Source organism: Arachis hypogaea, chromosome 12, assembly GCF_003086295.3.
Source record: "Arachis hypogaea cultivar Tifrunner chromosome 12, arahy.Tifrunner.gnm2.J5K5, whole genome shotgun sequence".
NCBI lineage: Eukaryota > Viridiplantae > Streptophyta > Magnoliopsida > Fabales > Fabaceae > Arachis > Arachis hypogaea.
In genome coordinates, this window is record NC_092047.1 from 56255934 (window position 1) to 56328022 (window position 72089).

Here is a 72089-nt window from a genome sequence, read left to right on the forward strand (position 1 = left end):
TGTTGCAATTTCTGAAGGAGCAGAAATTGTATGCTAAGTTGTCCAAGTGTGAGTTCTAGAAGGAGGAAGTAAAGTTCCTAGGTCACGTGGTGAGCAAAGGAGGAATAGTCGTAGATCCTTCGAAGGTAGAGGCGGTGATGGAATGGGAAAGACCAACAACAGTGACGGAAGTCAGAAGTTTCTTGGGCTTGGTCGGATATTACCAGAGATTTATTGAAGGATTTTCCTTGATTGCACTACCGATGACTAAGTTGACTAGGAAGGAGGTGCCGTTTGTGTGGACGTCGAAGTGTGAAGAGAGTTTTCAGACCTTGAAACAGAAGTTAACTTCAGCGTCTGTTTTAATCTTACCGGAACCGCATGAATCGTTTAAAGTATATTGTGATGCTTCCTTGAAGGGTTTGGGTTGCATGCTGATGCAACACCAGAATGTAGTGGCATAAGCATCGCATCAGCTGAGACCGCCTGAGGTAAATTACCCAACTCATGACTTGGAATTAGCGGTAATTGTGTTTGTATTAAAGATTTGGAGGCACTACTTGTAATGAGTGAGCTTTAGCATCTTTTCTAATCATAAAAGTCTCAAGTACATCTTTGATCTGAAAGAGCTCAATATGCGTCAGAGGAGATGGAGGAAGCTTTTGAAGGATTATGATTTTGAGCTAAGTTATCACCCTGGAAAGGCGAACGTGGTGCCTGATGCATTGAGTCAGAAGTCTTTAACGATAGCTTGGATGAGAATTAAGGAGGAGGAGTTAGTAGATAAGTTTGTGGATCTTAAGCTGGATATCGGGGAAGTTGCCGAAAGAGCTTGTTTGAATCAGTTGTAGATTTCAAGTACGTTTAAAACAGAGATTCAGAGGGCTCCACAAGATGAGAAAAAGCTTCAGCAATTATTTCAACCAGTTGGCAAGAGGAGGCATGGAGAGTTTACCAAGGATGAGGAAGGTTTGTTGAGATATAAGGGAAGAATTTGTATACCGGATGTCGGGAGTTTGAGGCAAGAATTGTTGTGGAAAGCTCACAACAGTGGGTTTTCTATCCACCCGGGAAGTACTAAGATGTACTAGGACTTAAAGAAGATGTTCTGGTGGCCTGGGATGAAAGGTGATGTGGCTACAGTTGTGTCTAAGTGCCTGACGTATTAGAAGGTAAAGATAGAGCATCAGAAATAGTCGGGAGTGTTACAGCCACTTGAGATTCCTCAGTGGAAGTGGGAAGGAATCGCAATGGACTTTGTGACCGGTTTACCGAGGACTAGGTCGGGATTTGATGTTGTTTGGGTGATTGTTGATCGCTTAACCAAATCCGCATATTTTCTGCCTATCCTTGTGACTTATTCAATGGAGGATTTGGCGAGATTGTTGGTGCACGAAATTGTGATCTCAATGGCGCCAAAAACTTGGTACGCACAATTGTAATCTCAACTCTTTTTCACAACTCCGCACAACTAACCAGCAAGTGCACTGGGTCGTCCAAGTAATACCTTACGTGAGTAAGGGTCGATCCTACGGAGATTGTCGGCTTAAAGCAAGCTATGGTTAGCATTGTAAATCTCAGTCAGGCAGATTCAAATGGTTATGAGGTTTTGATAATTAAAATATAAATAAAATATAAAATAAGATAGAGATACTTATGTAATTCATCGGTGGGAATTTCAGATAAGCATCTAGAGATGCTTTGTTACTTCTGAACTTTTGCTTTCCTACTGCCTTCTTCCAACCATGCGTTACCTCCTTCCATGGCAGGCTGTATGATCCTCTCGGATGAAAACAAAATCATATGCGCTGTCACCGCACGGCTAATCATCTGTCGGTTCTCGCTAGTGTCAGAATAAGACCATTGTCCTTTTGCACACTGTGACTTGTGCGCCACATTCGCATGTTTGAAGCTCGTCACAGTCATTCCTTTCCAGATCCTACTCGGAATACCACAAACAAGGTTTAGACTTTTCGGAACCCGGATCCTACTCGGAATACCACAGACAAGGTTTAGACTTTTCGGATCCCAGGAATGGCTGCCAATAATTCTAGCCTATACCACGAAGGTTCTAATCTTAGATTAGAAACCCAAGAGAATATACTCCAACTGTCGTCCAATGACTACATTGAACATCATGTAGATCACTTTGTGGTTGTCAGGCACGCGACCTTGGCTAAGCGAGTAACGAAGATTGGGTGATTGTCACGGGTCACCCCTTCATTCTGACTTAACTAAATTAAGTACGATAGTATATCTTGGAGAAGAAGTAGGCGTGAATTGAATAGAAAACAGTAGTAATTGCATTAATTCATGAAGAACAGCAGAGCTCCATACCTTAATCTATGGGGTGTAGAAACTCCACCGTAGAAAATACATAAGTAAAAAAGGTATAGGCATGGCCATGAGGCCAGCTTCCAGACGTGTACAATGGTCTCAACTTCGAAATATGAAAACTGGATTCAGAATAAATCTCTAAAAGTAGTTTTTATACTAAACTAGTAACTAGCTAGGGTTTACAGAAAATGAGTAACTAAGTACAGATAGTGCAGAAATCCACTTCTGGGGCCCACTTGGTGTGTGCTTGGGCTGAGCATTGAAGCTTTTTCGTGCTTAGGCTGTTCCTGGAGTTAAACGCCAGCTTTGGTGCCAGTTTGGGCGTTTAACTCCAATTCTGGTGCCAGTTTGGGCGTTTTACGCCAAGATAATTTAGGCTGACTTTGAATGCCAGTTTGGGCCATCAAATCTCGAGCAAAGTATAGACTATTACATATTTCTGAAAAGCCCAGGATGTCTACTTTCCAATGCAATTGAGAGCGCGCCAATTAGGTATCTAGAGCTCCAGAAAATCCACTTCTGGTACAGGGAGGTCAGAATCCAACAACATCTGCAGTCCTTTTTCAGCCTCTGAATCAAATTTTTGCTCAGGTCCCTCAATTTCTGCCAAAGAATACCTGAAATCACAGAAAAAAACCACAAACTCATAGTAAAGTCCAAAAATGTGATTTTTGAATAAAAACTAATAAAAATATAATAAAAAGTAACTAAATCATACTAAAAACTATGTAAAAACAATGCCAAAAGGGTATAAATTATCCGCTCATCACAACACCAAACTTAAATTGTTGCTTGTCCCCAAGTAACTAAAAATAAAATAGGATAAAAAGAAGAGAATATACAATGAATTCCAAACTTATCAATGAAGATTAGCTTTAGTTAGATGAGCGAGAATTGTAGCATTTTTGCTTTTGAACAGTTTTGGCATCTCACTTTATCCTTTGAAGTTCAGAATGATTGGCATCTATAAGAACTCAGAATTCAGATAGTGTTATTGATTATCCTAGTTCAGTATGTTGATTCTTAAACACAGCTACTTTATGAGTCTTGGCCGTGGCCCTAAGCATTCTGTTTTCCAGTATTACCACCGGATACATAAATGCCACAGACACATGACTGGGTGAACCTTTTCAGATTGTGACTCAGCTTTGCTAGAGTCCCCAGTTAGAGGTGTCCAGAGCTCTTAAGCACACGCTTTTTGCTTTGGACCACGACTTTAACTGCTCAGTCTCAAGCCTTTCACTTGACACCTTCACGCCACAAGCACATGGTTAGGGACAGCTTGGTTTAGCCGCTTAGGCCAGGATTTTATTCCTTTGGGCCCTCCTATCCATTAATGCTCAAAGCCTTGGATCCTTTTTACCCCTGCCTTTTGGTTTAAAGGGCTATTGGTTTTTTCTGCTTGCTTTTTCTTTTTCTTTGTTTTTTTTCTTTTTTTTTCGCCTATATTTTTTTTTCTCTCTTTTTTTTTTCTTGCAAGCTTTTTCACTGCTTTTTCTTGCTTCAAGAATCAATTTTTATAATTTTTCAGATTATCAAATAATATTTCTCCTTTTTCATCATTCTTTCAAGAGTCAACAATTTTAAGATTCATAAACAACAAATTCAAAAAAATATGCACTGTTCAGGCATTCATTCAGAAAACAAAAGGTATTGCCACCACATCAAAATAATTAAACTAATTTCAAGATAGAATTCGAAATCACGTACTTCTTGTTCTTTTGTAATTAAAACATTTTTCATTTAAGAAAGGTGATGGATTCATAGGACATTCATAGCTTTAAGGCATTGACACTAGACACTAATGATCATGTAATAAAGACACAAACATAGGCAAACATAAGGCATAGGAAATGAAAAACAGGAAAATAAGAACAAGGAAATTAAAGAACAGGTCCACCTTAGTGATGGCAGCTTGTTCTTCCTCTTGAAGATCTTATGGATTGCTTGAGCTCCTCAATGCCTCTTCCTTGCCTTTGTTGCTCCTCCCTCCTGGCTCTTTGGTCTTCTTTAATTTCATGGAGGAGGATGAAATGCTCTTGGTGCTCCATCCTTAGTTGTCCCATGTTAGAACTTAATTCTCCTAGGGAGGTGTTGATTTGCTCCCAATAATTTTGTGGAGGAAAATGCATCCCTTGAGATATCTCAGGGATTTCTAGATGAGGAACTTCCTCATGCTCTTGTTGAGGTCCATGAGTGGGCTCTCTTGTTTGCTCCATCTTCTTCTTAGTGATGGGCTTCTCCTCATCAATGAGGGTGTCTTCCTCTATGACAATTCCAGCTGAATTGCATAGGTAACAAATGAGATGAGGGAAGGCTAACCTTGCCAAAGTAGAGGGCTTGTCCGCCACTTTGTAGAGTTCTAGGAAAATGATCTCATGAACTTCTACTTCCTCTCCATTCATGATACTATGGATCATGATAGCCCGGTCTATTGTAACTTCAGACCAGTTGCTAGTAGGAATGATAGAGCGTTGGATAAACTCCAACCATCCCCTAGCCACGGGTTTGAGGTCAAGCCTTCTTAGTTGAACCGGCTTGCCTCCTGAATCTCTCTTCCATTGAGCGCCTTCCATACAAATGTCCCTAAGGACTTGGTCCAACCTTTGATCAAAGTTGACCCTTCTAGTGAAAGGGTGAGGATCTCCTTGCATCATTGGCAAGTTGAATGCCAACTTCACATTTTCCGGACTAAAATTCAAGTATTTCCCCCGAACCATTGTGAGCCAATTCTTTGGGTTCGGGTTCACACTTTGATCATGGTTCTTAGTGATCCATGCATTGGCATAGAACTCTTGAACCATTAAGATCCCGACTTGTTGAATGGGGGTGGTGAGGATTTCCAAACCTCTTCTTCGGATTTCATGTCGGATCTCCGGATATTCACTCTTTTTGAGCTTAAAGGAGACCTCGGGAATCACCTTCTTCTTGGCCACAACTTCATAGAAGTGGTCTTGATGGACCTTTGAGATGAATCTCTCCATCTCCCATGACTCGGAGGTGGAAGCAATTGCCTTCCCTTTCCTCTTTCTAGAGGCTTCTCCAGCCTTAAGTGCCATTAATGGTTATGAAAAAATAAAAAGCTTTAGATTTTCCCACACCAAACTTAGAAGATTTGCTCGTCCTCGAGCAAAAGAAGAAAGAAAGGAGAAGAAGAAGAAGAAATAGAGGAGATGGAGGGAGGTGAGTGGTTCGGCCAAGGGGGAGAGAAGTGTTTGTGATGTGTGAAAGTGAAGGTAGTGAGGAGGGGTATATATAGTGTAGGAGAGAGGGGGGTTGATGAGCGGATAATTTATACGCTTTTTGGCATTGTTTTTAGTATGTTTTTAGTATATTTTAATTAGTTTTTACTATATTTTTTATTAGTTTTTATTTAAAATTTACTTTTCTAGACTTTACTATGAGTTTGTGTGTTTTTCTGTGATTTCAGGTATTTTCTGGCTGAAATTGAGGGACCTGAGCAAAAATCTGATTTAGAGGCTGAAAAAGGACTGCAGATGCTGTTGGATTCTGACCTCCCTGCACTCAAAGTGGATTTTCTGGAGCTACAGAAGCCCAATTGGCGCGCTCTCAATTGCGTTGGAAAGTAGACATCTTGGGCTTTCTAGTAATATATAATAGTCCATACTTTTCCCGGGATTTGATGGCCCAAACAGGCGTTCCAAGTCAGCCCAAGAATTCTAGCGTTTAACGCCAAAACTGACATAAAAACTGGAGTTAAACGCCCAAACTGGCACAAAAGCTGGCGTTTAACTCCAAGAAAAGTCTCTACACATGAAAGCTTCAATGCTCAGCCCAAGCACACACCAAGTGGGCCCCGGAAGTGGATTTTTACACTAAACACCCTAGCTTACTCATTTTCTGTAACCCTAGGTCACCAGTTTACTATAAAAACTACTTTTAGTGATTCATCTTGTACATCATGACACTTTACACGTTTCTTATTGTATTCTCTACGGCATGAGCCTCTAAACCCCATTGTTGGGGGTGAGAAGCTCTGCTGTTCTTCATGAATTAATGCAATTACTACTGTTTTCCATTCTATCACGCTTGCTTCTATTCTAAGATATTCATTCGCACTTCAACCTGATGAATGTGATGATCCGTGACACTCATCATCATTCTCACCTATGAATGCGTGCCTGACAAACACCTCCGTTCTACCTTAGATTGAATGCATATCTCTTGGCCTCATGATTCAGATCAGAGTCTTCGTGGTATAAGTGATGAGCGGATAATTTATACGCTTTTTGGCATTGTTTTTAGTATGTTTTTAGTAGGATCTAGTTACTTTTAGGGATGTTTTCATTAGTTTTTATGTTAAATTCACATTTCTGGACTTTACTATGAGTTTGTGTGTTTTTCTGTGATTTCAGGTATTTTCTGACTGAAATTGAAGGACTTGAGCAAAAATCAGATTCAGAGGTTGAAGAAGGACTGCTGATTCTTTTGGATTCTGACCTCTCTGCACTCAAAATGGATTTTCTGGAGCTACAGAACTTAAAATGGCAAGCTTTCAATTGCGTTGGAACGTAGACATCCAGGGCTTTCCGACAATATATAATAGTCTATACTTTGGCCAAGAATAAATGACGTAAACGGGTGTTCAACGCCAGCTCTCTGCCCAATTCTGGCGTCCAGCGCCAGAAAAGGATCCAAAACCAGAGTTGAACGCCCAAACTGGCACCAGAACTGGCGTTCAACTCCAAGAAGGACCTCTACACGTGCAACACTCAAGCTCAGCCCAAACACACACCAAGTGGGCCCCGGAAGTGGATTTATGCATCAATTACTTATTTCTGTAAACCCTAGTAGCTAGTTTATTATAAATAGAACCTTTTACTATTGTATTTGACATCTTTGGACGCCTGGTTCTTAGATCAGGGGGGCTGGCCATTCGGCCATGCCTGGACCTTTCACTTATGTATTTTCAATGGTAGAGTTTCTACACTCTATAGATTAAGGTGTGGAGCTCTGCTGTTCCTCAAAGATTAATGCAAAGTACTACTGTTTTCTATTCAATTCATCTTATTTCGCTTCTAAGATATTCATTCGCACTTCAACCTGAATGTGATGAATGTGACAATCATCATCATTTCCTATGAACGCGTGCCTGACAACCACTCCCGTTCTACATTAGATTGAATGAGTATCTCTTAGATCTCTTAATCAGAATCTTCGTGGTGTAAGCTAGAATGATGGCGGCATTCAAGAGAATCCGGAAAGTCTAAACCTTGTCTGTGGTATTCCGAGTAGGATTCAATGATTGAATGACAGTGACGAGCTTCAAACTCGCGAGTGCTGGGCGTTAGTGACAGACGCAAAAGGATAGTAAATCCTATTCCAGCATGATCGAGAACCGACAGATGAATAGCCGTGCCGTGACAGGGTGCGTTGACCATTTTCACTGAGAGGATAGGATGAAACCATTGACAAGGGTGATGCCTCCAGACGATTCGCCGTGCCGTGACAGGGCATTTGGATCATTTTCCCGAGAGAAGACCGAAAGTAGCCATTGACAATGGTGATGTATCACATAAAGCCAGCCATGGAAAGGAGTAAGACTGATTGGATGAAGATAGCAGGAAAGCAGAGGTTCAGAGGAACGAAAGCATCTCTATTCGCTTATCTGAAATTCTCACCAATGAATTACATAAGTATTTCTATCGTTTATTATTTATCTTTTGATTATCTAATCCAATCACATTTAACCCTACCTGACTGAGATTCGCAAGGTGACCATAGCTTGCTTCATACTAACAATCTCCGTGGGATTCGACCCTTAATCACGTAAGGTATTACTTGGACGACCCAGTGCACTTGCTGGTTAGTTGTGCGAAGTTGTGAACCATGGTATTGGCATCATGTTTTTGGCGCCATTACCAGGGAAAGAAAGAGCGATGAATTTTACATAATTAAAGTGTAATCACAATTTCTGCGCACCAAGTTTTTGGCGCCGTTGCCGGGGATTGTTTGAGTTTGGACAACTGACGGTTCATCCTGTTGCTCAGATTAGGTAATTTTCTTTTTGTTTTGTTTTCAAAAAAAAAATATTTTTCAAAAATTTTTCAAAAATTTCTCCTTTGTTTTCGAAAAAAAAATGTTTTCAAAAATATATTTTTCTTCAACACTTTCAAGAATGAATTCTAGTGTTTCATGAAGCATGTTGAAGCCTGACTGGCTGTAAAGCCACGACTGTAGGGCATGCTAGGCTTGTCATGTCTGAGTTACATACTAAAGCTTGGCTGGCTATTAAGCCATGCCTGACCCTTTGATTGGAGCTTTAGAGCATAAGATTCCTGGAATTCATATTAAAATTTTGAATCCTTATTTTTCTTTTTCATAATAATTTTCGAAAAAAATACAAAAAAAATTAGAAAAGCATAAAAATCAAAAATACTTTTGTGTTCTTGTTTGAGTCTTGAGTTATGTTATAAGTTTGGTGTTAATTGCATGTGCATCTTGCATTTTTCGAAAATTCTCATGCATTCATAGTGTTCTTCATGATCTTCAAGTTGTTCTTGGTAAGTCTTCTTGTTTGATCTTTGCATTTGCATGTTTTGTGTATTTTCTTGTTTTTCATATGCATTCTTGGATTCTTAGTGTCTAAGCATTAAATAATTCTAAGTTTGGTGTCTTGTATGTTTTCTTTGCATTAAAAATTTTTCAAAAATGTGTTCTTGATGTTCATCATGATCTTCTTAGTGTTCTTGGTGTTCATCTTGACATTCATAGCATTCTTGCATGCATTCATTGTTTTGATCCATAACTTTCATGCATTGCATCATTTTTCTTGTTTTTCTCTCATCATAAAAAATTCAAAAATCAAAAAAATATCTTTCCCTTTTTCTCTCATCAAATTCGAAAATTGGATTGACTTTTTTCAAAAATTTTTAAAATCAAGTTGTTTCTTATGAGTCAAATCAAATTTTCAATTTGAAAATGTTATCTTTTTCAAAATCTTTTTCAAAAATCAAATCTTTTTCAAATTTCTTAGTTATTTTCGAAAATTTCAAAAATATTTTTCAAAAAAATATTTTTCTTATTTTGATATCAAATTTTCGAAAATAACAATAACAATTAATGTTTTGATTCAAAAATTTCAAGTTTGTTACTTACTTGTTAAGAAAGATTCAAACTTTAAGTTCTAGAATCATATCTTGTGATTTCTTGTGAATCAAGTCATTAATTGTGATTTTAAAAATTCAAATCTTTTTCAAAAACTAATTTCTATCATATCTTTTCAAAAATATCTTCTTATCTTATCTTTTTCAAAAATTTGATTTCAAAATATCTTTTCTAACTTCCTAACTTCCTATCTTTTCAAAATTTGTTTCAACTAACTAACTAACTTTTTGTTTGTTTCTTATCTTTTTCAAAACCACCTAACTAACTCTCTCTCTCTCTCTAATTTTCGAAAATATCTCCCTCTTTTTCAAAATTTCTTTTTAATTAAACTAATTATTTTATTTTTATTTGAATTTTCGAAAAACTACTAACCTTTTTCAAAAACTATTTTCGAAAATCACTAACTCTTTTTCAAAAAAATGTTTTTCGAAAATTCTTCTCCCTCATCCCCTTCTATTTATATATTTATCTACTAACACTTCTCTTCATCTCACATCACTACTCCTATCCTTACCTTTGTGTTTGGATTCTTCATTCTTCTTCACCCCTATTCTTTTTCTTCTTCTACTAACAATAAGGAACCTCTTTACTGTGACATAGAGGATTCCTCTTCTTTTCTTTTTCTCTTCTCTTTCTTATGAGCAGGGACAGAGAAAAAGGCATTCTTGTTGAAGCTGATCCAGAACCTGAAAGGACTCTGAAGAGAAAACTAAGAGAAGCTAAATTACAACAATCCAAAGACAACCTTATTGAAAATTTCGAACAAGTAAAGGAGATGGCAGCCGAATCCAACAACAATAATGCAAGGAGAATGCTTGGTGACTTTATTGCACCTAATTCCAATTTACATGGAAGAAGCATCTTGATGAGAGGATAATTTATACGCATTTTGGCATTGTTTTTAGTATGTTTTAGTAGAATCTAGTTACTTTTAGGGATGTTTTCATTAGTTTTTATGTTAAATTCACATTTCTGGACTTTACTATGAGTTTGTATGTTTATCTGTGATTTCAGGTATTTTCTGGCTGAAATTGAGGGACTTGAGCAAAAATCAGATTCAGAGGTTGAAGAAGGACTGCTGATGCTGTTGGATTCTGACCTCCCTACACTCAAAATGGATTTTCTGGAGCTACAGAACTCAAAATGGCGCGCTTCCAATTGCGTTGGAAAGTAGACATCCAGGGCTTTCCAGATATATATAATAGCCTATACTTTGGCCAAGAATAGATTATGCAAACTGGCGTTCAACGCCAGCTCTCTGCCCAATTCTGGCGTCCAGCGCCAGAAAAGGATCCAAAACCAGAGTTGAACGCCCAACCTGGCACAAATGCTGGCGTTCAACTCCAAGAAGGACCTCTACACGTGAAACACTCAAGCTCAGCCCAAACACAAACCAAGTGGGCTCCGGAAGTGGATTTATGGATCAATTACTTATTTCTGTAAACCCTAGTGACTAGTTTATTATAAATAGGACCTTTTACTATTGTATTAGACATCCTGGATTGTATTTTGATCCTGTGATCAAGTCTTGGTTACTCCGGTTCCCCTCTGGGGCCGAGACCAATGAACTCCATTATCACTTATGTATTTTTAACGGTAGAGTTTCCGCACGCCATAGATTAAGGTGTGGAGCTCTGCTGTTCCTCAAAGATTAATGCAAAGTACTACTGTTTTCTATTCAATTCATCTTATTTCGCTTCCAAGATATTCATTCGCACTTTAACCTGAATGTGATGAACGTGACAATCATCATCATTCCCTTTGAACGCGTGCCTGACAACCACTTCAGTTCTACATTAGAATTGAATGAGTATCTCTTAGATCTCTTAATCAGAATCTTCGTGGTGTAAGCTAGAATGATGGCGGCATTCAAGAGAATCCGGAAGGTCTAAACCTTGTCTGTGGTATTCCGAGTAGGATTCAATGATTGAATGACTGTGACGAACTTCAAACTCGCGATTGCCGGGCGTAGTGACAGACGCAAAAGGATAGTAAATCTTATTCCAGCAGGATCGAGAACCGACAGATGAATAGCCGTGCCGTGACAGGGTGCGTTGACCATTTTCACTGAGAGGATAAGATGAAACCATTGACAAGGGTGATGCCTCCAGACGATTAGCCGTGCCGTGACAGGGCATTTGGATCATTTTCCCGAGAGAAGACCGAAAGTAGCCTTTGAGAATGGTGATGTATCATATAAAGCCAGCCATGCAAAGGAGTAAGACTGATTGGATGAAGATAGCAGGAAAGCAGAGGTTCAGAGGAATGAAAGCATCTCTATTCGCTTTTCTGAAATTCTCACCAGTGATTTACATAAGTATTTCTATCCCTATTTTATTAATTAATTTCGAAAACCCCATTACTATTTTATATCCGCCTGACTGAGATTTACAAGGTGACCATAGCTTGCTTCATACCAACAATCTCCGTGGGATTCGACCCTTACTCACGTAAGGTATTACTTGGACGACCCAGTGCACTTGCTGGTTAGTTGTGCGAAGTTGTGAACCATGGTATTGGCATCATGTTTTTGGCGCCAATACCAGGGAAAGAAAGAGCGATGAATTTTACATAATTAAAGTGTAATCACAATTTCTGCGCACCACATCTCTATTCCTGCCATTGGAGCAAACAACTTTGAGCTGAAACCTCAGCTAGTTTCTCTGATGCAGCAGAACTGCAAGTTTCATGGACTTCCATCTAAAGATCCTTTTCAGTTCTTAACTGAATTCTTGCAGATATGTGATACTGTTAAGACTAATGGAGTAAATCCTGAAGTCTACAAGCTCATGCTTTTCCCATATGCTGTAAGAGACAGAGCTAGAATATGGTTGGACTCTCAACTTAAGGATAGCTTGAACTCTTGGGATAAGTTGGTCACGGCTTTCTTAGCCAAGTTCTTTCCTCCTCAAAAGCTGAGCAAGCTTAGAGTGGATGTTCAAACCTTCAAATAAAAAGATGGTGAATCCCTCTATGAAGCTTGGGAATGATACAAACAGTTGACCAAAAAGTGTCCTTCTGACATGCTTTCAGAATGGACCATCCTGGATATATTCTATGATGGTTTATCTGAGCTATCAAAGATGTCATTGGATACTTCTGCAGGTGGATCCATTCACCTAAAGAAAATGCCTGCAGAAGCTCAAGAACTCATTGACATGGTTGCTAATAACCAGTTCATGTACACTTCTGAGAGGAATCCTGTGAGTAATGGGATGCCTATGAAGAAGGGAGTTCTTGAAATTGATGCATTGAATGCCATATTGGCTCAGAACAAAATATTGACTCAGCAAGTCAATATGATTTCTCAGAGTCTGAATGGAATGCAAGCTGCATCCAACAGTACTCAAGAGGCATCTTCTGAAGAAGAAGCTTATGATCTTGAAAACCCTGCAATAGCAGAGGTGAATTACTTAGGTGAACCTTATGGAAACACCTATAATCCATCATGGAGAAATCATCCAAATCTCTCATGGAAGGATCAAAGGCCTCAACAAGGCTTTAATAATGGTGGAAGAAACAGGTTTAGCAATAGCAAGCCTTTTCCATCATCCACTCAGCAACAGACAGAGAATTCTGAACAAAATACCTCTAATTTGGCAAACTTGGTCTCTGATCTGTCCAAGACCACTGTAAATTTCATGAATGAAACAAGGTCTTCCATTAGAAACTTGGAAGCACAAGTAGGCCAGCTGAGTAAAAGGATCACTGAAATCCCTCCTAGTACTCTCCCAAGCAATACAGAAGAGAATCCAAAAGGAGAGTGCAAGGCCATTGACATAAGCACCATGGCCGAACCTGTAAGGGAAGGAGAGGACGTGAATTCCAAGGGGGAAGACCTCCTGGGACGTCCAGTGATCAATAAGGAGTTTTCCTCTGAGGAACCAAAGGAATCTGAGACTCATCTAGAGATCATAGAGATTCCATTGAACCTCTTTATGCCATTCATGAGCTCTGATGAGTATTCCTCTTCTGAAGAGAATGAGGATGTTACTGAAGAGCAAACTGCCAAGTTTCTTGGTGCAATCATGAAGCTAAATGCCAAATTATTTGGCATTGATACTTGAGAAGTTGAACCTCCCTTGTTCATCAATGAACTAAGTGATCTGGATCAACTGACATTGCCTCAGAAGAGACAGGATCCTGGAAAGTTCATAATACCTTGTACCATAGGCACCATGATCTTTAAGGCTCTGTGTGACCTTGGTTCAGGAATAAACCTCATGCCCTCTCTGTAATAGAGAAACTGGGAATCTATGGGGTGCAAGCTGCTAAAATCTCATGAGAGATGGCAGACAATTCAAGAAAACAGGCTTATGGACAAGTAGAGGACATGTTAGTAAAGGTTGAAGGCCTTTACATCCCTGCTGATTTCATAGTCCTGGATGAATCCATCTTCCTAGGAAGACCTTTCCTAGCCACAGCAAGAGCTGTGATTGATGTGGACAGAGGAGAATTAATCCTTCAAATGAATGAGGACAACCTTATGTTTACAACTCAAGGATCTCTCTCTGCATCCATGGAGAGGAAGCAGAAAAAGCTTCTCTCAAAGCAGAGTCAAACAAAGCCCCCACAGTCAAACTCTAAGTTTGGTGTTGGGAGGCCACAACCAAACTCTAAGTTTGGTGTTGAACTCCCATATCTAAACTCTAAGTTTGGTGTTGGAGAGTCTCAACAATGCTCTGAACATCTTTGAGGCTCCATGAGAGCCCACTGTCAAGCTATTGACATTAAAGAAGCGCTTGTTGGGAGGCAACCCAATTTTTATTTATCTAACAATATTTTTCTTAGTTATATGTCTTTATAGGTTCATGATCATGTGGAGTCACAAAATAAATATAGAAATTGAAAACGGAATCAAAAACAGCAGAAGAAAAATCACACCCTGGAGGAGCATCTGTCTGGCGTTCAACGCCAGAATAGAGCATGGTTCTGGCGCTGAACGCCCAAAATGGGCAGTGTCCGGGCGTTGAACGCGCAGAACAAGCATGGTTCTGGCGTTCAACGCCAGAAATGGCCAGTAAATGGGCGTTGAACGCCCAAAATGGGCACCAACCTGGCGCTGAACGCCCAAAGTTGTGTGCAAGGGCATTTTACATGCCTAATTTGGTGCAAGGTTGTAAATACTTGAACACCTCAGGATCTGTAGACCCCACAAGATCATCTCAGGATCTGTGGACCCCACAGGATCCCCACCCACCTCACCCTCTCTTTCTCCATTCATGATCATCCCTTCTGTTTTCCATTCACCACTCACATCTATACACACATCCCTCCATCTCCTCCATATCTTCTTCTTCTTCTTCTATTCTTTCTTCTTTTGCTCGAGGGCGAGCAACATTCTAAGTTTGATGTGGTAAAAGCATAAACTTTCTGTTTTTCCATAACCATTAATGGCACCTAAGGCCAGAGAAACCTCAAAGAGGAAAGGGAAGGCAAGTGCTTTCACCTCTAAGCCATAGGAGATGGAAAGATTCATCTCTAAAGCCCATCACTAAGAAAAGGATGGAGCAAACAAGAGAGCCCACTCATGGAGCTCAAGAAACACATGAGGAAGCTCACCATCAAGAGATCCCTGAGATGCCTCAAGGGATGCACTTTCCTCCATAAAAATTTCTAGGAGCAAGTCAATACCTCCCTAGGAGAATTAAGTTCCAACATGGGACAATTAAGGGTGAAACATCAAGAGCACTCCATCATCCTTCATGAAATCAGAGAAGATCAAAAAGCAATGAAGGAGGAGCAACAAATACAAGGAAGAGACATAGAAGAGCTCAAGGACATCATTGGTTCCTCAAGAAGGAAACGCACCCATCACTAAGGTGGACTCATTCCTTGTTCCTACATTCTCTGTTTTTCGTTTTCTATGTTAAGTGCTTATCGATGTTTGTGTCTTCACTACATGATCATTAGTAATTAGTAACTATGTCTTAAAGTTATGAATGTCCTATGAATCCATCACCTCTCTTAAATGAAAAATGTTTAAATTCAAAAGAACAAGAAGTACATGAATTTTGAATTTATCCTTGAACTTAGTTTAATTATATTGATGTGGTGACAATGCTTCTTGTTTTCTGAATGTATGCTTGAACAGTGCATATGTCTTTTGAAGTTGTTGTTTAAGAATGTTAAATATGTTGGCTCTTGAAAGAATGATGACAAGGAGACATGTTATTTGATAATCTGAAAAATCATAAAAATGATTCTTGAAGCAAGAAAAAGCAGCAAAGAACAAAGCTTGCAGAAAAAAAAAATAGGCAAAAAAAAATATAGAAAAAAATAGAAAGAAAAAGCAAGCAGAAAAAGCCAAAAGCTCTTAAAACCAAGAGGCAAGAGCAAAAAGCCAATAACCCTTAAAACCAAAAGGCAAGGAAAAAAAAAAGGATCCCAAGGCTTTGAGCATCAGTGGATAGGAGGGCCTAAAGGAATAAAATCCTGGTCTAAGCAGCTAAACCAAGCTGTCCCTAACCATGTGCTTGTGGCGTGTAGGTGTCAAGTGAAAACTTGAGACTGAGCGGTTAAAGTCAAGGTCCAAAGCAAAATAAAAGAGTATGCTTAAGAACCATGGACACCTCTAATTGGGGACTTTAGCAAAGCTGAGTCACAATCTGAAAAGGTTCACCCAATTATGTGTCTGTGGCATTTATGTATCCGGTGGTAATACTGGAAAACAAAGTGCTTAGGGCCACGGCCAAGACTCATAAAATAGCTGTGTTCAAGAATCATCATACTGAACTAAGAGAATCAATAACACTATCTGAACTCTGAGTTCCTATAGATGCCAATCATTCTAAACTTTAATGGATAAAGTAAGATGCCAAAACTATTCAAGAGGCAAAAAGCTATAAGTCCCGCTCATTTAATTGGAGCTATGTTTCATTGATAGTTTGGAATTTATAGTATATTCTCTTCTTTTTATCCTATTTGACTTTCAGTTGCTTGGGGACAAGCAACAATTTAAGTTTGGTGTTGTGATGAGCGGATAATTTATACGCTTTTTGGCATTGTTTTTAGTATGTTTTTAGTAGGATCTAGTTATTTTTAGGGATGTTTTCATTAGTTTTTATATTATATTCACATTTCTGGACTTTACTATGAGTTTGTGTGTTTTTCTTTGATTTCAGATATTTTCTGACTGAAATTGAGGGACTTGAGAAAAAATCAGATTCAAAGGTTGAAGAAGGACTGCTGATGCTGTTGAATTCTGACCTCCCTGCACTCAAAATAGATTTTCTGGAGCTACAGAACTCAAAATGGCGCGTTTCCAATTGCGTTGGAAAGTAGACATCCAGGGCTTTCCAGAAATATATAATAGTCCATACTTTGGCTAAGAATAGACGACGCAAACTGGCGTTCAACACCAGCTCTCTGCCCAATTCTGGCGTCCAGCGCCAGAAAAGGATCCAAAACCAGAGTTGAACGCCCAAACTGGCACCAGAACTGGCGTTCAACTCCAAGAAGGACCTCTACACGTGTAACACTCAAGCTCAGCCCAAACACACACCAAGTGGGCCCCGAAAGTAGATTTATGCATCAATTACTTACTTCTGTAAACCCTAGTAGCTAGTTTATTATAAATAGAACTTTTTACTATTGTATTTGACATCTTTGGATGCCTGGTTCTTAGATCAGGGGGGCTGGCCATTCGGCCATGCCTGGATCTTTCACTCATGTATTTTCAACGGTAGAGTTTCTACACTCCATAGATTAAGGTGTGGAGCTCTACTGTTCCTCAAAGATTAATGCAAAGTACTACTGTTTTCTATTCAATTCATCTTATTTCGCTTCTAAGATATTCATTCGCACTTCAACTTGAATGTGATGAACGTGACAATCATCATCATTCCCTATGAACGCGTGCCTGACAACCACTCCCGTTCTACATTAGATTGAATGAGTATCTCTTAGATCTCTTAATCAGAATCTTCGTGGTGTAAGCTAGAATGATGGCGGCATTCAAGAGAATCCGGAAAGTCTAAACCTTGTCTGTGGTATTCCGAGTAGGATTCAATGATTGAATGACTGTGACGAGCTTCAAACTCGCGAGTGCTGGGCGTTAGTGACAGACGCAAAAGGATAGTAAATCCTATTCCAGCATGATCGAGAACCGACAGATGAATAGCCGTGCCGTGACAGGGTGCGTTGACCATTTTCACTAAGAGGATAGGATGAAACCATTGACAAGGGTGATGCCTCCAGATGATTAGCCGTGCCGTGACAGGGCATTTGAATCATTTTCCCGAGAGAAGACCGAAAGTAGCCATTGACAATGGTGATGTATCACATAAAGCCAGCCATGGAAAGGAGTAAGACTGATTGGATGAAGATAGCAGGAAAGCAGAGGTTCAGAGAAACGAAAGCATCTCTATTTGCTTATCTGAAATTCTCACCAATGAATTACGTAAGTATTACTATCCTTTATTATTTATCTTTTGATTATCTAATCCAATCACATTTAACCCTACCTGACTGAGATTCGCAAGGTGACCATAGCTTGCTTCATACCAACAATCTCCGTGGGATTCGACCCTTACTCACGTAAGGTATTACTTGGACGACCTAGTGCACTTGCTGGTTAGTTGTGCGAAGTTGTGAACCATGGTATTGGCATCATTTTTTTGACGCCATTACCAAGGAAAGAAAGAGCGATGAATTTTACATAATTAAAGTGTAATCACAATTTCTTCGCACGAATAAGCTAGAATTATTGGCGGCTATTCCTGAGATCCAGAATGTCTAAACCTTGTCTGTGGTATTCTGAGTAGAATCTGGGAAGGGATGACTGTGATAAACTTCAAACTCGTGAGTGTTGGGCGTAGTGACAGACGCAAAAGGATCAATGGATCCTATTCCGACATGATCGAGAACCGACAGATGATTAGCCGTGCGGTGACAACGCATTTGGAACATTTTCACTGAGAGGACAAGAAGTAGCCATTGACAACGGTGATGTCCAACTTAAAGCTTGCCATGGAAGGAGCCTTGCGTGCATGAAGAAGAAGATAGTAGGAAAGCAGATATTCAGAAGACAAAGCATCTCCAAAGCCTCAACCTGTTCTTCATTACTGCATAACAAGTATTTATCTCATGTTCTTTTACTTTTTACAATTAAATCTGAGAATTATTGATATCCTGACTAAGAGTTACAAGATAACCATCGCTTGCTTCAAGCCGACAATCTCCGTGGGATCGACCCTTACTCACGTAAGGTATTACTTGGACGACCCAGTGCACTTGCTAGTTAGTTGTGCGGAGTTGCAAAAGTGTGATTGTAATTTCGTGCACCAAGTTTTTGGCGCCGTTGCCGGGGATTGTTCGAGTTTGGACAACTGACGGTTTATCTTGTTGCTTAGATTAGGAATATTTTATTTTTGTTGGTTTAGAGTCTTTTATTTGAGTTTAGTTTCATATTTTAAGTTTGGTGTCAATTGCATGCTTTTACTCTCTTTTAATTTTTTTGAATTTGCATATTCTTAGTCTTTCTTGGTTTAGAGTCTTTTATTTGAGTTTAGTTTCATATTTTAAGTTTGGTGTCAATTGCATGCTTTTACTCTCTTTTAATTTTTTCGAATTTGCATGTTCTTTGTCTTTCTTGATCTTTAAAAATTCTAAGTTTGGTGTCTTCTTTGTTTTTCCTTAATTTTTCGAAAATATTGTGCTTGATTTTCTAAAAATTTTAAGTTTGGTGTTCCTTGTGCTTTTATTTACTTAAAAATTTTTCAAAAATTATTCTTGGTGTTCATCTTGATCTTCAAAGTGTTCTTGGTGTTCATCTTGACATTCAAAGTTTTCTTGTTTGTTCTCTGTGTTTTGATCTAAAATTTCTAAGTTTAGTGTCATTTTATTGTTTTTCTCTTTCCTCATTAAAATTCAAAAATTAAAAAAAAATATCTTTTCCTTATTTTACTCATAAATTTCGAAATTTTGCATTAATTTAGTCAAAGATTTTCAAAATCATATCTTTTTTTTAGTCAAGTCAATATTCTAATTTCAAAAATTGATCTTTTTCAAATCTTTTTCAAAAATCAAATCTTTTTAATTTCTTCAATCATATCTTTTTCAAAATAATTCTCAATCATATCTTTTTTTTAATTGCAATCATATCTTCTAAATCATATCTTTTTCAAAATAATTTTCAATCATATCTTTTTAATTGCTAATTTCAAAATCTTTTTAATTAATTAATTAATTTACTTTTCAATTTGCTTTTATTTTAATTTCTTTTTGTTTTCGAAATTTTATTTTATTTTCCATTTATTTTACTTATTATTTTCGATTACTTTTAAATAAAAAAATAATAAAAATTAAAATTCATATCAATTCCCTTTTTTTTATCATGGACATGAGTGGAAGTGAACAGTCCAGAAGGACTCTGGGATCATATGCTAACCCCATTACAGCTGCATATGGGAGTAGCATCTGTATACCTCCCATCAAAGCAAGCAGCTTTGAGCTAAATCCTCAGCTCATTATCATAGTGCAGTAAAATTGCCAGTATTCTAGTCTTCCACAGGAAGAACCTACTGAGTTTCTGGCACAGTTCTTACAAATTGCTGACACAGTACGTGATAAAGAAGTAGATTAGGATGTCTACAGATTATTACTATTTTCATTTGCTGTAAAAGATCAAGCTAAGAGGTGGTTAAATAACCAACCCACAGCAAGCATAAAAACATGGAGACAGTTATCAGACAAATTCCTGAATCAATTTTACCCTCCAAAAAGGATGACACAGCTAAGGCTGGACATCCAAGGCTTTAAACAAGAGGATCATGAATCCCTTTATAATGCCTGAGAGAGGTACAGAGGGATGCTAAGAAAATGCCCCTCTGAAATGTTTTCAGAGTGGGTACAGTTAGACATCTTCTACTATGGACTTACAGAAAAAGCTCAGATGTCTCTAGACCACTCAGCTGGTGGATCTATACACATGAGAAAAACAATTGAAGAGGCTCAAGAATTCATAGATACTGTTGCTAAAAATTAACATCTGTACTCAAACAGTGAGTCCTCCATAAAAGAAGAGGCTATGGCGGTAACTACTTATCCCAATCCTCAAGAACAGATTGTTGAACTTAATCAGCAATTACTCCTTATGACAAAACAATTAGCAGAATTCAAAGAGATGCTCCAAGACACTAAAAATGCTAACAAGAATATAGAAGCACAATTGAATCAGACAAGACAGCAGCTATCTAAACAGATAACAGAAGAATGCCAAGCTGTCCAACTAAGGAGCGGGAAGACATTGAATAACTCATCTCAAAATAGCAAAAAGTCAAGAAAGGAACAAATGACAGAGGATGACCAAACCAATACCCAAAATCCCTCTGAGGACATCAGGAGCCCAGAGAGGAATAACTCTGGCATTCAAATGCCAGAAAAAGGGGAAAAACTGGCGTTAAACGCCCAATGGATGCCCAAATCTGGCGTTCAAACGCCAGAAAAGGGTGGGAACCTGGCGTTAAACGCCCATTCAGCCCCCATTCCTGGCGTTCAAATGCCAATGAGGGATCAGACACCTGAAAGTGCTGATAGTAACCCCTCTAAGAAGGCTTCTCTAACCACTTCTGTAGGGAATAAACCTGCAGCAACTAAGGTTGAAGAATATAAAGCCAATATGCCTTATCCTAAAAAGCTCCGCCAAGCGAAACAGGATAAACAATTTGCCCGCTTTGCAGACTATCTCAGGACTCTTGAAATAAAGATCCCGTTTGCAGAGGCACTTGTGCAAATACCCTCTTATGCTAAGTTCATGAAAGAGATCTTAAGTCATAAGAAGGATTGGAGAGAAACTGAAAGAGTGTTTCTCACTGAAGAATGCAGTGCAGTCATTCTAAAAAGCTTACCAGAAAAGCTTCAAGATCCAGGAAGCTTTATGATACCATGCACATTAGAGGGTGCTTGCACCAAGACAGCTCTATGTGACCTTGGAGCAAGTATCAACCTAATACCTGCATCCACTATTAGAAAGCTTGGGTTGACTGAAGAAGTCAAACCAACCCGGATATGTCTTCAACTTGCTGATGGCTCCATTAAATATCCATCAGGCATCATCGAGGACATGATTGTCAAGGTTGGGCCATTTGCCTTTCCCACTGACTTTGTAGTGCTGGAAATAGAGGAGCACAAGAGTGCAACTCTCATTCTAGGAAGACCTTTCTTAGCAACTGGACGAACTCTTATTGATGTACAAAAAGGGGAAGTGACCCTGAGAGTCAATGAGGATGAGTTCAAGTTAAATGCTGTCAAAGCTATGCAGCATCCAGACACATCAAATGACTGCATGAGCACTGATATTATTGACTCTTTGGTGGAAGAGATCAATATGACTGAGAGTCTTGAATCAGAGCTAGAGGACATCTTTAAAGATGTTCAGCCTGATTTGGAGGAACCAGAGAAAATAAAAGAACCTCTAAAAATCCCTCAGGAAGAGGAGAAACCTCCTAAACCAGAGCTCAAACCACTACCACCATCCCTGAAATATGCATTTCTGGGAGAGGGTGACACTTTTCCAGTGATCATAAGCTCTGCTTTAAATCCACAGGAAGAGAAAGCACTAATTCAAGTGCTAACAACACACAAGACAACTCTTGGGTGGTCCATAAGTGATCTTAAGGGCATTAGCCCAGCAAGATGCATGCACAAGATCCTATTAGAGGATGATGCTAAGCCAGTGGTTCAACCACAGAGGCGGCTAAATCCAGCCATGAAGGAAGTGGTACAGAAAGAGGTCTCTAAGTTACTAGAGGCTGGGATTATTTACCCTATTTCTGATAGCCCCTGGGTGAGCCCTGTCCAAGTTGTCCCCAAGAAGGGAGGCATGACAGTGATTCATAATGAAAAGAATGAACTGGTTCCCACAAGAACGGTTACACGGTGGCGTATGTGTATTGACTACAGAAGGCTCAATACAGCCACCAGAAAGGATCATTTTCCTTTACCATTCATAGACCAGATGCTAGAGAGACTAGCAGGCCATGAATACTACTGCTTTTTGGATGTCTATTCAGGCTACAACCAAATTGCAGTAGATCCTCAAGACCAAGAGAAAACAGCATTCACATGTCCATCTGGAGTATTTGCTTAAAGAAGAATGCCTTTTGGTCTGTGCAATACACCTACAACCTTTCAGAGGTGCATGCTCTCTATCTTCTCTGATATGGTAGAGAAGTTCCTGGAAGTCTTCATGGATGACTTCTCAGTATTTGGAGACTCATTCAGCTCCTGGCTTGACCATCTAGCACTTGTCCTGAAAAGGTGCCAAGAGACTAACCTGGTCTTAAACTGGGAAAAATGTCACTTTATGGTGACTGAAGGAATTGTCCTTGGGCACAAAATTTCAAACAAGGGGATAGAGGGGGATCAAGCCAAGGTAGAGGTAATTGAGAAATTACCTCCACCTGCCAATGTTAAGGCAATCAGAAGCTTTCTGATGCATGCAGGATTCTATAGGAGGTTTATAAAGGATTTTTCAAAAATTGCAAAACCTCTAAGCAACCTGCTAGCTACTGACACGCCATTTGTGTTTGACACAGAGTGTCTGCAGGTGTTTGAGACCCTGAAAGCCAAGCTGGTCACAGCACCAGTCATTTCTGCACCTGACTGGACATTACCATTCGAATTAATATGTGATGCCAGTGACCATGCCATTCGTGCAGTGTTGGGACAAAGGAATAACAAGCTTCTGCACGTCATTTACAATGCCATTCGTGTTCTAAATGACGCACAGAAGAATTACACAACCACAGAAAAAGAGTTACTTACAGTGGTTTATGACATTGACAAGTTTAGATCCTATTTAGTAGGTTCAAAAGTGATTGTGTATACTGACCATGATGCTCTTAAATATCTACTCACAAAGCAGGATTCAAAACCCAGGCTCATAAGATAGGTGTTGCTTCTGCAAGAGTTTGATATAGAAATAAGAGACAGAAAAGGGACAGAGAACCAGGTAGCTGATCACCTGTCTCGGATAGAACCAGTAGCAGGGGCATCCCTCTCTCCTACTGAGATCTCTGAGACCTTTCCAGATGAGCAATTGTTTGCCATTCAGGAAGAACCATGGTTTGCAGACATTGCAAATTATAAAGCTGTGAGGTTCATACCCCAGGAATACAGCAGGTTGCAAAAGAAAAAACTAATTTCTGATGCAAAGTACTACTTATGGGATGAACCATATCTCTTTAAGAGATGCGCAGATGGAATGATCCGCAGATGCATCTCTAGAGAGGAGGCACAAAAGATCCTATGGCATTGCCATGGATCACAGTATGGAGGACATTTCGCAAGTGAGCGAACAGCCACTATAGTCCTCCAATGTGGCTTCTATTGGCCTACTCTCTATAGAGATGCCCGAGAGTTTGTGCGTAACTGTGACAGTTGCCAAAGAGCTGGTAACTTGCCTCATGGTTATGCCATGCCTCAACAAGGGATTTTAGAGATTGAGTTATTTGATGTATGGGGTATTGAGTTCATGGGTCCTTTCCCACCATCATACTCAAACACTTACATTCTGGTGGCAGTAGACTACGTATCTAAATGGGTGGAAGCAATTGCCACACCCACTAATGATACCAAGACTGTGCTGAAGTTCCTCCAGAAACATATTTTCAGCAGATTTGGTGTTTCCAGAGTACTAATCAGTGATGGGGGCACCCATTTCTGCAATAAACAGCTTTACTCTGCTATGGTTCGATATAGAATTAGCCACAAAGTAGCAACTCCGTATCATCCACAAACAAATGGGCAGGCTGAAGTCTCTAACAGAGAATTAAAGAGAATCCTGGAACGGACTGTAATTGCCCGTAGAAAGGATTGGGCAAAGAGCTTGGATGATGCTCTGTGGGCATACAGAACAGCATTCAAGACTCCTATAGGAACCTCCCCATACTAGCTTGTGTATGGCAAGGCTTGTCATCTGCCCGTGGAACTGGAACATAAAGCCTACTGGGAAACCAGATTCCTAAACATGGATGCTAAGTTAGCTGGTGAGAAAAGATTGCTCCAGCTAAATGAGCTAGAGGAGTTCAGACTCAATGCTTTTGAAAATGCAAAAATTTATAAGGAAAAAGCAAAAAAGTGGCATGACAAGAAATTGTCATCCAGAGTCTTTGAGCCAGGACAAAAAGTTTTACTGTTCAACTCTAGGCTCAGATTATTCCTCGGGAAATTAAAATCCCGGTGGAGGGGACCATATGTGATCATAGGAGTGTCACCATATGGTTATGTTGAGCTTCAAGATATTGATTCTGACAAAAAGTTCATTGTTAATGGACAGAGAATCAAACATTATCTTGAAAGCAATTTTGAGCAAGAATGCTCAAAACTGAGGCTTGATTGAAGCTAAGTAAAGGTCCAGCTAAAGACAATAAAGAAGCACTTGCTGGGAGGCAACCCAGCCATTAGCAAGTTATTTGTCTTAATTAATACTTGTAGAAGTTTGATATACATTTTTCTTCAAAGGTTAAACATCAAAATTGAAGGAATTCATAGAGTTATAGAAGGATTCAGTGCAAAAAGCAGAGAAAAGGAGATTGCTGGCAAGAAAACGCCAGTAAAGGGCATTTTGGGCGTTAAACGCCAGAATGGGTACCATTCTGGGTGTTTAATGCCAGAATTGCAGCATCCTGGGCGTTCAGCAAAACGCCCAGTGATAAAGGGGTTTCTGGCGTTTAACGCCAGCCAGGGTACCTGGCTGGGCATTAAATGCCCATAATGGCCAACAATTGGGCGTTAAACGCCAGAATGGATACCATTCTGGCCATTTAACGCCAGAAAGGCAGGGGGAGGAGATTTTGTTTTCAACTTCAAATTTTTTCAAATTTTCATGTTTTGATTCATACTTTTCTGCATAAACATGTTTCAAACTTTCATCATTCACCCTCAATTTTCAAAAATTCAAACATTTTCTAATCTCTTTTCAATTTTCTTTCAAATCCTTCCCAAATCTTCTTCAAAAACTCAATTATCTTCTTAATTTCTTTCCAAATATTTTTCAACTCATCATATCATCTTTTAATTCTTAGATGCATAACCAAATTTTCAGATTTAACATCTTTATATCTTTTTCAATTACAAATCTCATCTTTTTCATATCATGATTTTATTTTCTTCCATCAATCATATCTCTATGTTATATCTCTTTCAAATTTTTCGAAATCCCTCCCCTCCTCCTATAAATATACATTCGGCCACCCCCTCCTCTACACCATTCGAATTTACCTCTTCTCCTCTCTCTCCCCTTTCCTTTCTTTTGCTTAAGGGCAAGCAAACCTCTAAGTTTGGTGTGTTTTTCCGTGATCACTGAGCTAAGGCTCATCAAGATCATGGCACCTAAGGGAAAACAAACCAAATCAAGAGGCAAGAAAGAGAATACTCCAAAGAGTCTTTGGAATCAAGAGAGGTTCTTAACCAAAGAACATGCAGACCATTACCACAAAATAATGGGTCTGAGGTCAGTGATCCTGGAAGTTAAATTCAATCTGAAAGAGGATGAATATCCGAAGATCCAAGAGCAAATTTGAAACAGAGGATGGGAAATTTTTGCCAATCCTGAGACAAAGGTTGGAAGAAACATGGTTTAGGAATTCTACTCAAATCTGTGGCTGACAGATAAGCAGAGAATAACTGGAACCGCCTTTCATACCTACCGAACCATGGTCAGAGGGAGGCTTATTTACTTCCATCTGGACAAAATAAGAGAGATCTTCAAATTGCCTCAACTACAAGATGATCCAGAATTCTTTAATAGGAGAATGGTGAGAGTAGATAAGGGGTTGGATCAAGTTCTAGAGGACATATGCCTCCCTGGAACTAAGTGGATAACCAATTCAAAAGGTGTCCGAAATCAACTCAAGAGGGGAGATCTCAAACCAGTTGCAAGAGGCTGGTTGGACTTCATTGGGCGTTCTATATTGCCCACTAGTAACCGCTCTGAGGTCACTATCAAAAGAGCAGTGATGATTCATTGTATTATGCTTGGAAAAGAAGTGGAGATTCATCATCTGATTTCTTGTGAGATTTACACAATTGCAAACAAGAACTCCACTGAAGCCAAACTGGCCTACCCAAGCTTAATTTCTCTGCTATGTAAAGATACTGGGGTAAGAATGGGAGTAGATGAATTCATCCCAATTGAACACCCAATCACCAAGAAGTCAATGAAAGAACAAGTGCAAGACAACTCCATAAAAAGGAGGGCGCAGGAGTTCCTCCCAGAAATTTCTGAAATTGACTACTGGACCCGCCTAGAAGCATGTGTTACTAAGCTACAGAAAGCTATGGAACAACTTAAGGAAGAACAGCAGAATCAAAACTGTATGCTCTGCAAACTGCTGAAGGAACAGGAGAAGCAGGGGCGTGAGCTAAAGGAGCTGAAGCACCAGAAGCTCTCCCTTGAAGGACCAAGCACCCCACAGATTGAGGGAGCATCAACTCCTCAAAATCAAGGTTGTTGAGTCCTAACTCTGTGATAACCTTTATTATTAAGAGTCTATTTTAAGAGTCATTTATTCTTCTGCTTTTAATTTTCTGTCTTCTATTATTATGGGTCTGCGCTTATATTTATTTTTTAGTCTTATTTTTATTCCATAATCAATAAAAATTTAAAGTTTATGTCTTAAAGCTATGAATGTCCTATGAATCCATCACCTTTCTTAAATAAAAAGTATTTTTAATTGAAAAAGAAAAAGAAGTACATGAATTTCGAATTTTAAAACAGTTTAATTATTTTGATGTGGTGGCAATACTATTATTTTCTGAATGAATGCTTGAACAGTGCATATTTTTGAATTTGATTGTTTATGAATGTTAAAATTGTTGGCTCTTGAAAGAATGATGGGAAAAGGAGAAATGTTATCTGATGATCTGAAAAATCATAAAATTGATTCTCGAAGCAAGAAAAAGCAGTGAAAAGCTTGCAAAAAAAAAAAAGAGAAGAGGCAAAAAAAAAAAAGAGAGAAAAGAAAAAGAAAAGCAAGCAGAAAAAGCCAATACCCCTTTAAACCAAAAGGCAAGGGTGATAAAAAGGATCCAAGGCTTTGAGCATCAGTGGATAGGAGGGCCCACAGGAATAAAATCTTGGCCTAAGCGGCTAAACCAAGCTGTCCCTAACCATGTACTTGTGGCGTGAAGGTGTCAAGTGAGAACTTGAGACTGAGCGGTTAAAGTCGAGGTCCAAAGCAAAAAGAAGAGTGTGCTTAAGAACCCTGGACACCTCTAATTGGGGACTCTAGCAAAGCTGAGTCACAATCTGAAAAGGTTCACCCAGTTATGTGTCTGTGGCATTTATATATCCAGTGGTAATACTGGAAAACAAAGTGCTTAGGGCCACAGCCAAGACTCATAAAGTAGCTATGTTCAAGAATCAACATACTTAACTAGGAGAATCAATAACACTATCTGGATTCTGAGTTCCTATAGATGCCAATCATTCTGAACTTCAAGGAATAAAGTGAGATGCCAAAACTGTTCAGAAGCAAAAAGCTAAAAGCCCCGCTCATCTAATTAATACTGATCTTCATAGATGTTTTTGGAATTCATTGTATATTCTCTTCTTTTTATCCTATTTGATTTTCAGTTGCTTGGGGACAAGCAACAATTTAAGTTTGGTGTTGTGATGATCGGATAATTTATACGCTTTTTGGCATTATTTTTAGTATGTTTTTAGTATATTTTAATTAGTTTTTGTTATATTTTTTATTAGTTTTTATTTAAAATTCTCTTTTCTAGACTTTACTATGAGTTTGTGTATTTTTCTGTGATTTCAGGTATTTTCTGGCTGAAATTGAGGGACCTGAGCAAAAATCTGATTCAGAGGCTGAAAAAGGACTGCAGATGCTGTTGGATTCTGACCTCCGTACACTCAAAGTGGATTTTCTGGAGTTACAAAAGCCCAATTGGTGCGCTCTGAATTGCATTGGAAAGTAGACATCATGGGCATTCCAGCAATATATAATAGTCCATACTTTTCTCAAGATTTGATGGCCCAAACAGGCGTTCCAAGTCAGCTTAAGAATTCTGGCGTTTAACGCCGGAACTGGCATAAAAACTAGAGTTAAACGCCCAAACAGGCACAAAAGCTGGTGTTTAACTCCAAGAAAAGTCTCTACACATGAAAGCTTCAATGCTCAGCCCAAGCACACACCAAGTGGGCCCCGGAAGTGGATTTTTACACTGAACACCCTAGGTTACTCATTTTCTGTAACCCTAGGTCACCAGTTTACTATAAAAGCTACTTTTAGTGATTCATCTTGTACATCATGACACTTTACACGTTTCTTATTGTATTCTCTATGGCATGAGTCTCTAAACCCCATTGTTGGAGGTGAGGAGCTCTGCTGTTCTTCATGAATTAATGCAATTACCACTATTTTCCATTCTATCACGCTTGCTTCTATTCTAAGATATTCATTCGCACTTCAACCTGATGAATGTGATGATCCGTGACACTCATCATCATTCTCACCTATGAACGCGTGTCTGACAACCACCTCCGTTCTACCTTAGACTGAATGCATATCTCTTGGCCTCATGATTCAGATCAGAGTCTTCGTGGTATAAGCTAGAATTATTGGCGGCCATTCCTGAGATCCGGAACGTCTAAACCTTGTCTGTGGTATTCTGAGTAGAATCTGGGAAGGGATGACTGTGACGAGCTTCAAACTCGCGAGTGTTGGGTGTAGTGACAGACGCAAAAGGATCAATGGATCCTATTCCGACATGATCGAGAACCGACAGATGATTAGCCGTGCGGTGACAGCGCATTTGGAACATTTTCACTGAGAGGATGGGAAGTAGCCATTGACAACGGTGATGCCCAACTTAAAGCTTGCCATGGAAGGAGCCTTGCGTGCATGAAGAATAAGATAGTAGGAAAGCAGAGAATCAGAAGACAAAGTATCTCCAAAGCCTCAACATGTTCTTCATTACTACATAACAAGTATTTATTTCATGTTCTTTTACTTTTTACAATTAAATCTGAGAATTATTGATATTCTGACTAAGAGTTACAAGATAACCATAGCTTGCTTCAAGCCAACAATCTCCGTTGGATCGACCCTTACTCACGTAAGGTATTACTTGGACGACCCAGTGCACTTGCTGGTTAGTTGTGCGGAGTTGCAAAAGTGTGATTTTAATTTCGTGCACCAGGGGTTTCGATCATGAGTGGGTGGGTTTGGAAGGGAAGTGGTTTGAATTTGAATGGTGAGGTAGGTGGGGTTTAATGATGGATGGATGTGAGTGGTGAAGAGAGTATGGGGAAGAGGGTAAGATTTGATAGATGAGGGGTGTTTGGGGAAGAGGTTTTGATGGAATTGGTCAATGGTGTTTGGGGAAGAGTGTTATGGAAAGGTGTGAAGAGGAGAGAAGAAGAAGTGGGGTAGGTGGGGATCCTGTGGGGTCGACAGATCCTGAGATGTCAAGGAATTCGAGTCCTTGCACCAATCTGGCATTCAAACGCCCTTAGTGTGCCAAATCCAGCGTTAAACGCCAACTTTGCTACCTTTCCTGGGGTTTAATGCCAGCTCTGCTACCTTTCCTAGCGTTAAACGCCACTCTACTACCCATTTCTGGCGTTAAATGCCAATCAGATGCCCATTTCTGGCGTTTAACGCCAGCCAGATGCCAGACAGCCCTTTCTGGCGTTAAACGCCCAGAGTGCTGCCCATTCTGGCATTTAACACCCAGAATGTTGCCAGGCTGGGCGTTAATCGCCCATTCTGCTATCCTTACTGGCGTTTAAATGCCAGTAAGCCTGCCTCCAGAGTGTGCTATTTTTAATGCTGTTTTTCATTCTGTTTTTGATTTTTCAGTTGTTTTTGTGGCTTCACAAGATCATCAACCTAAAAAAATATAAAATAACAATGGAAAATAAAATAAATATAATTAAATAACATTAGGTTGCCTCCCAATAAGCGCTTCTTTAATGTCAATAGCTTGACAGTGAAGCTCTTAGAGAGCTTCACAGAGACTTAGAGCTTAATGGTGGCCTCCCAACACCAAACTTAGAAGTTGAGTGTGGGGGTTTTGTTTGACTCTGTATTGAGAGAAGCTTTTCATGCTTCCTCTCCATAGTTACAGAAGAAGATCCTTGAGCCTTAAACACAAGGTAGTCTTCATTCAATTGAAGGACTAGCTCTCCTCTGTCCATATCAATCACAGCTCTTGCTGTGGCTAGGAAGGGTCTTCCAAGGATGATGGATTCATCTTCATCCTTCCCAGTGTCTAGGATTATAAAATCAGCAAGGTTGTAATAGCCTTCAACCTTCACTAAGACATCCTCTACAAGTCCAAAAGCCTGTTTCCTTGAATTGTCTATCATTTCTAATGAGATTCTTGCAGCTTGCACCTCAAAGATCCCTAGTTTCTCCATTACAGAGAGTAGCATCAGGTTTATACTTGACCCAAGGTCACACAGAGCCTTCTTAAAGGTCATGGTGCCTATGGTACAAGGTATTAAGAACTTTTCAGGATCCTGTTTTTTCTGAGGTAATTTCAGTTGAACCAGATCATTTAGTTCATTGATGAGCAATGGAGGTTCATCCTCCCAAGTCTCATTACCAAATAACTTGGTGTTCAGCTTCATGATTGCTCCTAGATATTGAGCAACTTGCTCTTCAGCAATATCTTCATCCTCTTCAGAGGAAGAATACTCCTCAGAGCTCATGAATGGCAACAGTAAGTTTAGTGGAATCTCTATGGTCTCTATATGAGGCTCAGATTCCTTTGGTTCCTCATTAGGGAACTCCTTGGAGGCCAGTGGACGTCCATTGAGGTTTTCCTCACTGGAAATAACTGCCTTTCCCTCCTCTACAGGTTCAGCCGTGTGAGACATGTTTATGGCCTTGCACTCTCTTTTTGGATTCTCTTCTGTATTGCTTGGGAGAGTACTGGGAGGGAGTTCAGTAACTTTTTTACTCAGCTGACCCACTTGCGCCTCCAAATTTCTAATGGAGGACTTTGCTTTAGTCATGAAACTGAGAGTGGTCTTAGATAGATCAGAGACTACAGTTGCTAAGTCAGAGTGGCTCTGCTTAGAATTCTTTGTTTGTTGCTGAGAAGATGATGGGAAAGGTTTGCTATTGCCAAACTGGTTTCTTCTACCATTATTATTATTGAAGCCTTGATTAGGCTTCTGTTGATCATTCCATGAGAGATTAGGATGATTCCTCCATAAAGGGTTATAGGTGTTTCCATAGGATTCTCCCATGTAATTCAACTCTGCCATTGCAGGATTCCCAGGATCATAGGCTTCTTCTTCAGATGAAGCCTCCTTAGTACTGCCTGATGCAGCTTGCATTCTAGACAGACTCTGAGAAATCATATTGACTTGCTAAGTCAATATTTTATTCTGAGCCAACATTGCATTCAGAGTATCAATCTCAAGAACTACTTTCTTCTGAGTTGTCCCATTATTCACAGGATTCCTTTCAGAAGTGTACACGAACTGGTTATTTGCAACCATTTCAATGAGTTCCTGGGCTTCTGTAGGCATCTTCTTCAGGTGAAGAGAGCCACCAGCAGAGTGATCCAATGACATCTTGGACACTTGATGAGTGGATAATTTATACGCTTTTTGGCATTATTTTTAGGTAGTTTTTAGTAGGATCTAGATACCTTTTAGTATATTTTTATTAGTTTTCAAGAAAAATTCACATTTCTGGACTTTACTATGAGTTTGTGTGTTTTTCTGTGATTTCAGGTATTTTCTGGCTGAAATTGAAGGACCTGAGCAAAAATCTGATTCAGAGGCTGAAAAAGGATTGCAGATGCTGTTAGATTCTGACCTCTCTGCACTCGAAATGGATTTTCTGGAGCTACAGAAACCCAATTGGCATGCTCTCAATTGCGTTGGGAAGTAGACATCCTAGGATTTCCAGAAATATATAATAGTCCATACTTTGCCCGAGTTTTGATAACGCAAATTGGCGTTTGAACGCCCACTTTCTACCCTATTCTAGCGTTAAACACCAGAACTGGAATAAAAGCTGGAGTTAAACGCCCAAACTGGCACCAAAGCTGGCGTTTAACTCCAAGAAGAGTCTCTACACGAGAAAGCTTCAATGCTCAGCCCAAGCACACACCAAGTGGGCCGCAGAAGTGGATTTCTGCACTATCTGCACTTAGTTACTCATTTTCTGTAAACCCTAGTGACTAGTTTGGTATAAAAACTACTTTTAGTGATTTATTTCACATCTTTAGATCATTTTGGAATCTATCTTTTCATCTTTGATCATGTTTTGGGGGCTGGCCATTCGGCCATGCCTGGACCATTATCACTTATGTATTTTCAACAGTGGAGTTTCTACACCCCATAAATTAAGGTGTGGAGCTCTGTTGTTCCTCATGAATTAATGCAAAGTACTATTGGTTTTATATTCAATTCAAGCTTATTCTTTTTCTAAGATATTCATTCGCACATAAGAACATGATGAATGTGATGATCAAGTGACACTTATCACCATTCTCACTTATGAACGTGTACCTGACAAACACTTTTGTTCTACATGAAAACAAGCTTGAATGCATATCTCTTGAATTCCTGGTCCATGCGTTTGATTGTCTCTCCTGACAATAGAGCCTTCAATTCCTTGAGATCAGAGTCTTCGTGGTATAAGCTAGAATCAATTAGCAGCATTCTTGAGATCCGAAAAGTCTAAACCTTATCTGTGGTATTTCGAGTAGGATCTGGGATGGGATGACTATGAAGAGCTTCAAACTCATGAGTGTTGGGCGTAATGACAGACGCAAAAGGATCAATGGATCCTATTCCAACATGAGTGAGAACCAACAGATGATTATGCGTGCGGTGACAGCACATTTGGACCATTTTCACTGAGAGGACGGATGGTAGCCATTGACAATGGTGATCCCCTAACATACAGCTTGCCATGGAAAGGAGTATGAATGGTTGAATGAAGACAGTAGAAAAGCAGAGATTCAAAAGCAACAAACATCTCCATACGCTTATCTGAAATCCCACCAATGAATTACATAAGTATTTCTATCTTATTTTATATTTTATTTATATTTTAATTATCAAAACCTCATAATCATTTGAATCCGCCTGACTGAGATTTACAAGATGACCATAGCTTGCTTCAAGCCGACAATCTCTGTGGGATCGACCCTTACTCATGTAAGGTATTACTTGGACGACCTAGTGCACTTGCTGGTCAGTTACACGGAATTGTTAAAAAGTCTTAAGATCACGTTCTCCCACACCAAGTTTTTGGCACTATAGCCAGGGAATGAATAATCACGATTTCGCGTACCAAGATTTTGGCGCCATTGCCGGAGATTGTTCGAGTTTGGACAACTGACGGTTTATCTTGTTGCTCAGATTAGGAACAAGGATAAAGGCATTCTTGTTGAAGCTGATCCTGAACCTAAAAGGACTCTTAAGAGGAAACTAAGAGAAGCTAAAGCACAATACTCTGAAGATGACCTAACTAAAATTTTCAAAACAGAGAAAATAGCTATGGCCGAACCCAACAACAATAATGCAAGGAAGGTGCTTGGTGATTTTACTACACCAACTTCTAATTTCTATGGAAGAAGCATCTCATTTCCTGCCATTGGAGCAAACAACTTTGAGCTTAAGCCTTAATTAGTTTTTCTAATACAACAGAATTGCAAGTTTCATGGACTTCCATTGGAAGATCCTCATCAGTTCTTAGCTGAATTCTTGCAAATCTGTGACACTGTCAAGACTAATGGAGTGGATCCCGAGGTCTGCAGGCTTATGCTTTTCCCTTTTGCTGTAAGAGACAGAGCTAGAACATGGTTGGATTCACAACCTAAGGAAAGCCTGAACTCTTGGGAAAAGCTGGTCAGTGCTTTCCTAGCCAAATTCTTTCCACCTCAAAAGATGAGCAAGCTTAGAGTGGAAATCTAAACCTTCAGACAGAAGGAAGGTGAGTCCCTCTATGAAGCTTGGGAAAGATATAAGCAATTGATCAAAAGGTGTCCTACTAACATGCTTCCAAAATGGAGCATCATATGTATATTCTATGATGGTCTGTCTGAGTTGTCAAAAATGTCATTGGACCATTCTACAGGAGGATCTCTTCATCTGAAAACCCCTGCAGAAGCTCAGGAACTCATTGAAATGGTTGCAAATAACCAGTTCATGTACACCTTTGAGAGGAGTCCTGTGAACAATGGGACACCTCAGAAGAAGGGAGTTCTTGAAATTGATACTCTGAATGCCATATTGGCTCAGAACTAAATATTGACTCAGTAAGTCAAAATGATTTCTTAGAGTCTGAATGGATTGCAAGCTGCATCCAATTGTACTAAAGAAGCATCTTCTGAAGAAGAAGCTTATGATCCTGAGAACCCTGCAATGGCAGTGGTGAATTACATGGGAGAACCCTATGGAAACACCTATAATCCTTCAGGGAGAAATCATCCAATTTTCTCATGGAAGGACCAACAGAAGCCTCAACAAGGCTTCAATAATAATGATGGAAGAGATAGGTTTAGCAATAGCAAGCCTTTTCTATCATCTTCTCAGCAACAGACAGAGAATTCTGAACAGAGCCATTCTGGCCTGGCAACCATAGTCTTTGATCTATCCAAGACCACACTAAGTTTCATGAATGAAACAAGGTCCTCCATTAGAAATTTAGAGGCACAGGTGGGTCAGCTGAGTAAGAAGATTACTGAAACTCCTCCCAGTACTCTCCCAAGCAATACAGAAGAAAATTCCAAGAGAGAGTGCAAGGCCATAACCATGACCAACATGGCCGAACTTGGAGAGAGTGAGGAGGACGTGAGTCCCAGTGAGAAAAGCCTCATGGGACGTCCTCTGGACAGAAAGGAGTTTCCCTTTGAGGAACCAAAGGAATCTGAGGCTCATACAGAGACCATAGAGATTCCATTGAACTTCTTTCTGCCATTCATGAGCTCTGATAAATATTCTTCCACTGAAGAGGATGAAGACATCACTGAAGAGAAAGTTGCTAAATATCTAGGAGCAATCATGAAGCTGAATGCTAATTTATTTGGTACTGAGACTTAGGAGGATGAACCCCCCTTATTCACCAATGAACTGAATGCATTAATGAGGCAGACATTACCTCAGAAGAAACCGGATCCCAGAAAATTCTTCATACCTTGTACTATATGCACCATGACCTTTGAGAAGGCTCTATGCGACCTAGGGTCAGGGATAAACCTCATGCCACTCTCTGTAATGGAGAAACTGGGAATCTTTGAGGTACAAGCTACAAGAATCTCACTAGAGATGACAGACAAATCAATGAAATAGGCTTATGGACTAGTAGAAGACGTGCTAGTGAAGGTTGAAGGCCTTTACACCCCTGCTGATTTCATAATCCTAGACACTGGGAAGGATGAGGATGAATCCATCATCCTTGGCAGATCCTTCCTAGCCATAGCAAAAGCTGTGATTGATGTTAACAGAGGAGAGTTAGTCCTCAAGTTGAATGAGGACTACCTTGTATTCAAGACTCAAGGTTCTCCTTCTGTAACCACGGAGAGGAAGCATGAAAAGCTTCTCTCAATACAGAGTCAAATAAAACCCCCCACATTCAAACTCTAAGTTTGGTGTTGGGAGGCCACAACCAAATTCTAAGTTTGGTGTTGAGAGGCCACAACCAAACTCTAAGTTTGGTGTTGAGAGGCCCCAACCCTGCTTTGATTATCTGTGAGGCTCCATGAGAGCTCACTATCAAGCTATTGACATTAAAGAAGTGCTTATTGGGAGGCATCCCAATGTTATTTAATTATATCTATTTATTTTCCATTGTTATTTTATGTTTTCTTTAGGTTGATGATCATGTGAAGTCACAAAAACAACTGAAAAATCAAAAATAGAATGAAAAATAGCATTAAAAATAGCTCACCATGGAGGAAGAGCTTACTGGCGTTTAAACGCCAGTAAGAGTAGCAAAATGGGCGTTTAACACCCAGTCTGGCACCATTTTGGGCGTTTAACGCCAGAAATGGGCACCAGACTGACGTTTAACGCCAGAAATAGGCACCAGACTGGCGTTTAACGCCAGAACAGGGCACCAAGTTGGCGTTAAACGCCAAGAAAGGGAGAAAAGCTGGCGTTAAACACCAGAAACAAGCAGCAATCTGGTGTTTAACGCCAGAATTGCACTCTAAGGGCATCTTGCACGCTTAAATGGAGCAGGGATGTTAAAGTCCTTGACCCAACAGGATCTGTGGACCCCACAGGATCCCCATCTACCCCACCTCTTCTTCTCTCCTCTTCACACCTTTCCATAACACTCTTCCCCAAATACCCTTCACCTATCAAATCTTACCCTCTTCCCCAAATACCCTTCACCAATCACCTCATTCACTTTTCCCCAAAACACCACCTACCTTCAAATTCAAAACTCTTTTTCCCTCCCAAACCCAACCCCAAATACACAAACCAAGCCTCCCCCCACTCCTATATATACCCCTCATCATTCCTTCAATTTCACACATCACAAACACCTTTTACCCCCTTGGCCGAACTCACCCTTATCCTCCATCTCCTCTATTTTCTTCTTCTTCTCCTTCATTCTTTCTTCTTTGCTCAAGGACGAGCAAACACTTTAAGTTTGGTGTGGTAAAAGCATTGCTTTTTGTTTTTCCATAACCATTTATGACACCTAAGGCCGGAGAAACCTCTAGAAAGAGGAAAGAGAAGGAAAAATCTTCCACCTCCAAGTCATGGAAGATGGAGAGATTCATCTCAAAGGTCCATCAAGACCACTTCTATGAAGTTGTGGCCAAGAAGAAGGTGATCCCTGAGGTCCCTTTCAAGCTCAAAAGGAGTGAGTATCCGGAGATCCGACATGAGATTCGAAGAAGAGGATGGGAAGTTCTTTCCAATCCTATTCAACAAGTCAGAATCTGAATGGTTCAAGAGTTTTATGCAAACGCATGGGTCACTAGGAACCATTATCAAAGTATGAACCCGAATCCAAAGAATTGGCTTACAACGGTTCGGGGGAAATACTTAGATTTCAGTCCGGAAAATGTAAGGTTGGCGTTCAACTTGCCAATGATGCAAGAAAACGCACACCCCTACACTAGAAGGGTCAACTTTGATCAAAGGTTAGACCAAGTCCTCATGGACATATGTGTGGAAGGAGCTAGATGGAAAAGTGACTCAAGAGGTAAATCGGTTCAATTGAAAAGACCGGACCTTAAGCCTGTAGCTAGGGGATGGTTGGAGTTCATCCAACGCTCTATCATTCCTACTAGGAACCTATCCGAAGTAACTGTGGATCGGGCCATCATGATCCATAGTATCATGATTGGGGAGGAGGTGGAAGTTCATGAGATTATACCTCAAGAACTCTACAAGGTGGCTGACAAGTCCTTCACTTTGGCAAGGTTAGCCTTTCCTCACCTCATTTGTCACCTCTGCAATTCGGCTGGGATTGTCATAGAGGGAGATATCCTCATTGAAGAGAACAAGCACATCACTAAAAAGAGGATGGAACAAACAAGAGAGCCCACTCATGGACCTCAACAAGAGCATGAGGAAATTCCTCATCATGAAATCCCTCCACAAAATTATTGGGAGCAAATTAACACCTCCCTAGGAGAATTAAATTCCAACATGGGACAACTAAGGATGGAGCACCAAGAGCACTCCATCATTCTCCATGAGATTAGAGAAGATCAAAGAGCTTTGAGAGAGGAGCAGCAAAGGCAAGGAAGAGACATAGAGGAGCTCAAGAGCACCATTGGTTCTTCAAGAGGAAGAAGACGCCACCCTCACTAAGGTGGACCCGTTCCTTAATCTCCTTGTCTATTTATTTTTTTCTCTCTGTTTTCGTTCTCTATGCTTTATGTTTATTTATGTTTGTGTCTTTATTACACGATCATTAGTATCTAGTGTCTATGCCTTAAAGCTATGAATGTCCTATGAATCCATCACCTTTCTTAAATAAAAAAATTGTTCTAAATGCAAAATAACAAGATGTACTTGAATTTCGAATTCATCCTTGAGATTAGTTTAATTATTTTGATGTGGTGACAATACTTTCTGCTTTCTGAATGAATGCTTGAACAGTGCATATTTTTTATAGTGAAGTTTATGAATGTTAAAATTGTTGGCTCTTGAAAGAATAATGAAAAAGGAGAAATGTTAATGATAATCTGAAAAATTATAAAATTGATTGTTCAAGAAAGAAAAAGAAGTGAAAAACAAGGCTTGCAAAAAAAAATGGCGAAAATAAAAGAAAAAAAAGAAAGAAAAAGAAAAAGCAAGCAGAAAAAGCCAAGAGCTCTTTAAACCAAAAGGCAAGAGAAAAAAGCCAGTAACCCTTTAAACTAAAAGGCAAGGGTAAAAAGGATCCAAGGCTTTGAGCATTAATGGATAGGAGGGTCCAAAGGAATAAAATCCTGGCCTAAGCGGCTAAACCAAGCTGTCCTTAACCATGTGCTTGTGGCGTGGAGGTGTCAAGTGAAAAGCTTGAGACTGAGCGGTTAAAGTCATGATCCAAAGCAAAAAGAGTGTGCTTAAGAACCTTGAACACCTCTAACTGGGGACTCTAGCAAAGCTGAGTCACAATCTGAAAAGGTTCACCCAGTTATGTGTCTGTGGCATTTATGTATCCGGTGGTAATACTGGAAAATAAAGTGCTTAGGGCCACGGCCAAGACTCATAAAGTAGTTGTGTTCGAGAATAAACATAGTGAACTAGGAGAATCAATAACACTATCTAAATTCTGAGTTCCTATAGATGCCAATCATTCTGAACTTCAAAGGATAAAGTGAGATGCCAAAACTGTTCAGAGGCAAAAAGCTACTAGTCCCGCTCATCTAATTGGAGATAAGTTTCATTGATATTTTGGAATTTATAGTATATTCTCTTCTTTTTATCCTATTTGATTTTCAGTTGCTTGGGGACAAGCAAAAATTTAAGTTTGGTGTTGTGATGTGCGGATAATTTATACGCTTTTTGGCATTATTTTTAGGTAGTTTTTAGTAGGATCTAGCTACTTTTTAGTATATTTTTATTAGTTTTCAAGCAAAATTCACATTTCTGGACTTTACTATGAGTTTTTGTATTTTTCTGTGATTTCAGGTATTTTCTGGCTGAAATTGAGGGACCTGAGCAAAAATCTGATTCAGAGGCTGAAAAAGGATTGCAGATGCTGTTGGATTCTGACCTCCCTGCACTTGAAATGGATTTTCTGGAGCTATAGAAACCCAATTTTCTGGAGCTATAGTCCATACTTTGCCCGAGTTTTGATAACGCAAACTGGCGTTTGAATGCCCATTTTCTACCCTATTCTGGCGTTAAACGCCAGAACTGGCATAAAAGCTGGAGTTAAACGCCCAAACTGGCACCAAAGCTGGCGTTTAATTCCAAGAAGAGTCTCTACACGTGAAAGCTTCAATGCTCAGCCCGAGTACACACCAAGTGGGCCCCAGAAGTGGATTTCTGCACTATCTGTACTTAGTTACTCATTTTCTGTAAACCCTAGTGACTAGTTTAGTATAAAGACTACTTTTAGTGATTTATTTCACATCTTTAGATCATTTTGGAATCTATCTTTTCATCTTGGATCACGTTTTGGGGGCTGGCCATTCAGCCATGCCTGGACCATTATCACTTATGTATTTTCAACAATGGAGTTTCTACACCCCATAGATTAAGGTGTGAAGCTCTGCTGTTCCTCATGAATTAATGCAAAGTACTATTGGTTTTATATTCAACTAAAGCTTATTCTTATTCTAAGATATTCATTCGCACATAAGAACATGATGAATGTGATGATCAAGTGACACTCATCACCATTCTCACTTATGAACGCGTGCCTGACAAACACTTCTGTTCTACATGAAAACAAGCTTGAATGCATATCTCTTGGATTCCTGGTCCATGCGTTTGATTGTCTCTCCTGACAACAGAGCCTTCAATTCCTTGAGATCAGAGTCTTCGTGGTATAAGTTAGAATCAATCTGCAGCATTCTTGAGATCCGGAAAGTCTAAACCTTGTCTGTGGTATTCCGAGTAGGATCTGGGATGGGATGACTGTGATGAGCTTCAAACTCACGAGTGTTGGGCGTAGTGACAGACGCAAAAGGATCAATGGATCCTATTCCAATATGAGTGAGAACCGACAGATGATTAGTCGTACGGTGACAGCGCATTTGGACCATTTTCACTGAGAGGACGGACGGTAGCCATTGAAAACGGTGATCCCCCAACATACAGCTTGCCATGGAAAGGAGTATGAATGGTTGAATGAAAACAGTAGGAAAGCAGAAATTCAGAAGCAACAAACATCTCCATACGCTTATCTGAAATTCCACCAATGAATTACATAAGTATTTCTATCTTATTTTATATTTTATTTATATTTTAATTATCAAAACCTCATAATCATTTGAATCTGCCTGACTGAGATTTAAAAGATGACCATAGCTTGCTTCAAGCTGACAATCTCCGTGGGATCGACCCTTACTCACGTAAGGTATTACTTGGACGAACCAGTGCACTTGCTGGTCAGTTACACGGAATTGTGAAGAAGTCTTGAGATCACATTCTCCACACCAAGTTTTTGGTTCTATAGCCAGGGAATGAATAATCATGATTTCGCGTACCAACACTTCAGACAGACCATCATAGAATATACATATGATGCTCCATTCTGAAAACATGTTAGAAGGACACCTTCTGATCAATTGCTTGTGTCTTTCCCAAGCTTCATAGAGGGATTCACCTTCCTTCTGTCTGAAGGTTTGGACTTCCACTCTAAGCTTGCTCAACTATTGAGGTGGAAAAAATTTGGCCAAGAAAGCATTGGCCAACTTTTCCCGAGAGTTCAGGCTATCTTTAGGTTGTGAGTCCAACCAAGTCCTAGCTTTGTCTCTTACAGCAAAGGGGAAAAGCATAAGTCTCTAGACCTCAGGATTAACCCCATTGGTCTTAACAGTGTCACAGATTTACAAGAATTTAGCTAAGAACTGATGAGGATCTTCCAATAGAAGTCCATGAAACTTGCAATTCTGCTGCATCAGAGAAATTAATTGAGACTTAAGCTTAAAGTTGTTTGCTCCAATTGCAGGAATTGAGATGCTTCTTCCACAGAAGTCAGAAGAGGGTGCAATAAAGTCACCAAGCATCTTCCTTGCATCTCCACCATTGTTGTTGGATTCGGCCATCTCTTCTTCTTTTTCGAAAAATCCTGTCAGGTCCTCTCCAAAGTGTTGTGATTTAGCTTCTCTTAGCTTCCTCTTTAGAGTCCTTTCAGGTTCTGGATCAGCTTCAACAAGAATAGGAATCCTTTATGTCACAGTATATGGATTCCTTTATGTGAGTAGAAGAAGAGAAGAGTAGAAGAATGAGAAGAGAAAAATTCGAACACAGAGAGGAAGAGAGGGTTCGAATTTTAAAAAGAAGAGAAGTGTTAGTGATTAAATAAATGAATAGAAAGAGATGAGAGAAGGAGAGAGAATTCGAATTTAAATTAAAATAAAAGCAAAATATTTTTGTTTTTATTTTAATTATTAGTTACAATTCGAAATTTAAGAGAAGAGATAAAATAAAATTTGAAAACTAACTAAATTAAGTAATTAAAAAGATTTTTGAAAAAGTGTTAGTGATTTTTGAAAATTAGAGAGAGAAAAGTAGTTAGGTGGTTTTGAAAAAGATATGATTGAAATAAAAAACTTTTAAAATCAAACAAAAAGTCAATTAGTTAATTGAAAAAGATTTGAAAATCAATTTTGAAGAGATAGGAAGTTAGGAAGGATTTTGAAATTGATTTTGAAAAAGATATGATTGAAAATCATTTTGAAAAAGATTTGAAAAGGAAATTAAAAAGATTTGATTTTTGAAATTAAAGTTGATTACTTGACTAACAAGAAACTAAAAGATATGCTTTTAGAATTTAAAGATTGATCCTTTCTTAATAGGCAAGTAACAACTTGAAAATTTTTTAATCTAAATATTAAATGTTAACATTAATTTCAAAAATATGAAATAAAATAAGAAAAATATTTTGAAAATCAAATTTATAAAGTTTTCGAAAATATGAAGAAAAAATGAAAAAGATTTGATTTTTGAAAAGGATTTGAAAAAGATGGAATTTTTAAATTGAAATTTTGACTTGACTAATAAGAAACAACTAAATTTTTAAAACTTTTTGACTAAATCAATTCAAAATTTTGAAATTTATCAGAAAAATAAGGGAAATATATTTTTTTATTTTTGAATTTTTAATGAGGAGAGCGAAAAACATAAAAATGACACAAAACAAAAAAGTTTATGATTAAAACTAATAATGCATACAAGAACACTTTGAATGTCAAGATGAACACCAAGAACACTTTGAAGATCAAGATGAACATCAAGAACTTATTTTTGAAAATTTTTAAGAAAAGAAAAATATGCAAGACACCAAACTTAAAAATTTTTAAACTTTAGACACTAATAATTCAAGAATGCATATGAAAAATAAGAAAAAACACCAAACAAGAAAATTTAAAGATCAATCAAGGGAAATCATCAAGAACAATTTGAAGATCAATGAAGAACACATGATGAATTTTCGAAAATTAAAGAAAGATTAAAAACATGCAATTGACACCAAACTTAAAATTTGACACAGGACTCAAACAAGAGACACAAAATTTTTGGTTTTTATGATTTTATTAAAATCTTTTGGATTTTTCGAAAATTATTTAGAAAAATAAAAATAAGGATTTCAAAATTCTTAATAGGAATTCCAAGAATCATGCAATGTTAGTCTAAAGCTTCAGTCTAAAAAGATTAGACATAGCTAGCAAGCTTCAGCAGGACATTACATACAACAGCAAAATTGATGGGAATCAATTAGCTCCTGTGATGATAAAAGCATCATTTGAAACTCTAGAATTCATTTTTAAAAATTCTGAAGAACATAGAATAATTTATTTATTTTTTATGAAATTTTTTTTGAAAATAAAAAGCTTTAAAAATAAAATAAAATTACCTAATCTGAGCAACAAGATGAACTGTCAGTTGTCCAAACTCAAACAATCCCCGGCAACGGCGCCAAAAACTTGGTACACACAATTGTAATCTCAATTCTTTTTCACAACTCCGCACAACTAACTAACAACTGCACTAGGTCGTCCAAGTATTACCTTACGTGAATAAAGGTCAATCCCACGGAGATTGTCGGCTTAAAGCAATCTATGGTCATCCTTGTAAATCTCAGTTAGGCAGATTCAAATGGTTATGAGGTTTTGATAATTAAAACATAAATAAAATATAAAATAAGATAGAGATACTTATGTAATTCATCGGTGGGAATTTCAGATAAGTGTCTAGATATGCTTTGTTGTATCTGAACTTCTGCTTTCCTACTGCCTTCTTCCAACCATGCGTTACCTCCTTCCATGGCAAGTTGTATGATCCTCTCGGATGAAAACAAATCCATATGCGCTGTCAACGCACGGCTAATCATCTGTCGGTTCCCACTAGCGTCGGAATAGACCATTGTCCTTTTGCACATTGTCACTTGTGCCCCACATTCGCAGGTTTGAAGCTCATCACAGTCATCCCTTCCTAGATCCTACTCAGAATACCACATACAAGATTTAGACTTTCTGGATCCCGGATCCTACTCAGAATACCACAGACAAGGTTTAGACTTTCCGGATCCCAGGAATGGCTGCCAATAATTCTAGCCTATACCACAAAGGTTCTAATCTTAGATTAGAAACCCAAGAGAATTTACTCCAGCTGTCGTCCAATGACTACGTTGAACATCATATAAATCGCTTTGTGGTTATTACGCACGCGACCTTGGCTAAGCGAGTAACGAACATTGGGTGATTGTCACGGGTCACCCCTTCATTCTGACTTAATTGAATTAAGTACGAGAGTATATCTTGGAGAAGAAGTAGGCATGAATTGAATAGAAAAACAGTAGTAATTGCATTAATTTATGAAGAAAAGCAGAGCTTCACACCTTAATCTATGGGGTATAGAAACTCCACCGTAGAAAATACATAAGTGAAAAAGGTCTAGGCATGGCCGTGAGGCCAGCCTCTAGACGTGTACAATGGTCTCAGCTTCAAAACATGAAAACTGGATTCAGAATAAATCTCTAAAAGTAGTTTTTATACTAAACTAGTAACTAGAGTTTATAGAAAATGAGTAACTAAGTGCAGATAGTGCAGAAATCCACTTCCGGGGCCCACTTGGTGTGTGCTTAGGCTGAGCATTGAAGCTTTTTCGTGCTTAGGCTGTTCCTGGAGTTAAACGACAGCTTTGGTGCCAATTTGGGCGTTTAACTCCAATTTTGGTGCCAGTTTGGGCGTTTTACGCTAAGATGTTTTAGGCTGACTTTGAACGACAGTTTGGGCCATCAAATCTTGAGCAAAGTATGGACTATTATATATTGCTGAAAATTCCAGGATGTCTACTTTCCAATTCAATTAAGAGCGCGCCAATTGGGGTTCTGTAGCTCTAGAAAATTCACTTCGAGTGCAGGGAGGTCAGAATCCAACAGCATCTGTAGTCCTTTTTCAGCCTCTGAATCAGATTTTTGCTCAGGTCCCTCAATTTTAGCCAAAAAATATCTGAAATCATAGAAAAACACACAAACTCATAGTAAAGTCCAGAAATGTGATTTTTGAATAAAAAATAATAAAAATATAATAAAAAGTAACTAAATCTTACTAAAAATTATGTAAAAATAATGCCAAAAAGGGTATAAATTATCCGCTCATCAATTGTACATCAAGGAGATCATAAGATTGCACGGTGTGCCATCGAGCATAGTGTTGGACCGTGTTCCCCGATTCACATCAAGGTTTTGGGGAGCTTTCCAAAAAGCTTTCGGTACAAGGCTATGTCTCAGTACCGCATGTCACCCACAAATGGATGGACAGTCGGAAAGGACCATTCAGACATTGGAAGATATGCTAAGAGCAAGAGTATTGGATCAACCTAGAAGTTGGGACCGTTATATGCCATTGGTGGAGTTTGCATATAACAATAGCATTCATGCGAGCATTGGGATGGCTCTGTATGAGGCCTTGTATGGACGGAAGTGTCAATCTCCAGTTTGTTAGTATGAGTCTGGTGAAGCAAGTGTATTGGGTTCGGATTTGGTAGCAGAGACTACTGAGAATATTAAGAAGATTTGAGAGATGATTCTAACGGCACAGAGTCGCCAGAAGAGTTATGCGGATCAGAGAAGGAAACCATTAGAATTTGATGTGGGAGAACATATATTTCTAAGAGTTACCCCGACAACCGGGATTGGAAGAGCAATCAAAACAATGAAGTTGAATCCGAGGTTCATTGGGCCATTTGAGATTCTGAGATGATTTGGGCCGGTGGCTTATCAAGTAGCTTTAACGCCTCACTTGTCTAACTTGCATGACGTATTCCATGTGTCACAACTCTGTAAGTACACGTCGGATGCAGCTCATTTGTTAGAGACCAAATCGGTTGAGTTGAGGGAGAACTTAACATTTCAAGTAACACCAGTGAGAATTAATGACACTAGTATGAAGAAACTACGAGAAAAGGAAGTTTCATTGGTTAAAGTTGCTTGGAAGCGAGCAGGAGTTGAGGAGCATAGTTGGGAGTTGGAGTCCGAGATGCGGAAGGATTATCCCGAGTTAATCTCAGGTAATCACTAAATTTGAGGGCAAAATTTCTTATTTGGTGGGTCTAATTAAATAATTAATATTGCCCAAAATAAGATTCGAAAAGTTAGAATGAGAATTAGAGGATTTAAATACGATATTTGGTGGGTCTAATTAAATAATTAATATTGCTAAGCCATGTTCTCTGCAATAAAATAACTAAAGGCACCTTAATTAAACAAATTACAATTGAAAGTCGTAAAGCTAAAGGTCAGAAAGGTACCTAGCTCGGACCGAAGCTGACTGGGGTCCCCTAGAAAATATTTAGTGTCCAAGTGAAGAGCCCGACCCCAGCACTCTTCCAACACATCCACCACACACTTTTCAAGATCATCTAGGGCCTCTACATTATACTTAGCTATTACAGGGTTTTCCTTCCAGTACATTGGAAAAGAAGGTTCATCATTTTCTTATAGATAGAAAGGTCGGACACCCTTTATAGCTTAGATTTTAAAGAAATAGTTTTTGAAGTCAAGGAAGGATTTATCAAAAATGGAAAAAATCTTTCTACCCTAAATAGTGCGAAAGGAAAACCTAGAAGACTTCCCTTTTGAAGACCCGGGCTTGGTCAAGACAAAAAGGTGAGAAGACCTTGAGAAAAGTTTGGAAATCGAGCTCTTAACATTAAAGCTGGTAAATTTTCAAACAAGCCCAAGAATTTCGATGAAGTTGGAAAGGAGTGACATTACACGTCCAGAGGATGTTCGTTTCAAAGTCAGAAAAAGGAAGTTTAATGCCTAACTTTGTAAAGAAGCAATCATATGCATAGAAAAATGGGCGTTCTGAATTATCTAAAGTGTAAAACACACTCTCTCGTCAGGATCTGGCACTACTAACTCATAAATCCGTTCGTCCTTCTGATTTTTACATAGCCCATAATGTCTACGGAATACATCAACATACTCTTTATCAACTACGAGAACAGAAAGAAGGACAGTACTATCTACCCAAGATAATAAAGAAGACGGGACCTTTGATGACATGTTGACAATTACATAATGAGACATAAATACTACACCTACAAATACAAAATAAACAAGTCATCACTAAGGAGCCTGGCCACCAGTAAAAGAAGTCGGACAAAAGCAACAAAACATAAAACATGATTTCAAAAAGATCTTTTCAGAACAGAAAGCAGAAAAATGGCGTCCCTCCTACACTACTAGCAATGACACCATTGGGGGCAACACAAATACACTCAACAAATCACAAACGGTAACAAGTTCCTCCAAATTCCAGAAACATAGCCAAACATTCGTAATAGTAATATCTGGCCACAAAAACAGTTTCAAAAAGGGTTCTTAGTAAATAAAGTAGCAGCAGTTAACAACTTTTTCAAAGAAGTTTCCAGATACAAACAAAATGAACAATGTAAGAATCTCTGCTACTACTCAAAATGTCACCCAAATACAAGAAACAGATTCGAAAAGCCCAAGAACAGTCACGAATAAAGTCAAGAGATAAAAACACCAACCTTGATGAAATTCGAAGAATGGAAGGACATGTCAAGCAACAAAGTCATAGACGATCCTCTTCACCAAAGAACTCTTTCGAACGAATCAAGATAAAGAAAATATTGAAACAAACAAAGAAAAGAAATAAGGGAGTTTTTGCGATGAAGGGAGCAAAGGAAGCATTTTCGGAAATGGAAAAAGGAGAAAAAGGAGAGTGCGAAGCATTTTACAAGAGATGAGAGGAAAAATAGTCATTTCACAGCCCTCTTTAAAGACGTGCGTGGACTGCCGCGCAACGTTCGTCCTTTATTTAAAGAGGCAATGTTCAAAATTTCAAAATACGTCGAGTACCCGACCTCGTTAAGGTGGTGTACCCGATGTCAAAAATGAAACCATAAAATGCTTGAATTCAACCTCCTGAGAAGTCTGGACTCAAGTATGGACACTATTCATACCCTGACCTAAGACATAAGACTAAGCCCAACAAGTATGAAAGGGCCCGCCCATAAAGGGTGGCCTCAACTATTTACCCGACCTCTTTAAAGAGGTTGGACACAATGACAAGGACCAGTGTTACTTATCCAAATAAGTAACTGCCTCCCCAAATTTCTCCTACTATCTCTATCTCTCCTAAAACAAAGATCCCAACAAATTCTCAAAGATAAACGGAACGGTTATCCATCAATTAAAGGTGAACTACTCTAAAAAAGGTAGTCATCAAACTCTACTATACATATACTGACATCCCCTCAGGTATACACACGTTCTATCCTACTAAAACCTACCTAAAGCCCTTCCTAACTTAAGCATTAGAGTCTCTTGTAGATACCTGGTGCGGAATTTATAACCAAAAACTAACCGGCAAGTGCACCGGGTCGTACCAAGTAGTACCTCAGGTGAATGAGGGTCGATCCCATGAGGATTGATGGATCAAGCAACAATGGTTGAGTGATTGGCTTAGTCAGACAAACAGAAAATGGTGTTTTGAGAGTCTAAAAGCATTAACAGTAAATTCAGAATATTAGAAAGCAAGCAGTAAATTGGTGTGAATATGGGAGAAAACAGTTAAGGTTTCAGAGATATTTATTTTTCGGATTAACTTTTCTTACCAACTATTTTAATCATGCAAGATTCAATTCACGGCAAACTATATGTGACTAAACCCTAATTCCTTAGACGTTTTTAGTCTCCTCTAACTCTTATTAACCGCCAATTCCTTGGTCACTTAATTCCAATTAGAGGGTGAAGTTCAATTCTAGTTATATGCCACAGAAATCCTAATTACCCAAATATAAGAGGATTATATGTCACGTATCTCGTTAAGTCTAGATAATTAGAAATTTAAGAGAATATGTTTTCAAGCTGTTGTTCAAGTAAAGAGCTTTTCCAAGTTATACAAGAACTCAATTAGAACAAAGATCATAATTCCGTTCCACCCAAATTCATAAGATAAAGAACAAAAATAATTCTTGAATTATAAATCAGTACATGAATTAAAATAAAAAAATAATAGTAGCAATCCATACAATAGACAGAGCTCCTAACTTTAATAGTGGAGGTTTAGTTGCTCATGGTTCAGAGAGAAAAACTAGGATTCGTTAAAACTGTAAATTTCTGAATGAGGTAGAAGAGAAGAGAAGAGAGCCTGAATGGCTGATTCTTTTTTCTTTTATATCTAATCCTAATTAATGTAAAATATATTTACTCAAAATTAAATAATATCTTTTCCTATTTTTAAAAGAAATAAAGTTAAATCAAAATTTATTAATTGCTTCTCGTGCAGCCTCTGGACGTATTGGGGACCACTTGTTTCATTAAGGTCCACGCTGAACTTGAGAATTTCCAAGTTCAGCATGGAGGAGGCTGTGGCTTCTTCATTGGTTTTTCTTTGAGTCCAATCCAAGTTCAGCGTGGGGTGATATGCGCATTCCCCTTTGGAGTTTCTTCAACCTGGCGCTGAACTTGGAGATCCCCAAGTTCAGCGTGGAGGAGGCCGAACCAAATGGAAGAAAAGGGTATACTATTATATATCGTTCGAAAGCTCTAGAGTTTAGATTTCTAATGCCGCTGAAATCACATCAATTTGACCTCTGTAACTCAAGTTATTCCTATTTGATTACAAGGAGGTCGGGGTTGACAACATGATTCGCTTTCTTCTTTTTCTGCTACAAAACTCTGTCAAATCCATCTGAATGCTACCTGAAATAAACAGAAATTGTAAACAACTCAAAGTAGCATTCATAATGGCTAAAAGTAGTTGAATCTTGATTAAACTTAGTAATTCAAATGCAAATTCACTAGGAAAAGATAATTAAATTGTTGCTTGTCCTCAAGCAACCAACTAATATAGGCTCAGGATGTGAATTTGCATGAGAAGCAAGTATTCAATTAAGTTCCTACCTCTCCTTAAAGTGAGGTTTACACACTGCAATCCGGAATAGTTTTGGCATCTAACTATCCCTTGAATAAGAGGAATGTCACTGTCATTCGGAGTTAGAATCCGGATAATATTATGAATTCTCTGGTCTTTTTACTTCGGATTAATCCTTGAACACAACAAATTTTCTTTAATTCTCTTTCCTTTGGTGCTTTGCACCTTGAGCCTAGCCGTGGCTTTAAATGTTTCATCTCAAGCTTCACTTGACACAAAAATGCCACAAGCACTTAACTGGGGAACTCTCTAGAAGTTCTGATTTTTCTTTCAGTTACTCCCAAACAGTGGTGCTCAAAGCCTTTGGCATACTCTGTTACTGTATTTGATCTTGACTCTTAGTGTTCTGTCTCAAGGGTTACTTGACACAAGAATACTAGAGCTTTTAATCATGTTAGACCTCCCTAGTCATTGATACTCAGAGCCTTGGACCTTGCTCTTATTTTTCTTTTGCTTTAAGGATTAAATCTTCAGAGAATTCATAATAGTTCTCTAAATTCACTGTTCCTTATACACCAACATCCTTTGATTCAAATTCAAATATGTATTGTTCATGTCATGCTTTTAGAATCACAATAATACCACCATATTTAAGTAAACCAGACTAATATTAAATATAAACTCAATTTCTTATGCATTACATCTTTTTCTTCTTTCTTTTCTTTTAATTTCAAGCTCAGTGAGCAATACATGAGACACCCTTTAGAATTTAAATCAAATATCAAAATAAAAAAAATAGCGAATTAAACTAGATCTAGGAATTGAAATAACAAATGATCATGCAATAACTAAAACAAAACAGCAAAAAATTGAAACATAACATAGTAAGAACAGGAAGGAATATAGAATGAAAGGAACTCAACCACCTCAATTATCCTAGTGGCCGTTTCATTCTTCAAGCTGTGCTCCTCCGTGAAGATGATTCACCTCCCTTTGGTGTCATTAAAATAAACAAAAAATCCGCAAGTGAAGTGACAACACCAAACTTAAAAGTTTGCTTGTCCTCAAGCAAAGAAGAACTGAAAACAGGGAGGGACATAAAAAGTGCACGGAAGAGTAAAACCAAAAATCAGTATATAAAAAGAATAAATTGAGAAAAGGACAAGAGAGGTTAAAATAATTAAAATAGATATATATAGGGGGGAGAGAAAACGTATGCATGATGTAGTTAGTAAGGGTGATATATATATATATATATAGATGGGGAAAGAAGGAAGGGGAAGTGAATCAGGAAGGGATGTGGGGAAGGAATCATTGTGATTTGGTGATGGATAAAAGATTTTGACGGCGAACTTATAAGATTTGACGCCGAACTTGGATGGATTGAAGTTCAGTGCTTTGGCTTAATTGTGCTCCTTTTATGCGTCATTCACCATGCTGAACTTGGGAAATTCCAAGTCCAGTGTGGACCTTTTGGCCCAATTGCACTCTCTTTTACATCATTCTCCACACTGAACTTGGAATTTCCCAAGTTCAGCGTGGGCCTTCCAGAAGCAAATCCCATGTTCGGCATCAACTTGACTGAGCCAACCTTTTCCAGGGTAGGCAAAATTTTTTCTAAGTGTCCGATTCCTGTTCTAAAATTTCTACATAATCAAAACACATGTAAAACAAAGAAAAAACAGTAAAAACTCAATAAAAATCAAATAAATAATAAAATTGCTACTACGGAAAATAGACTAAGGATACGAAACCATCGGGTTGCCTCCCGACAAGCGCTTCTTTATCGTCACTAGCTTGACGGTCAGCTCCTCTAAGGAGAAGGATCATAGGGGCTCAGTTCTTCACCTCTCATTGTGAATCTTCTCCCTATGTCCCCATAACGTAGCTCAATATGCTCTAGAGAGAGGATTTTGTTTATTGTATAAGACCACACTGGATTACTAGACAACACCACCTTCATTCCTGGGTAGAAGTCTTCAGTGGAAATCTTTTTGTTTCTCCATCCCCTGGGTACTTTCTTCTTTTTGGGAACATCCACCATGGTGGGTGATGCATTCCCGATACCAAACTTAGGTTTGATGTCAAGAGAAATTTTATTGATTGTTACCAAGGGAGGTTTGAGCTACAAATTCTGCTGTGCATCATCAGGGGGTTCTTGAAGGTTTGGATTAATAAGCTCAGTCTGCATGCACCTCTCTTCTTCACCTGATGAATGTATATCTTTTAAAACATGAAATACTAGTTGCTCATTATGCACTCTAAGCACTAATTCACCTTTTTCCGCATCAATCAGAGCTCTTCCAGTGGCTAGGAATGGTCTTCCTAGGATTATAGAGGCATTCTCATCCTCCCCTGTGTCAAGAATCACAAAATCTACTGGGAGGAAGAACTTACCTACTTTGACCAAGATATTCTCCAATAATCCGTATGCAGACTTCATAGATTTGTCTGCCATCTGTAATGCTATCCTTGTGGGTTGTGCCTCTTGGATTTACAGCTTCTTCATCACAGATAAGGGCATTAGATTTATGCTTGCCCTCAGATCACATAGGGCTTCCTCAAAGGTGGTGCTCCCAATGGTACACGAAATTTGGAAACTCCCTGGATCCGGCATCTTCCTTAGCAAGTTATTCTGAATGATGGCACTACATTCCTTAGACAAGACCACTGTCTCATCTCCCTTTAAAGGTTTCTTCTTTGACAACAACTCCTTCATGAATTTGACATAGAGAGGCATTTACTCCAAAACCTCAGCAAAAGGAATATTGATTTGCAACTTTCTGAAGACTTCCAAGAACTTTGAAAACTGCTTGTCCTTGGTCTCCTTTTGAAGTCTCTGAGGATATGGCATTTTAGGCTTGTACTCGGGAGCCTTCGACAATGTAGGATAAGTGTCAAGAGAGTCTGAAAATGGGTTGTGACAATGCCCAATTTTCATAGGTTAGGAATTTGATTATCAAAATGGAATTGGCATTGTAAGTATAGTCCTAACCCAACAAATTGACCATCAATCAAATGTTATCACAATACAAAACAAATTATAACCGGGAGTATTTAGCTCCCGGGTCGTCTTTCCTAGGAGTTACAATTAAGTGCATAATCAGTGGATATGAGAGAGAGCATGGGGGATTGGGAAAGCAAGAGAGAAAGGGAATGTAAATAGCAAGAAAGTAAATGAGCATGCAAGGAATGTAAATGGCAACTCTTGGCAAGAATTGGGGAATTTAGGATTCCTATCCTAGTTGTGGACCACAAACATGGCAATTGTGTGGAATCAATTCAAATCAATCAATCCTCCTTGAGGATTAGTCAAGAGACGTAATTGATCTCAATTCATAAGTCCTAGTCAACTCACTAATTACTTAGTGAAAGACTAGCGTCAATGGAAACTAAATCAATTAACTAATCTCACACAATGCGGAATGGACATCCACAACTCAATTCCACCCAAACACCCAAATTTCTCAACCAAGAGTGTGATAATTAAACATACAAAAAATTAAACATCAAAAAAATTAAATAAACATGCAAAAAAGTCAAAGCAATAAAAGTCAAAGAAAGGAAAGGAAACTTAAAATGCAAGAAAACCTCTTGGCAAGTACTTAAGAACTAAGGTTACCTATCCTAGTCATTAACCACAAACACATGATGATTATGAAGAGTTAATCCTACTTAGTCAACCTTACATTGAAGATAAGTCAAATAGGCATAGTTAATTTCAATCCCTAAGTCCTATGTCAACACTAAGGGGTCACATAGAGTCATGGGAAACCAAATCCACTAACTCACTTTAATATATCAAACAAGAATGGACATAAATAACTCAAAGATCACCAAAGTCATCAATTTCAAGCCAAGAGTGGAGAAAAACTAAGTAAAAACTAAGCCAAGCATTTTATCAAATACTTAGTGTGCATGAAAATAAAATAATATTAAATTGCATTAAAAAGAAATTCTAACATACCAAAAGCAAGAAAATGACAAGAACAACTAAAAAAAGCAATAAATGACATGGAAACATAAAATTGCATTAATTAGAATTAAAATAACAAAAGTGTTCATAACATGAAAATTGACATAAAAGAGAAAATAATAAAAGAAATGAAGAAGATAAAGACAATACATCATAGAAACATAAATGAAACTACACTAAAACAAGAATTAAAGTGCTGAAATTAAAAGGAAACTAAGCTAAAAACCTTAATTCTAGAGAGAAAACATAACAAAAGCTAAACCTAATTGCCCCCCTTCATTCTTCTTCACTTTGGCCTCAAATAGCTTTAGAAAATAAGTTGGACTGGGTTTTGGAGGCCCAAAAATCAACCCCAGCGATTTGCATTAATGACCTCACGCAAATACATGCGTGCGTATGCACGACCTACGGTGCGTACGCACAGTTGAGCAGAATTCCCATTGTGCGTACGCACGACATTTGGTGCGTATGCATCCTTGCACGAAGTCACCGGTGTGTGTACGCACGCATCACTGTGCGTACGCACCTTTGCAGCAGCTTCCAAACTTCATTTTCTTTATAATTTCTCCCTTTTGCATGCTTTTCTCTTCACTTCTTCAATCCCATATGTGCCTTGGAAACCTGAAATCACTCAACAAATACATCAAGGCACCAAATGGGATTAAAGTGAATTAATTTTAGCTATTTTTAGGCCTAAAAAGCATGTTTTCACAATTAAGCCCAAATCTAGGGAGAATTACAAAACCATGCTATTTAGATGAATAAATGTGGGTTTATGTGATGAAATCCACTCAAATCAAACCAAAATATATCATAAAATATGGACTCAACCAAAGGAGAAGAATGAAAGGGTAAACGTCTTATTTAATGCAACTACTTATATGCATGCAACTATGCTAAATGCTATCTCTATATCTATGCTATGGTTCCTATTGAGTTTGACAAAAACAAACAAGAGAATTTCAATCAATCCCAAGTAGAAACTTAGGGCCAAGACAAGAAAATATAGCAATATAATCAATGTCCAAGATTTGATTTGAAATTTTCAAAATTATTTCAACAACTTGCAAGAAGATACAAGATAAGGGATGGAAACATAGAATTGAGCGATCGAACCCCTCACCGGATGTGTTTACACTCTAATCGCTCAGTGTGTAGGGCTAAATCACTCAATTCTCCTTTAATCATGCTTCTCAAATATTTTCAAGTCATCTAACAATCAACTAATATTTGATGAATGAATGCAAATATCATGAGGTCTTTTGTGGGTTGTAATGGGGCTAGGGTAAGGGTAGGATTAATATGGTTAAGTGGGCTAATAGATTGGATCTTTGATTAGCTCAAGTATCCCACCTAATCCTATATTATCCTATGTACATAACGAAACAATCTAACTACCTGTTTATCCCTTTTTCACATTCACTCATGCATGCTTATTTTCAATACAACCACATATGCATCTCTTATTTACATTCTTATTTTCTTTTATTTTCTTCTTTTTTTTTCTTTTCATAATTTTTTTTGTATAAACAAAGTATGTACATCAAAATTTTTTCTTTTATCAAATAAGAGAGATGCGTATATTTTAAGTGATAGATGCATGAGTGTTTACCCATTTTTTCAAATTTTCACAATGAATACCCAAAATAACTTTCTACCATTGTTTCCTATAAATCCCCCCACACTTGATTAACACACACACACTCAAACCCAAGCTAATCAAAGATGCAATTCAAGGATATTAATGGTTTTTTACTTAGGGCAAATGATGTGCTTAATATTAGAACAAAGGGGAATTAAAGGCTCAAAAAGTGGTTTACAAGGGTAGATGTAAGGGTCGGCCATATGGGTTTGTGAGTTCAATTTCAAAAATGGCCTCAATCATACTAAATGCAGTCTAAAACAACAATATAAGACATATAGACTAAAGCAAATCTAAGATCACAATCATAAAAGGAGTTTATAACATAAGAACAAAATTTGTAGTTGAAAATGTATAACCACCAATTAAAGCTCAAATCTCACTAGGTAATTTGTTCAAGCTCTTTTCTATGTTCCTTAAGAATACTTCAAGCAAGTTCAAAAATAAGTTTTCAAATCTAACCAATGGAATGCCCTAAAAAGAATTTCTTGAAAATTCTTTGTTATTCTACCAAACTTATTTACTCTACCATGCAACATACAAGTATTTACTATCATATAACTATAAGCATTAAAGAAATATATACAAACAAACCAAACAAAACAAAGTGCAAATAAAAACAAAAATTGCAAAAAATTGAAGAAAAAGAACAAAAAAGAATGCCACAAAGTGTCTAAGAAAAGAAATTTTACCCCTTTGAAGTTGGCGATCCTCTCCCACACTTAAATAATGCATGGTCCTCTGTGCATACACATGATCCGGGGGTGAGGGACTGTGAGGCTCCACCTTCAGCTGGTGGGCTCCGGGGGCTCCGGATTGCTATAGAAAACAGATAAACAACTGGTATGCGAAATTGCTATTCAGGTTATGAATTGTTGTTCGAAATTGATTCCCTGGCAATGGCACAAAAAACGGATGCACAGGACCATGGTCTAAACATATCTTCACAACTTCGCATAACTAACCAACAAGTGCACTGGGTCGTCCAAGTAATACCTTACGTGAGTAAGGGTCGAATCCCACGGAGATTTTTGGTATGAAGCAAGCTATGGTCACCTTGTAAATCTCAGTCAGGCAGATATAAATTGATAATGGTGTTTTCGAATAATAATTAAATAAGATAGGGATAGAAATACTTATGTAATTCATTGGTGAGAATTTCAGATAAGCGAATAGAGATGCTTTCGTTCCTCTGAACCTCTGCTTTCCTGCTATCTTCATCCAATCAGTCTTACTCCTTTCCATGGCTGGCTTTATGTGATACATCACCATTGTCAATGGCTACTTTCGGTCATCTCTCGGGAAAATGATCCAATGCCCTGTCACGGCACGGCTAATCGTCTGGAGGCATCACCCTTGTCAATGGCTTCATCTTATCCTCTCAGTGAAAATGGTCAACGCACCCTGTCACGGCACGGCTATTCATCTGTCGGTTCTCGATCATGCTGGAATAGGATTTACTATCCTTTTGCGTCTGTCACTAACGCCCAGCAATCGTGAGTTTGGAGCTCGTCACAGTCATTCATTCATTGAATCCTACTCGGAATACCACAGACAAGGTTTAGACCTTTCGGATTCTCTTGAATGCCGCCATCATTCTAGCTTACACCACGAAGATTCTGGTTAGGAGATCTAAGAGATACTCATTCAGTCTAAGGTAGAACAGAAGTGGTTGTCAGGCACGCGTTCATAGGGAATGATGATGATTGTCACGTTCATCACATTCAGATTGAAGTATGAATGAACATCTTAGAAGCGAAACAAGATGAATTGAATAGAAAACAGTAGTACTTTGCATTAATCTTTGAGGAACAGTAGAGCTCCACACCTTAATCTATGGAGTGTAGAAACTCTACCGTTAAAAATACATAAGTGAAAGTCCAGGCATGGCCGAGAGGCCAGCCCTCAAACGTGATCTAAGATAGCATACAACTGATCAAAAGATGTCTAATACAATAGTAAAAGGTCCTATTTATAATAAACTAGCTACTAGGGTTTACAGAAGTAAGTAATTAATGCATAAATCCATTTCCGGGGCCCACTTGGTGTGTGCTTGGGCTGAGCTTGAGTGTTGCACGTGTAGAGGTCCTTCTTGGAGTTGAACGCCAGCTTTTGTGCCAGTTTGGGCGTTCAACTCTGGTTTTGGCTCCTTTTCTGGCGCTGGATGCCAAATTTGGGCAGAAAGCTGGAATTGAACGCCAGTTTACATCGTCTATTCTTGGCCAAAGTATGGATTATTATATATTGCTGGAAAGCCCTGGATGTCTACTTTCCACCGCAATTGGAAGCGCGCCATTTCGAGTTCTGTAGCTCTAGAAAATCCTCTTTGAGTGCAGGGAGGTCAGAATCCAACAGTATCAGCAGTCCTTCTTCAACCTCTGAATCTGATTTCTGCTCAAGTCCCTCAATTTCAGCCAGAAAATACCTGAAATCATAGAAAAACACACAAACTCATAGTAAAGTCTAGAAATGTGAATTTAACATAAAAACTAATGAAAACATCCCTAAAAGTAACTAGATCCTACTAAAAACATACTAAAAACAATGCCAAAAAGCGTATAAATTATCCGCTCATCACAACACCAAACTTAAATTGTTGCTTGTCCCCAAGCAACTTAAAATCAAATAGGATAAAAAGAAGAGAATATACTATAAATTCTAAACTATCAATGAAACATAGCTCCAATCAAATGAGCGGGACTTATAGCTTTTTGCCTCTTGAATAGTTTTGGCATCTCACTCTATCCATTGAGGTTCAGAATGATTGGCATCTATAGGAACTCAGAGTTCAGTATGATGATTCTTGAACACAGCTTCTTTATGAGTCTTGGCCGTGCCCCTAAGCACTTTGTTTTCCAGTATTACCACCGGATACATAAATGCCACAGACACATAATTTGGGTGAACCTATTCAGATTATGACTCAGCTTTGCTAAAGTCCCCAATTAGAGGTGTCCAGGGTTCTTAAGCACACTCTTTTTTTGCTTTGGACCTTGACTTTAATCGCTCAGTCTCAAGTTTTCACTTGACACCTACACGCCACAAGCACATGGTTAGGGACAGCTTGGTTTAGCCGCTTAGACCAGGATTTTATTCCTTTAGGCCCTCCTATCCACTGATGCTCAAAGCCTTGGGATCCTTTTTATTTGCCCTTGCCTTTTGGTTTTAAGGATTATTGGCTTTTTGCTCTTGCCTCTTGGTTTTAAGAGCTTTGGCTTTTTCTGCTTGCTTTTTCTTTCTATTTTTTTTTTCGCCATTTTTTTTTGCAAGCTTTGTTCTTTGCTGCTTTTTCATGCTTCAAGAATCATTTTTATGATTTTTCAGATTATCAAATAACATGTCTCCTAGTCATCATTCTTTCAAGAGCCAACATATTTAACATTCTTAAACAACAACTTCAAAAGACATATGCACTGTTCAAGCATTCATTCAGAAAACAAGAAGCATTGTCACCACATCAATATAATTAAACTAAGTTCAAGGATAAATTCGAAACTCATGTACTTCTTGTTCTTTTGAATTAAAACATTTTTCATTTAAGAGAGGTGATGGATTCATGGGATATTCATAACTTTAAGACATAGTTACTAACTACTAATGATCATGTAATGAAGACACAAACATAGATAAGCACATAACATAGAAAACGAAAACAGAAGAAATAAGAACAAGGAATGAATCCACCTTAGTGATGGTGGCGTTTCCTTCTTGAGGAACCAATAATGTCCTTGAGCTCTTCTATGTCTCTTCCTTGTCTTTGTTGCTCCTCCCTCATTGCTTTTTGATCTTCTCTTATTTCATGAAGGATGATGGAGTGCTCTTGATGTTCCACCCTTAGTTGTCCCATATTGGAACTCAATTCTCCTAGGGAGGTGTTGATTTGCTCCCAATAATTTTGTGGAGGAAAGTGCATTTGAGGCATCTCCGGGATCTCATGGTGATGAGCTTCATATGCCTCTTGAGCTCCATGAGTGGGCTCTCTTGCTTGCTCCATCTTTTTCTTAGTGATGGGCTTGTCCTCTTTGATGAGGATATCTCCTTCTATGTCAATCCCAGCCGAATTGCATAGGTGGCAAATGAGGTGAGGAAAGGCTAACCTTGTCATAGTGGAGGACTTGTTAGCCACCTTGTAGAGTTCTTGAGGTATAATCTCATGAACTTCCACCTTTTCTCCAATCATGATGCTATGGATCATGATGGCCCGGTCTATAGTAACTTCAGACCGGTTGCTAGTGGGAATGATTGAGCATTGAATGAACTCCAACCATCCTCTAGCTATAGGCTTGAGGTCCAATCTTCTTAGTTGAACCGGCTTGCCTTTGGAGTCAATCTTCCATTGAGCTCCTTCTACACATATGTCCATGAGGACTTGGTCTAACCTTTGATCAAAGTTGACTCTCCTTGTGTAGGGGCGTGCGTTCTCTTCCATGTTTGGCAAGTTGAACGCCAACCTCACATTTTCCGGACTAAAATCTAAGTATTTCCCCCGAACCATTGTAACATAGTTCTTTGGATCCGGGTTCTTACTTTGATCATGGTTCTTTGTGATCCATGCATTGGCATAGAACTCTTGAACCATTAGGATGCCGACTTGTTGGATGGGATTTGTTAGAACTTCCCAACCTCTTCTTTGAATTTCATGTCAGATCTCCGGGTACTCATTTCTTTTGAGTTTGAAAGGGACCTCAGGGATCACCTTCTTCTTGGCCACAACATCATAGAAGTGGTCTTGATGGTCTTTGGAGATGAACTTTTCCATCTCCCATGACTCGGATGTGGAAGCTTTTCTCTTCCCTTTCCCCTTTCTAGAGGATTCTCCGGTCTTAGGTGCCATCAATGGTAATAGAAAAACAAAAAGCTTATGCTTTTACCACACCAAACTTAGAATTTTGCTCGCCCTCGAGCAATAAAAGAAAGAATAGATGAAGAAAAAGAAGAAATGGAGGAGAGAGACAGTGGGAAGTGTTTCGGCCAAGAAGGGTGTAGAGGGGTGTGTTGTGTGAATTTGATGAAGAATGGAGGGCTTTATATAGGGAAGGGAGGGGGGGTTAAGGTTCGGCCATATGGGTGGGTTTGGGTGGGAAATTGGTTTTGAATTTTTGAAGGTAGGTGGAGTTTATGAGGTAGGTTTATGGGGAAGAGTGGATGGATGTGAGTGGTGAAGAGGTGATAGGGAAGAGAGATTGAGGTGATTGGTGAAGGGTTTTTGGGAAAGAGTGTTTATGGGATTGTGTGAAAGAGAGTGGTGAGGGATGAGAAGAGTAGAGTGGAGGTAAGTGGGGATCCTGTGGGGTCCACAGATCCTGAGATGATCCTGTGGGGTCCACAGATCCTGAGGTGTCAAGGATTTACATCCCTGCACCCATTAGGCATGTAAAATGCCTTTGCACACAACTCTGGGCGTTCAGCGCCAGGTTGGTGCCCATTTTGGGTGTTCAACGCCCATTTGTTGCCATTTCTGGCGTTGAACGCCAGAACCATGCTTGTTCTGGGCGTTCAGCGCCTGAATGCTGCCCATTTTGGGCGTTCAGCGCCAGAACCATGCTCTGTTCTGGCATTGAACGCCAGGCAGATGCTCCTCCAGGGTGTGATTTTTCTTCTGCTGTTTTTGATTCCGTTTTCAATTTTTATATTTATTTTGTGACTCCTCATGATCATGAACCTATAAAGACATATAACTAAGAAAAATATAGTTAGGAAAATAAAAATTGGGTTGCCTTCCAACAAGTGCTTCTTTAATGTCAATAGCTTGACAGTGGGCTCTCATGGAGCCTCACAGATGTTCAGAGCATTGTTGAGACTCTCCAACACCAAACTTAGAGTTTGGATATGGGAGTTCAACACCAAACTTAGAGTTTGACTGTGGGGGCTTGGGTTGACTCTGCTTTGAGAGAAGCTTTTCATGCTTCCTCTCCATGGTTGCAGAGGGAGATCCTTGAGTTTTAAACACAAGGGAGTCCTCATTCCATTGAAGGACTAGTTCACCTCTGTCAACATCAATCACAGCTCTTGCTATGGCCAGAAAAGGTCTTCCTAGGATGATGGATTCATCCTCTTCCTTTCCAGTATCCAGGACTATGAAATCAGCAGGGATGTAAAGGCCTTCAACCTTTACTAACACGTCCTCTACTTGTCCATATGCCTGTTTTCTTGAATTGCCTGCCATCTCTAATGAGATTTTAGCAGCTTGCACCCCATAGATTCCCAGTTTCTCTATTACAGAGAGGGGCATGAGGTTTATTCCTGAACTAAGGTCACACAGAGCCTTAAAGATCATGGTACCTATGGTACAAGGTATTATGAACTTTCCAGGATCCTGTCTCTTCTGAGGCAATGTCAGTTGATCCAGATCACTTAGTTCATTGATGAACAAGGGAGGTTCAACTTCCCAAGTATCAATACCAAATAATTTGGCATTCAGCTTCATGATTGCACCAAGGAACTTGGCAGCTTGCTCTTCAGTAACATCCTTATTCTCTTTAGAAGAGGAATACTCATCAGAGCTCATGAAGGGCATAAGGAGGTTCAATGGAATCTCTATGGTCTCTAGATGAGCCTCAGAGTCCTTTGGTTCCTCAGAGGAAAGTTCCTTATTGGTCACTGGACGTCCCAGGAGGTCTTCCTCCTTGGGATTTACGTCCTCCTCTCCTTCTTTGGGTTCGGCCATGGTGCTTATGTCAATGGCCTTGCACTCTCCTTTTGGGTTCTCTTATGTATTGCTTGGGAGAGTACTAGGAGGGATTTCAGTGATCCTCTTACTCAGCTGGCCCACTTGTGCTTCCAAATTTCTAATGGAAGACCTTGTTTCATTCATGAAACTCACAGTGGCCTTAGATAGATCAGAGACTAAGTTTGCTAAATTAGAAGTATTTTGTTCAGAGTTCTCTGTCTGTTGCTGAGTGGATGATGGAAAAGGTTTATTATTGTTAAACCTATTTCTTCCACCATTATTAAAGCCTTGTTGAGGCTTTTGATCCTTCCATGAGAAATTGGGATGATTTCTCCATGATGAGTTATAGGTGTTTCCATAAGGTTCACCTAAGTAATTCACCTCTGCTATTGCAGGGTTCTCAGGATCATAAGCTTCTTCTTCATATGAAGCCTCTTGAGTACTGTTGAATGCAGCTTGCATTCCATTCAGACTCTGAGAAATCATATTGAGTTGCTGAGTCAATACTTTGTTCTGAGCCAATATGGCATTCAGAGTATCAACTTCAAGAACTCCCTTCTTCATAGGCGTCCCATTGTTCACAGGATTCCTTTCAGAAGTGTACATGAACTGGTTATTTGCAACCATGTCAATGAGTTCTTGAGCTTCTGCAGGCGTTTTCTTTAGGTGAATAGATCCACCTGCAGAAGTGTCCAATGACATCTTAGATAACTCAGACAGACCATCATAGAATATATCCAGGATGGTCCATTCTGAAAGCATGTCAGAAGGACACTTTTTGGTCAGTCCTTTGTATCTCTCCCAAGCTTCATAGAGGGATTCACCTTCTTTTTTTCTGAAGGTTTGAACATCCACTCTAAGCTTGCTCAGCTTTTGAGGAGGAAAGAACTTGTCTAGGAAAGCCTTGACCAGCTTATCCCAAGAGTTCAGGCTATCCTTAGGTTGAGAGTCCAACCATATTCTAGCTCTGTCTCTTACAGCAAATGGGAAAAGCATGAGCCTGTAGACTTCAGGATCTACTCCATTAGTCTTAACAGTATCACATATCTGCAAAAATTCAGTTAAGAACTGAAAAGTATCTTCAGATGGAAGTCCATGAAACTTGCAGTTCTGCTGCATCAGAGAAACTAATTGAGGTTTCAGCTCAAAGTTGTTTGCTCCAATGGCAGGAATGGAGATGCTTCTTCCATGTAAATTGGAATTAGGTGCAGTAAAGTCACCAAGCATCCTCCTTGCATTATTATTATTTTCGGCTGCAATCTCCTCTTCCTGTTCGAAAATTTCTGAAAGGTTATCTCTGGATTGTTGTAATTTAGCTTCTCTTAATTTTCTTTTCAGGGTCCTTTCAGGTTCTGGATCTGCTTCAACAAGAATGTTCTTATCCTTGCTCCTGCTCATATGACAAAGAAGAGGGCACAGAAAAAATAATAATAATAGAGTTCCTTTATACCACAGTATAGGGATCCCTTTGTGACTGGAAGAAAAAAGGGAGATAAAGAATGTAATGTAATGGAAGAAACACAACTGTGAGGAGGGTAGAGATGTGAGATGAGATGTTAGTAGATGAATAAATAAATAGAATAAGATGGGAGAGGGAGAATTTTTGAAAATAATTTTTGAAAAAGGGTTAGTGATTTTCGAAAATAGTTTTTGAAAAAGGTTAGTAATTTTCGAAAAATTTTGAAATCAAAAATAAAAATAATTAGTTAATTAAAAGGAAATTTTTGAAAAAGAGGGAAGATATTTTCGAAAATTAGAGAGAGAGAGTTAGTTAGGTAGTTTTGAAAAAGGTAAGAAGCAAACAAAAGTTAGTTAGTTAGTTGAAACAAATTTTGAAAAGATGAGAGGTTAGGAAGTTAGAAAAGATATTTTGAAATCAAATTTTTGAAAAAGATAAGATAAGAAGATATTTTTTTGAAAGGATATGATAGAAATTAGTTTTTGAAAAAGATTTTATTTTTAAAATCACAATTAATGACTTGATTCACAAGAAATCACAAGTTTGAATCTTTCTTAACAAGCAAGTAACAAACTTGAAATTTTTGAATCAAAACATTAATTGTTATTGTTATTTTCGAAAATTATTTGATAAATATAAGAAAAAGATTTTTGAAAAATATTTTTGGAATTTTCGAAAATAACTAAGAAATTTGAAAAAGATTTGATTTTTGAAAAAGATTTTGAAAAAGATAAGATTTTTAAAATGAAAATTTGATTTGACTCATAAAAACAACTTGATTTTAAAAATTTTTGAAAAAAGTCAAATCTAATTTTCGAATTTATGAGAGAGAAAGAGGGAAAGATATTTCTTTTTTATTTTTGAATTTTTATGATGAGAGAGAAAAACACTAAAAAGATGCAATGCATGAAATTTTTAGATCAAAACAATGAATGCATGCAAGAATGCTATGAATGTCAAGATGAACACCAAGAACACTATGAATGTCAAGATGAACACCAAGAACATATTTTTGAAAAATTTTTGATGCAAAGAAAACATGTAAGACACCAAACTTAGAAATCTTTCATGTTTAGACTCTAAGAAACGAAAAATGCACATGTAAAACAAGAAAAGACACAAAACATGAAAACATCAAGATCAAACAAGAAGACTTACCAAGAACAACTTGAAGATCATGAAGAACACTATGAATGCATGATATTTTCGAAAAATGCAAGATGCATATGCAAGTGACACCAAACTTATGATATGACTCAAGACTCAAACAAGAAACACAAAAAATATTTTTGATTTTTATGATTTTCTAAAATTTTTTTTTTTGGATTTTTCGAAAATTAATTGAAAAAGAAAAATAAGGATTCTAAAATTTTTAATATGAATTCCAGGAATCTTGCATTCTTAGTCTAAAGCTTCAGTCCAGGAATTAGACATGGCTCACTAGCCAGCCAAGCTTTCAATGAAAGCTCCGGTCCAAAACACTAGACATGGCCAATGGCCAGCCAAGCTTCAGCATGTAAATTAGGAACAGTAGCAGACGGATTAACAACAACTAACTTGCTTTTGATAACAAATTGCAAGCCTCAGTCCAAATGAATTTAGACATGGCTTTTCAGCCAGCCAGGCTTCACATGCTTCATGAAACACTAGAATTCATTCTTAAAAATTTTGAATAAAAATATATTTTTGAAAACATTTTTTTTTTCGAAAACAGGTGAGAAAATTTTGAAATATTTTTGAAAAAATTTTTGAAAAGAAAACAAAAAGAAAATTACCTAATCTGACCAACAAGATGAACCGTCAGTTGTCCAAACTCGAACAATCCCCGGCAACGGCGCCAAAAACTTGGTATGCGAAATTGCTACTCAGGTTGTGAATTGTTGTTCGAAATTGATTCCCTGGCAATGGCACCAAAAACGGATGCACAGGACCATGGTCTAAACATATCTTCACAACTTCGCATAACTAACCAGCAAGTGCACTGGGTCGTCCAAGTAATACCTTACGTGAGTAAGGGTCGAATCCCACGGAGATTGTTGGTATGAAGCAAGCTATGGTCACCTTGTAAATCTTAGTCAGGCAGATATAAATTGATAAGGGTGTTTTCGAATAATAATTAAATAAGATAGGGATAGAAATACTTATGTAATTCATTGGTGAGAATTTCAGATAAGCGAATAGAGATGCTTTCATTCCTCTGAACCTCTGCTTTTCCGCTATCTTCATCCAATTAGTCTTACTCCTTTCCATGGCTGGCTTTATGTGATACATCACCATTGTCAATGGCTACTTTCGGTCATTTCTCGGGAAAATGATCCAATGCCCTGTCACGGCACGGCTAATCGTCTGGAGGCATCACCCTTGTCAATGGCTTCATCTTATCCTCTCAGTGAAAATGGTCAACGCACCCTGTCACGGCACGGCTATTCATCTGTCGGTTCTCGATCATGCTGGAATAGGATTTACTATCCTTTTGCGTCTGTCACTAACGCCCAGCAATCGCGAGTTTGGAGCTCGTCACAGTCATTCATTCATTGAATCCTACTCGGAATACCACAGACAAGGTTTAGACCTTCCGGATTCTCTTGAATGCCGCCATCATTCTATCTTACACCACGAAGATTCTGGTTAGGAGATCTAAGAGATACTTATTCAGTCTAAGGTAGAACGGAAGTGGTTGTCAGGCACGCGTTCATAGGGAATGATGATGATTGTCACGTTCATCACATTCAGATTAAAGTACGAATGAACATCTTAGAAGCGAAACAAGATGAATTGAATAGAAAACAGTAGTACTTTGCATTAATCTTTGAGGAACAGCAGAGCTCCACACCTTAATCTATGGAGTGTAGAAACTCTACCGTTAAAAATACATAAGTGAAAGTCCAGGCATGGCCGAGAGGCCAGCCCTCAAACGTGATATAAGATAGCATACAACTGATCAAAAGATGTCTAATACAATAGTAAAAGGTCCTATTTATAATAAACTAGCTACTAGGGTTTACAGAAGTAAGTAATTGATGCATAAATCCATTTCCGGGGCCCACTTGGTGTGTGCTTGGGCTGAGCTTGAGTGTTGCATGTGTAGAGGGTCCAGCAGACGGTGGGGCTGTGTCATCAGTAGCAGGGAAGGGTGGTGGTCTGGAGCCCAAAGCTAGGAAGTTCCTGCTGTGAGGAATGATCTTCCTGCAGTCCGCTGCTGGTGGTCTCTCATCGGCATCCTCCCATGGCACGTCAGCTCGACGGCCTAGCTGTGTAACCAGATACGGAAAAGGGAGGGTGCCTCAGATGTGGACGCTGGCCATATAATGCCGGATAAAGCGTGGCAGATAAAGGTCCTTACCCTCCATCACACACCATAGGAGGGTGATCATAGCAGCTGGGATCTCCATCTCATAAGTACTCGGCATCACATAATTGCTCAAGATCTGGTGCCAAAACCGAGCCTCATCATTTAAGTACGCCCTCTTGATCCCTCTAGGCATGGTGGTGTCCTGACCCATCTCCCAAGGAACAGTCGGGTCAAGAGCTATTCGTGCCTTCACAGCATCCCAATCAAACTGCATCAGGCGCATGTCCTCCTCCGCCTTTGAATAACCATCGGGATGATCGGACTTGGCTGGGAGCCGGAGAATGTCCTCTATGGCCTCCTCAGTGACTAGAATCTGCTTTCCTCTCAGATTCACTGCATCGAGGGTGGTGATGTAGTAGTTGCAGTAGAATTTTCTGACCCAAGATGCATTGACCTCTGTCAGTGCTCTCTCTAGAAAGAACCAACCTCTTTGCTTGATTTGCTCAATGGTGTACTGCTGGAGTGCTTCTGGAATCCTCAGAGTTCTCTCCAGGTATAGATTCCTGGAGTTTGCAAATGCCGGATACTTCAGCTCACAGTATCGGTTTGCAAATTTTATTGAATCATTTGCAGGGAGCAGCTGGTCAGCTTTTTCCTGCTGTGTAAAGTTCTTCTCCCGCCATGAGGAATCATGCATTAGGTCAATGATGGACTGGGAGGAATCTCCTCTCTTGCGTTTGCCAGTAGCCTTGCCTTTTCCTTTCCTTTATGAGGCAGACATCCTGAAAAATGGGAAACCTGGATGTGGATAAAAATAGAGAAGCAAATAGGCAATTAAACAAAGAAAACTCAAAGCGGCAAAGGAGAATTAGAATGAGGTAAATGAGTCAAGTAAATGTGCATTAAGGATTGTTTAGTAGTGTAAAATTTGGAAAGGAAGAATTTACAATCCAAAATGTATCGGAATTCAAGTTAAATAGAAAAATTGTCATTATGCCATGGTTAGAAAGTTAGAGGAAAGTGAAAAATCAGAAAAGAGATTTTAAAAGGTTAGTATGGTTAGAATTTCTAAAAGAAGTTAGTAAATTAAAATTAGTGAGTCAGTAAAATGCGGGTTAAAGTAAGTGGCATAAATAAAATAGTCCATGTAACAAGGATTCACAATTATGACTAGAATTAACTCATAACCGAACAAGGAAAACAGGGTGATGTTGATTCAAAGAGATATAAAGAAAGCAAGAATTGGAATCAGAATATCACAGATGCAGTTTATAAACCAGGAAATCAAAGAGGATAAGAAAGTCTGCCATAGCATTCATGAAACTGTTTGGTTAAAGCAGAGGACAACAGAGTTCAGATGGCCAAACCAAAACATGAATGAAAACAATTTACAAAAAATTTGGGTAGCATTCCGGCTAAAATTGGATTGTCCCGGAAAATAAACAGCAAACAAGGCGGTTCATATGAATTAAAAAGTCAAGCTACAGGTACATATATATAATATAAACATGAAAATTCAATGTAAAGAGCAGCAATATACAAGAAATACAGCATATGAACAAGATTACAGCAACAGCAAATTTGCAAATATGATAAAACAGAAGCAAGAATAATGCAAATAAACAGACCTAGAGCCACTAACCATAGCCTAGGCTACCTAATAACCTAAAATCTACTACAACATGCATATCTAACTATCCTAACATGAGCAAAAACGGAAAAATAAGAATAAACTACGAACGGATAAAAGGGATTGCGTGTTGCGAAACCTGAAAGGCTGAATAAGGAGAGCAGGTAGGAAGGTGGTTGGGTGGTGGTGATGGTGGCGTCCGGTGGCTGGCGGTGACGTCTGATGCGGTGGCTGGCAGCGGTGGGCACGGCGGTTGCTGCTGTTAGGGGGTAGGGGCTATGGGAAGGGTAATGGGTAAATAGGGGAGGGGATTGGATATGGGGAAGGGGGTGGCGCGGCTGGGATGGCCGGCGGTGGTGGGTGGTGGTTCGCGGAGGGCAGTGGCGGAGAGGAGGGGAAGAGAGGAAGAAAGAAGAAGGAAGAAAGATAGAGAGGAAGGGGGGTAGGTGGCGGCAGCGTCTGGATGGCGGCGGCGTCTGGGTGGTGGCGCGGTGGTGGCTGGGTGGTGGTGGTTGAGGGTTGGGGAAGAAGAGAGGGAAAAGAGGAATTGGGGGGGCTGCGCGAATGTAGGGTTTCGCGTGACAGGGGGTGTTATATTTTTGAATCCACGCGGCCACGTGGGGCACGCGGTCGCGTGGTTGGGGTGAAAATGGGAGTGACGCGATGCGTGGGGTGCGCGATCGCATAAAAGGGGTGGAAGAGGGGATGACGCGATTGCGTGGGTCGCGCGATCGCGTCACTGGAAATTGTGCTAAATGCACGACTCCAGCACCATTTCAGCGCAACTCTCTGTCTCCTTCTGGGGTGATGTGCAATCCATGCGACGCGATCGCGTCGCTCACGCGGTCGCATGGGATTGGTATTGTGCAAGTGACGCGATCGCATGGGGCATGCGATCGCGTGGGCCAATTTGTGCAAAACGCACAAGGGCCGCACAATTCCAGCCTAACTTTCTGGACGTTGGATGTTTACGCCGATCTCCAGGTCACGCGATCGCGTGGATGACGCTGTCGCATGGATAGTGTTTTCGCAAGATGACGCGATCGCATGGAGCATGCGGTCGCGTCGTGCATCTCCTTTTTTTTATATTTGTAAGATAAATGCAGAATACAATGATTAATATGAATGCTATGCATGATTCCAGGTTCAATGAAGTAAAATGAAAAGAAAATAATAAAAAAAATGAAAGCAATTAACAAGAATTAAATTGAAAAAGAAGCGACCATACCATGGTGGGTTGTCTCCCACCTAGCACTTTTAGTTAAAGTCCTTAAGTTGGACATTGGAGGAGTTTCCTGCTATGGCGGCTTATGTTTAAATTCATCCAAAAATCTCCACCAGTGCTTAGAATGCCAATAGCCTCCGGGGTCCCATACTAGGAATGTAAAGCTTCTGAGCAGCTTCAGACAAATTTTTAGGCTCCCGGGGTGATGAATGTCAGAATAGATTCCAGGATCCCAAGCTTTACTATTAAATCCGCCTCCCTCTTGATCTATGTGTTTCCATCCGGGCGGTTTAAGAAGTAGAATCTTACCATGGTGACCAAACGTTTTCCGTGATCCATGCAATTGAGCATGATACCAATCCATGTACTTCGAGGTGAAGCATGGAACCTTATTGAACCTTGTGCACCAACTCTGAGTACGAGCCATTTCCCTCTTACTCTTAAAGTTGCAAAGAGCTATAAGCTGGTCATCTGTTTCAAGCAAACCATATTCAAGTGAATAAGTAAAGTTATAGGTTAAGGATTGTACCCACTTGAAGCTTGTATTGGGTGGCAGTGGCCTTGGGGTAGGTGTTTCTGGTGGTTCTGTAAGTTCTTCTCCCTTGGGTTCTTCTGTGAATTTCTCCACTTCCTTGCAAGAGTCTTCAAATGTAGTATCACCCTGGTCAAAGTCTTCTATGTCTTCCTCATCACTCGAGTCATAGATTGGAGGTTGAGAGAAATCTACCTCTGCATCATCTTCGTATTCATCTGGGAAAGATTCTTCAATCTCAGAGACTTCACTTGCGGATGCAAGTTCATTACTAAGAGAGCTAGACTTGTGACTATCATCATCAAGGGAATTTGTGTCCTGGGTTATTCCGTCTGATTCTTCATAAACAACTTGCCTTGGAGATTATACAATATCCTCCTTAGCATCAACTGTAGCGTCCTTGACGGAGTTCTCCTCAGTTCTGGATTCCCATGGAGGTTCAGCATCTCATAGATCTTCAACCAACTCTTCTTCTTGAACAATGACAGCTTCTTCTACTTGTTCTAGTACGAATTCATTCTCTGTCTTGTCCACTGGAGTTTCTGGTATCTCCTTCATGCTATGCTCTTCGTTAGACTGTTCACATGGGGCTGTGGCTGATCCTTGTGTTTTTGAGCGCCTAGAAACCCATTGAATTATTGTTTGCTCCAGTTGTCGAATGGTTGTTTGAAGTTTATTTACAGTTTCCTTTAGGCGAACCTCTGCTTCTCGGGTTGCAGGACTTGGACATGATACATAGGAAAGTGGCGGTGATTGGGAGTGATTGGATTGGTACTGGGGTAAGGAAGGATCATATGGTGGCGAATGGTGAAGAGAAGCTTGTGGGTGTGGTGGTTCGAGGTTATGTTAAAAGGATGGTTTATATGCACGAGGTGGGACTTGTTGGTAGTTACAAGGTTGTCCACCATATCTTTTAGCTGGGTATGCACGGTAGAATGGTCTTTGTCCAGGATATCTCGGAAGGTGTTGCTGCCTAAAGGGTTGATTAGATCCTCCTGGCTCCATCCATCCTTGATTGGTCTGACCTTGATGCATATTCCTGCTGTAACTTCTATTTCCTTCAACAAAGTTAGAACCGAACTTAAATCGAGAGGGGTGAGAGTTCATGGTAGTAAATAAAGGTAAAAAGGAAAAACAAAAATAAATAAACAAGCAAAAGAAAAATATTTACAATAACCAATAATAAGGCACACGTTAGCAGTTCCCCGGCAACGGCGCCATTTTGACGTTGGTGATTTTTGCCAGTAAAGAAGTTCATAAAAACAGTCGCGTTGTAGATATAGTCTCTAAATCGACAGAAATCCCTTCGTACAAACGTTTTGGGTGTCACACGTAACAAACCCCTTTAAAAATTGTTAACCGAGTATTCAAACCTCGGGTTGTCTTCTCAAGGAAATGCAAGGAAGTATGTTCTTATTATTGGCTATAAAGGTTGTAATCGGGGTTTAGAAGGTGAGAAACAAGTGATTTAAATGACAAGTAAAGTAGAGGGCAATTAAAATAAATAAATACTGTAAAGCAAACTTCTGGCAAGGTAAGAGAAATTGGAAGTCCAACTTAGTTATCTCTCTCAACAATAATGAAAGTTGAATCTAAATTCCACTTAGTTAACCTCTGCTAAAACAAAGGAAAGTCAAGGGACTAATTAGTTTGACCTTCGAATCCTATTTATTTCCTAAGAAAAAGTTGGGATTACTGAAGTTCAGTTCAATTAGCAAGATAGCGATTATCAGTTATGTTGAGTTTGATAAT

At 39.0% G+C, this 72089-nt stretch overlaps 3 non-coding genes across 3 annotated transcripts; 1 reads left to right on the forward strand and 2 right to left on the reverse strand.

The window, feature by feature from the left end:
- Positions 1-12365: 12365 nt before the first annotated feature.
- LOC112731447 (small nucleolar RNA R71) lies at positions 12366-12473 on the reverse strand. The gene has a single exon (XR_003167224.1). It is a non-coding gene; the product is annotated as a small nucleolar RNA R71 (small nucleolar RNA).
- A 21851-nt stretch (positions 12474-34324) lies between these two features.
- On the reverse strand, positions 34325-34432 carry LOC112731940 (small nucleolar RNA R71). The gene has a single exon (XR_003167688.1). It is a non-coding gene; the product is annotated as a small nucleolar RNA R71 (small nucleolar RNA).
- A 28523-nt stretch (positions 34433-62955) lies between these two features.
- LOC112731174 (small nucleolar RNA R71) lies at positions 62956-63063 on the forward strand. The gene has a single exon (XR_003166964.1). It is a non-coding gene; the product is annotated as a small nucleolar RNA R71 (small nucleolar RNA).
- Positions 63064-72089: the final 9026 nt, after the last annotated feature.